This window comes from Ptychodera flava (genome assembly GCF_041260155.1).
Source record: "Ptychodera flava strain L36383 chromosome 23 unlocalized genomic scaffold, AS_Pfla_20210202 Scaffold_23__1_contigs__length_28996876_pilon, whole genome shotgun sequence".
Lineage (NCBI taxonomy): Eukaryota > Metazoa > Hemichordata > Enteropneusta > Ptychoderidae > Ptychodera > Ptychodera flava.
In genome coordinates, this window is record NW_027248277.1 from 27,088,729 (window position 1) to 27,157,982 (window position 69,254).

At 36.1% G+C, this 69,254-nt stretch overlaps 1 protein-coding gene, 1 long non-coding RNA gene and 1 pseudogene across 2 annotated transcripts; 1 reads left to right on the forward strand and 2 right to left on the reverse strand.

Annotated features, from left to right (window-relative positions):
• Positions 1 to 1,868: 1,868 nt before the first annotated feature.
• On the forward strand, positions 1,869 to 13,691 carry LOC139123884 (ubiquitin-conjugating enzyme E2 Z-like; annotated as a pseudogene).
• Positions 13,692 to 34,073: 20,382 nt separating this feature from the next.
• Positions 34,074 to 39,499, reverse strand: LOC139123885 (uncharacterized). The gene is made up of 6 exons (XM_070690036.1): positions 39,469 to 39,499; positions 39,239 to 39,352; positions 37,622 to 37,735; positions 35,571 to 35,624; positions 34,991 to 35,104; positions 34,074 to 34,276 (listed from the first exon to the last, which is right to left on the reverse strand). Exons 1-6 carry the CDS (start codon positions 39,497 to 39,499, stop codon positions 34,092 to 34,094), a joined length of 612 nt encoding a protein of 203 aa, XP_070546137.1. The 3' UTR covers positions 34,074 to 34,091.
• Positions 39,500 to 41,868: 2,369 nt separating this feature from the next.
• On the reverse strand, positions 41,869 to 47,497 carry LOC139123570 (uncharacterized). The gene is made up of 4 exons (XR_011549720.1): positions 47,327 to 47,497; positions 45,065 to 45,115; positions 43,493 to 43,606; positions 41,869 to 41,987 (listed from the first exon to the last, which is right to left on the reverse strand). It is a non-coding gene; the product is annotated as an uncharacterized lncRNA (long non-coding RNA).
• Between the last annotated feature and the right edge of the window lie 21,757 nt (positions 47,498 to 69,254).

The following is a 69,254-nucleotide window of genomic DNA, read 5'->3' on the forward strand; positions in this document are numbered from 1 at the left end:
TCCATGCAAACTGACCAATCACAGACAACATTAAAGGCAAATGACATGCAAACTGACGAATCACAGACAACATTTAAGGCAAACTCTATGAAAACTGACCAATCACAGACAACATGAAAAGCAAACTCCATGCAAACTGACCAATCACAGACAACATTAAAGGCACACTTCATGCAAACAGACCAATCACAGACAATATTAAAGGCAAACTCCATGCAAACAGACCAATCACAGACAACTTGAAAAGCAAACTCCATGCAAACTGACCTATCACAGACAACATTAAAACCACACTCCATGCGAACAGACCAATAACAGAAAACATTAAAGGCAAACTCCATGCAAACAGACCAATCGCAGACAACATTTAAGGCACACTCCATGCAAACAGACCAATCACAGACAACTTGAAAGGCAAACTCCATGCAAACTGACCAATCACAGACAACATTAAAGGCACACTCCATGCAAACAGAACAATCACAGACATTATTTAAGGCACACTCCCTGCAAACAAACTAATCACAGACAACCTGAAAAGCAACTCCATGCAAACTGACCAATCACAGACAACATTAAAGGCACACGCCATACAAACAGACCAATAACAGAAAACATTAAAGGCAAACTCCATGCAAACAGACCAATCACAGACAACATTAAAGGCACACTCCATGCAAACAGACCAATCACAGACAACATTAAAGGCACACTCCATGCAAACAGACCAATAACAGAAAACATTAAAGGCAAACTCCATGCAAACAGACCAATCACAGACAACATTTAAGGCACACTCCCTGCAAACAGACCAATCACAGACAACATGAAAAGCAAACTCCATGCAAACTGACCAATCACAGACAACATTAAAGGCACACGCCATACAAACAGACCAATAACAGAAAACATTAAAGGCAAACTGCATGCAAACAGACCAATCACAAACAACATTTAAGGCACACTCCCTGCAAACAGACCAATCACAGACAACATGAAAAGCAAACTCCATGCAAACTGACCAATCACAGACAACATTAAAGGCACACCCATGCAAACAGACCAATCACAGACAATATTAAAGGCTCACTCCATGCAAACAGACCAATAACAGAACACATTTAAGGCACACTCTGTGCAAAAAGACCAATAACAGACAACATTAAAGGCAAACTCCATGCAAACTGACCAATCAAAAGACAACATGAAAGGAAAATGCCATGCAAACTGACCAATCAGAGACAACATTAAAGGCAAACTCTATGCAGCCCGTCACTTTTACTTTTTACTTTCACTTGCAAGACAAGACCACGGCAGTCAAGAAGATGGTGATTACGTCACCAATGGTAGCAAGATTTAGATAACCGATGCGATTCAATCAGACTTGATGTGCTTGCTTGATAACCTTTGTGATGAGCCCAGCATCTGAATAAATCTATGATCTGTGTTCCTCCAGATACCAAAGGTAAACATCAATGCTTGACGACTCTGATTTTTTTCAGTGTCTTGTTTGAAAAGCCAGTTGCTTTAATTTGCAATGATTTTTCCCTAATTTTTTAATCAACTGCATTTGCTTGTTCAGCTCTCAAATTGCCTTTCATTACACAATGTTGAACTGGACAAGTATTCCATAGTAGAAATCAAACATAAAAAATAACAGTAGACAGTGGGTTGGCAAGCAAAGGAAATGGTTTTTCAACATGTTTTGGAGAGTAGAAGAAAAACTTACAATTGACATATGAATAAAGGATTAGTGAAAACAAAAGTTACAGCTACTGGCTGCGGTTACTTAAAACACAGCCATTTTGATATTGTCCCATGATTCAATAGACTCTGTATGATGTCAAGTAACCAGAATCTTGACAAAGATGTCTAGCACTGCAGAAATGGCACAGGGAACAGACTTAGCAGACACTGAGACACAAGCAACAGCTGCCACACTCCAAGCAGTGAGGGCGCTTCCTCAGTTTAATTTACATAACAAAGGCAAAAGAATAAGGACACTTTCTAATGTAAGAGACACAAATAAATAAGGGCATTTTATTCATTACTCAGGTCACATCAAGTCCGGTCAGTACAAGGATATCAGCTTTGAAATTTCTGTGCTGTGCCCATGTTTTTGACATCAAGTCAGGTCAGTACTTTATATTATTGCCTGAATATATGGGTTTATGTGCCGGACAGTTTGCCCAACGCCAGGAGGGTATATTGTCTCCTGCTGCAAGGGTACATGTATTCGGGTAATAATATTTTTATTACATGCCTTCACAGTTAACATTTAGTTACATGCTGGGCATTCTCAAACAATTTTACCATTATCGACCAGCATCAATCAGATTTTAACAAATAGCAGTGTGCAAATGGATATTTTACATCTAGCACTAAGTGTCTACATGTACCATGACAATGAAAACATTGAAGGGCTTCATCGGCCTGGTTAACTGTGAAAACTGGTCTGTACATTGTTCACACGGCACTGCTAACTCCCTGGATATTCTAATCCAATCAGCACACTGATTTGCACTCACATGAAGGCATGTAATAAAAGGATATCACTGTCAAAAATGTTGATGTTTTGTCCATATTTTTGATTTTCTGTGAGTCTTGCCAGCATGGCTGATTTTGTTCAGTTGTCAGTAAAACCAAAAAAAGGAAAATTTAATATTCGTGGTAAGCATTACCTTCACAGACATTTTACCTCAGGAAACTTTATGCCATAATTTCTTTCACCAAACAATTATACAAACTATATATTACGGTATATTACATTCAATACAAATACCATAATATTAAAATGATCACACTGTCTCAATGTTGTTTCAAGGTTTATATCATCTTAATGTAAATGACCCATGGGTGCATTTAAGCATAGAAGTATTTTCATTGTAATAACACCATCATTTGCAATTGCCAGATAATTCAGCATTAAGTGACAAGAAATATGATGTAAATCTGTACAAATTTCCCCCTCCACATGTAAAATACCCAGGATTCAGCTTGTCAGCATATTCTACACATTTTCATGCTCATAAATAGGTCAAAGGTCAAGCCAAATATTTTCATGGTATGCTAAATCATGGCATAAATTGTTGACATGTGTTTTCTCTTCACATCATCATTTCTGAATCTAGAAATCTGTTTACAATCGCTGTAAAATGAATCTGAGATAAATAATTAATCTGCTGTTGATGAAGTCAAGGATCCATTATACTGATGAAGGCAACATCCTCAACTAATTTGTGAAACTTTGTGTATATATTCATGAACAAATAAAAGTGTGAATGTTTACATTGGCAGACATTTATAATTTCAAATATTGATAAATTTAACACTATTTCTTTCCATTGATCCAAATTTGCACCGTGATCCCTGATTTTTATTCATGTATGTGATAGAGATTATTTGAAAGTTTACTTTAGGAAAGTTGAACAAATGTTTAAGTCTTCAAATTTTGAGATACATACAACCTTAATACTCAAAAATACTGACCAAAGTGTTTTGAAAAATGCACTTAAACTGAATCTTTCCAAGTGCACCTTTTGTTGTTACAGTGTGTGCATATAATTATATTGAACATTGTCTTCGAGTTGTGTTCACATGGTTGATGAAAATCATTGTTATTTTTAGAGGTGTTTGATGATATTTCATGAAAAAAAAACCAAATGTAAGAAGTACAGCTATTCTGGTTCTAATCTTTCTCATCATGAAACTTTCTTATTTTCTCATTGTTTTCAATGGGCTGGATGTACCTACATACAGCAAAATAACTCTGTTTTTGTTCCATTGAATTTAAATTTATAACATGTTTAGTGGTTTTCTTTTATTCTGTCTCCACAGCAATGTATCTGCAAGGTTAGAGACATCACCAGACTTGCCTCCATGGCTAAGCTCAAGAGGGGAAGGCTAGTCAGAGAAACGGCTGATACCTGTCTGCAATACTGGGATGGAATGGATTTTACAGATGATGTCTTCATCAACAGATACTACAGGGATTTCAGGTATGCAGGGGTTATGCTCTTCATTCCAGATTATTAACAAAAGCACACACATTTATGATATGATCCTTACCAGCATTTTGTGCCCCTGATACTGTCAAGCCACTCAGTCAGTTTTGTAAATTCTCCTCAGCAGCTCCTGTCTTTTTAAATTCTGTGTCCTTGGACATAAAAACTTCTCCAAATGTCAACACTTTCAAACAATGCTCAAATACTTGCACTTTGCCCCTACTGGCCAAACACACAGGAATTTGCAGTTCTATTTTCTGCTTCAGGTAAGCTTTAGAGAAAGTGCAAGTCTTCCATATCAAGGTATGAACTAACTTAGATCTTAGACTCTGGATTTATAATTTAATGTAATGCAATGGTTGTTTCTATTCTGTCTCCACAGCAATGTACATGTATCTGCACGGTAAAGACATCACCAGACTTGCCTCCATGCTAAGCTGAAGAGTGGAAGGCCAGTCACAGAAACTGCCGATGCCTGTCTGCAATACTGGTATGGAATGGATTTTACAGAGGATGTCTTCATCAGCAGATACTTCAGGGATTTCAGGTATATTGGGTTATGCTATTCATTCCAGATTATTTACAGTAATACATACATAATCCTCCATACTTAGGATACTATGGATATCAACCATGCAAGCATCTTATGCTACTGCAGTGCCCCTAAATAAAAGGCTCAAAGTCATCAGTAAAATCACCTACGTAATATCAAAGCAGGTAATAGAATATGTGCTATGAAAAAACTGTGGGTCTGTGTTCAACACCTTTGGCTTACCACGTTGGTATAGGGGCACTCTCTTGCCCATCCTTGCAATATCTCCTGAGCAATCGAGTACTGTAAATATTCAGACTCATTAACAAAGTGGCTCATCTGAAGGAGTCTGTAAATTATAAAACCTTAGGATAAGTAACCATGCAGTATGTTTTCAGTACAAATCACAAGCATAGTGCCAGAACCACACCAAAACTATAGTCATAGAGATTGAACAACTCACTACACAATGCTAGGTAATTTATTTGATTGTAGGATATTGAAGAAATAAGAAGTACAAGTTCAAAACAATCTACAATACAAGTGTTTGGTTTTTCAAAATCAATTTATAAATTCAGCCTGTTGGTGGTAATTGGTACAGATTCTATCATATCATGTAGAGCTGTAATCTCCTAGGAGTGGTCTGTGAAGATATCTTCTACAGAACAAGCTAAGATCTTAGTGTGTGAAGAGACAACATGAAGGTTTTTTTTTCCATGCTAGCATTTTGTAACATACTCATATTTCCAGCACTGCTAGAGTGCACCATTACTTTTTTGAAGTCTACAGTAGTGAGAGCTGTCAGAGACATAGGATAAGATCTGCTATGATAGAATACAGAATCTCTGGACAAAGAGAGTCAGCAATTATTTCCTTTCCAACAGGTTTTGAATTGTTTGAGTGACCGTGGCAACACTTACCATGTTTGATAAAATGTTATGATACAGGTGTTTGTCTGTGTTTACACTAAAGGACTATTCGGGGTTCCATATAACCAAAAATAGTTGTAATAATTTAATTCAAATGCAATGGTTATTCTGTTGTATCTCCACAGCTTGGTTAGAGACATCACCAGACTTGCCTCCATGGCTAAGCTCACAAGTGGAATGCTAGTCAGAGAAATGGCTGACGCCTGTCTGCAATACTGGGGTGGAATGGAGTTACAGAAGATGTTTAATTGGACTGTGCTGAAGGTAATTTACCAACTGTAGTTTAGTTTCTTTGAAATATTTCTCATTACAAACCCTGTTTTTGTGACTAAGTCCATGCTGTCCCATTGATGTTTACAGATGCCATGACAACAGTTTAGCTCTCAAGGACTATAGTTCAAAATACAGTATTTCCTCATTTTGTGTACCAATTCATATTTGCTAGTTTCAAATGCTAAGTCTCTCAAGTCCATATTGGGTAACTTTTCACTTCTAAGTCCTTCAGCAAAGATTTTGTATTATCTGTAGATATATGCCATGTCGAAGACTTGTGTTTGAAATTTGCATCATGGATAAAATGTTCTGACCTACGGAGTTGTACCAGTACATTGCATCATGGTAGAATGTTCTGTGCTATTGAAATGAACTTCACATCATGGGTAAACTGTGTTGTTGAGTTGTACCTGCACTTTGTATTATGGGTAAAATGTGCTGTGCTATTGACTTGTACCAGTTATGAGTATTTGGAATCATGGGTAAACTGTTCTGTGCTATTGAGTTCTATCAGTACATTTGAATGTTAAGTGTGAAGAATAGACATCAAAACTGTCAGGAGTAAAACTTGCCTTGTTGCATGTAGAGAACATTGAAATGAATTTTGGTGAAATGTACAGAATAGAGGTACGGTACATTTGCTTGGTTAGGGATATTCCAATGCATTGTGGGTAGTGTACCTTGAAAAAAGTAGTGAATTGCCTAAAGGTTTTGTCGGACATTGCATCATGGGTAAATGTACCCTGTAAAGCAAATGTAGAAGTATTGCTAGTGAACCCAGTCTTGTGCTTTTGTGTCATAGCATTGCATTGTGGGTAAAATTTATGGTGTGATTTCCATCAATCAGATCAACAGGACAAATTAAATGACTTCATATAGCCTTGTCCTTTTTTGAGCTCACATTTGGTATGTAAATATGCCACATAGAGTTTATGTGATAGGTTTGTGGCATCAATATGTATGTATGTATGTATGTATGTGTTCTTTTAAAAAACACTGCTTTAGGTCTTTTCAGACAGGCAGGTCAAGTTTGTCTACACAGTAAAGAGAAGTTTATTCAATACAACATGTTTTGTCAGACTTGATCATTTGCAATTGGTAAAACCACGTATTGACATGATTTCCAAGCTTAAATACACACAACCGTGATAATATTCATAGACTTGACCTGATGCTGATAGTTTACACCACAAAGATATGTACTACTGTAAACTAATTCTTTGTACATGTACATTAATTTTTATGTTAACGCAAAGGAATGACACGGAGACAAGTGCTTGGCCGAAATCCAGGGGTTATGCATGTACTGCCACGGTTGGGGCGTTGAGGGGTCGTGGCGGCCTGGATGACAATACCGGACCCCTCGCTACTGGGCACCCACTACAGGCCCATGACAGTACCTCCCTGGAACTTTATTGTGTATAAACTATCCATATAGAAGATGTACAGTACTCTTTTATTGCGAGCTTATTTCCCTGCAGTGAGGCATGCTTTATTTTTTTAATCGTGGAAGGTGGGTGGGAATTTTGCGGTGTGAACTTGAGTGTGGCAGGAGTTGAAATGGATGATATATAGCGTTGGTCACACTGATATGCGCATGGACAATGACGCGGTAAGGATGATGCAAGTAGTTTAGATAACGGTAAATGAGGGAAGGTGGCGGATTAGGTTACGTCTCAAGTGCATCTAACGAGTAGTCGGAGTAGGCGACACATGGTGACCCATACATGTCAAAGGTTTAGACCATGTTCTCTGTGTCCTTCCAGACGTTAACAATAATTATAGCAAAGCTATAATCACCCACTAATGTTGAATGATCTGCCTTTTAACACTTTCAGAAACTTGCATTTACAGGCAGTTCTCCCCTTACTTTTTTATGTTCTGTGTACAACCACATCACTTCCAAAATTTGTCACTTCAATTGAACATTAGTCTTTTGTATTTAATTTCAGTTATATCTCATCTTTAATAAGACTCATCAAGTCACACTGATACCTTTTGTCTTGTGTAATACAGATAATACGTGTTGGATAATGTAACTTGAGTTTATAGACTATATCGTTAATTGTTTTCTTAATACTGTTTGTTTCTTTGTATCAGGGACATAATGAGTATATACAATGAGCCACCACCAGGCATGTGTGTAGTTCCTGATAAAGACGATATCACAAAGGTCAGTCATACAATTTATCTAATCACCCTCCATGTCACTTAAACTTAATATCTTGTCAAGTACCCTACCACTGGTCATGGTACCAATTTTTGTTTGTAATTATTCCATTAGCAATCATCACAAATTGCTTCCATGCAAAAATTTTGCTTTTGATTTGTTGTGTACATAAACATATCTTAGAAGCATGTATAATGAGAACACAAAACACAAAAGTGTTCTTTTCTTTGTAACTTTCCCAGTGAACGATGTTATAATTTCTGATACAGAAAAATTCTATGATTTTTATATGTACATGTAATACTGCTTCTGTTTCATTACAGGTGCATGCGCTTATTACGGGACCCTTCGACACCCCTTATGAGGGTGGTTTCTCTCCCACTTCCTTATTAGGTTTCCTCCAGATTATCCAATCAGACCCCCCCCAAGAGTCAAGTTGATTATCACAGGTGATGGTAAAGTTCGGTTTAATCCAAAAATCTATCGAAATGGCAAAGTCTGTCTTAGTATTCTAGGGTAAGTAATTTCCACCATTGCCTGTCCTACTGTACCTTGCTGCAGTTCCGTAGCCCTGCCACTCCCTGGCTGGTTATGTGGTGGAGTGGGGGCTATGGTTTAGTCAATTGTAAAATAAAAATAATCCAGAGTCGGGGTGCATCTAGCGCCCACCTATGGAAAGATGTCTACGTAGATGTCCATTTTCCTCTTGGTCTAGTCAGTTTTTCGTATTTCACCGAGCTGCTGCCGTGGAAAAATCCGCCATCATGAATATTAAACTGTTGACCTATGACATCACATTCTAACATCGGGATCTAAGCAAAAATAATGTGTTCTCTCGTGGTACTTTGTTTATAAGCGAACTTCAGCGCCGGAATCAAATCCATTCTCTTTAATGGATGTAAACATGCTTTGTCAAGATCCCATTGTTAAAATGTGATGTCATAGGTCAAGGGTTTAATATCCATGATGACGGATTTTTCCATGGCAGCGGCCCGGTGAGAAATGAAAAAGTGACTAACCCGAGAAGAAAATGGACATCTACGTAGGCATCAATCTGTAGGTAGGCACTAGATGCACCCTGACTCCGGATTATGATGTTTTGTGTTGTTTTTCTGGAGAATTGCAAGAAAAATGCTCACTTTCTCCCCACATGATTTTTAGCGAGAATGACTGTGCACTTTTCAAATAGACTGAACCGTAGCCCCCACTTCCCCACACAACCAGCCAGGGAGTAGTAGGGCTACGAAACCACAGCAAACTTTACCAAGCATCTGTAATTTCTCCCATTGCATGACCTTCTTTACCAAGTGTCTGTACCTGTGTCTGGCTGCTATCAACTTTTCATTTCTTTGAGGTTTCTTTGGTTTCATTCAAACCCATTTTTCTACTTTTACATGATGCCATTGTTTGGGCTCAATGTCTGTGTATGATAAATATTTGACAAAGCATGTACACAGTAAGTAGTTGAATGATTGACACTGATACAGAAATACTACAGAGAATCAAATAATGTACTGTTTGGTTGTTACATACCGGTACACATGTAAATTGCAAATTATGTATATATTGACTTTGTCACACACACATACATGCATACATACATACATAGATACCGGTACATTTATACATGCAAATATACATGATACATACATGTATGCATGCATACATACATACATGTATGCATACATACATACATACTAACACCTGCTCATCTTTCCATGAACACATATGTGCCAGTAGAGAGAGAGAGAGAGAGAGAGAGAGAGAGCGCACAATTGTTCTGTAAATATTGACTTCAGTAATTAGAAATGTACAGATTTATTTCATAATATATTTTATTATACGTGACAGAACCTGGTCAGGGCCAGCATGGAGTCCAGCACAAAGTTTATCCAGTGTTCTTATATCAATACAGTCATTAATGAATGAAAAAACCTTACCACAATGAACCAGGCTTTGAACAAGTAAGTGTTTACTAAACTTTTTACTTTAGATTTATTGTCAAATATCTTTTGTTAATAATCATACTTTAAAAGTCATGTAGCAGAATCTTTTAATTGTATTTCACAAGCTTTGTTTTGTGCAACAAAAAGTTCTTGTTCTCCCTAAAGCTTGTTAAAACCCCTGCTATATAGCTTGCCAACACAGTGTCTATGTGTGAAGAATGCAGACTACCCATATACAGGCTGATTTGGCAAGTTGAAAATTGTATCTGAACCTGCTTTACGTATAACAAGAAAGGTACTTGATATAGAAAACAAAATGGTGGAAAAGTCATCGAACGTTACAGCTACTGACAAGGACTAGAAAAAGCAAGTGTATAACAAGCAAGCTGGCAATCATTGTTGCATTAAGTCTATCTTCAATTTGCCCATCTCAATATCTGACACTTTCAAAAGTGGATGTTTTAATGCTCATTAACACTTTGTCTATCTTTTGTTTCAAATGAAATGTTTATCATTAATCTTTATCAATGAATTTCCTATTGGAAAAAAATCGATAATAAAGTTGTGCCTTTAAGAAAGGTATTCCCTCAGCCGAAGTGTGGAACCCTGAACAGCGCCCTCAGTGGTTCATTGTTTTATTCCTTTTGCTTCCTCAGAACAGGTGTAACATGGCAAAGAGCTTATTTGTGAACCACTACAAAGAATTGTTTGAACAAAATGGTACTGACTGTCAAACTGAAGGATGAGGCATTAATGTTACAAAGGTAAAAACTAAATGTTCAAACACCATCTGAAAATATGTTTGTTTGCTAGAACCAAATGTCCAATACTTTGGCATAACATTGCAAATATGTTAGGATGCAATAGTCAGGTTTGTAACTAATCTTAATTGCATAAATTCAGCATTTGTATGGTTTATTGTATTACGTGACCACTCACACAGTGGATCTCAGACTCATGAATTTCAAAATTTCAAGTTGTAGATACCATCCATAAATATCAGACCAACAAGGTATATTCATATTCTGTCCCTAGTTCCATAACCATGAGGTACAACAATGATTATCAATTGACAGCTATTAAAGGACCAGTAATGCTAGCTTTTGATGACTTTTCATTTGATATATAAATTTCGACTTGTTATCTTACTCCCCAAAGAATGCTGAAACAGCATTTACTTGTCAACTTGGTGTCTATATGTATAAAATGCATTGTTATTTTTACGTTTGACTTCTGGTCCAGACCAGAAGTCAGTTTTTAACAATAACAATGCAGTTTACACATGTACAGGCTGAGTTGACAAGCTGAACACTGTATATCAACATGCTTTGAGGAGTAGAACAAGGAATTATGGTTCACATTCAAAATAATATTATCTAAAGTTAGCATTGCTGGCCCTTTAATCATAGACTCTTATACTTTATTTCTAGGAGAGACAGAGTGGTGACGCACAGATATATAATGACTGTGTCAGACATGAAACGATACGGGTAGCAGTTTGTGAAATGTTAGAAAATATCTCAGACAAAGTTCCAGATGAACTTAGGTAAGTATAGTCATTGCAGTTGCACAGTCCTATCTTAATTTCCAAAACATTTACCACAGCGTTAGTACAAAGAGTTGAGAAAAGAAAAGAAATTAACACTTTTTACAGGTACCGTACAGTCATCCAATCAACTATAGTCCTCTTTTCCATTTGATTGTTTGAGGGCGCTGTTTACCTCAAACAGTGGAGTTCATGTGGTTCTTACTAGACTGTAGACAGTGACTTGTGCTTCTATGGCTGTTATTTTGCATACAAAATGGTGAGAAATTAGTGCAGCTCAACTATTTTTTTCCAGGAATTTCTATAACTTTCCCAGCACATAGGAATTTCTATAACTTTCCCAGCACATACTAACTCTGTTAGACTGTTGTAACAGAGTCAGAATGAGCTGGGAAAGTTGAAGAAATTCCTTGAATAAATTAGTGTCTCCTTGAAAGTCCTTGAAAAGTTCTTGTAAATGAAATTGAGTCAGGAAATGCTGGATATAGCGATTAAATGCAAATAGTAATCAGCATTTGCCTAGAAGCTATGAACACAGTGATTCAACCGTTTTGCCAAATCTATCAGAAAGAATTTTGGTGTTCATTAGAAACGGCATCATTCATAAAATGGTATCGTTACAAATTGATGTCATACCTGCCATAGGCAAAGTACAGTGGCCAATAATGGCTGCTATCACTGAAAGTTATTGTGAGTATCACTTCTTGAAAGTTGTTCCTTTCAAGTTAAGAGAACTTGAGGTAGTTAATTTACTAGGTCTGCAGTCTATGTACATACTTTTTACAATTAACAATCATTTCAAATTGGAGGAAATAAATGTGATATTTTCAAGGCAGAAGAGAGCCAACCACTACATTAGGAGAATGATTTAAATATTTTTTGCTTGCAGACGACTGAAACAATGGTAATTCACGTAATGAAATTCAAATCTTAGTGTACATAATTGTTATTTTCATAATTCTAATTGATATTTTATTGTCATTGTGTTTCAGAGATGTGATGGAGAAATCATTTCCAGAATTTTATGATTATTACACATCAACTGTCAATGACAGGTTGTATCTATCAGGGCAAACAATGCAGGTATGTATACAATACTAATTAGCATATTACTTTCAAGATTCTGAGTTAGTTACTCATTTACCAAAAATTAGAAATGCTGAATTTTCACGAATTAAAAAATACAGCTTTCAATGTCTTGCATTGTACAAATTTTCATACTAGAGAAATAAATATACCTCATCCGTGTGTTATCTCTTATAGGGATGTAATAAAATTCCTGATTTTCAGAAGCATGTGAAAATTTATATATCCATAAGCTTCAAAATGAGCCCCCACAAGTGGTAGGCCACAAGAATATTTTAAAAGTTTGAGAGTTGAAATATATGTCCCCGCGGCACAGTCTACCTTAACTCCTCTTTTCAGTGATTGCATGACTTTACAAACCATTACTCATCAGCAACTTTAGCAAGTTGACTGAATTAGATTTCTCAGAAATCATCTGGCTTGCTTGGCAATTCATTTGATTTATATCCAAATATGGCATCTCTGTATTGCAATAGTTACTTGAAGAAATGATGGTGTCTATAATCAACGTAAATAATAATACAAGTACATGTTGCCATTACATATCCATCCGCTTCAAGTGACAATAGAGCAATCTGTCTGGTTACTAGATACTAACATGACATCAAAAACTGATCCAGTGACAGTTGCCATTCAAGGTAACAGAATTACCAGATCCATGAAAGACTTAAAGGACATTATCTTGTAGGACCCTCATAAAGCACAGTGATGGTATATTGTGTCTAGAATGAATAAGAAATCCAGACAGTTGGCACTTAATCTTCTCTAATTACCTTTTAAGCAATATCTCTTCCCTAGCATAGTAAATGCTAGATTCATCACAAAGTTAATCTTTTATTGTACATTTTCTTTTCAGGATCCATTTGGTGAAAAAAGAGGTCGCTTTGAATATGCAACATTAAAAACAAGACTGGAAGTTATCAAGAAAAAGATAGAAGAGAAATTAGGAGATAAATTATCTGATTTAGACAGCGATATGAGCACATCAGATACAGAAACTAATATTGATACAAATACCAATCAATCAATTAGCTGATTAGTCTATCAATCAATAAGATGTTAAAATATGTCTTTGAATGTAAATAGTCATAATAATTATCAGAGAAGAAGGCAGATAACTTACCATTATGATGGTAGGTGTCTGTTTGTAGTTCATGATGTGAACTGTTTGCAAAATGGCAAAATATAATGACCCTTCCAAGTTTTGTGTTATGGTTTTATCGCAGGGTATGTTTTGCTTAGTTGTCATGACAGATTGTCTGTGTATCTGTAGACATGGAATGACGCACGGTGTACAGCTGAGATGACTGGCTGTGCTGGCCTATGTAAAATGTTAACAGAATGCATACCATGGCACTATACATTATGACAGATTTATTTAGAATTCAATCAAGAGAGTTTGTATCATATTGTGTCCAATGTTTGCTGCTGATGTGCAGCTGGCTCAGAAGGTTATATCTGATTGGTGGATTGTCACTATTCACAGCAACTTGGTGAGTCTATTGTGTATAATTCAATGATAACAGTCTTTCACATGCTAACCTAGATAAAGTTGTACATGCCTCTACACAGAAACAGTCACTTAAACTTCTGTTTAAATTTCCCTCAAGTAAACTTTAAAATTATTCTCTTTAAAAATTGATAAAAAACAAGGGTAAATGTGCAAATTTAAGTAAAAGGGAAACAAACTACTCATGTTTACCAATCTATCAAATTCAAAGCAACCACTTTTTCTAAGTTACCTTGTGGTGAAACTTAAATTTTTGATTTTCTTCACTACCATAACGTAGAAAGTTGATATACTCTACAAGCTTCCAGACAAGTCTCAATTCAGCAGATCAGTCAAGTATTGTAAAAAAGTGAGTTTGAATATCTGTCCCTAAAGAATCTCTCCACATTAAAGCCTCATTATACCTGTGTTCCATGTTTTTCATATGCTAACCATCAATAAAACATCTGTGCACTTTAAATATAGTGGGTCCAATCTTATCATTATAATCTGCTTCTGTTTTGGGTTCTTTATTAAATATAGAAAATACTCCTTAAGATAATATTGAACAGTAATATGGCTTAATGTAAAGGTGTTATTCTCCATGTTTGCTCAAAACATACCTGTGAGAATCTGTAAAGTAGGGTGATCACCATGTGCAACAAAGCTGGACAAATATACGCTGAAATGTCAGATGCTTCACTCCATCAAGCTTCAGCATGCATTACTTTCCAGGATAACGGTTGACGTAATCATTTATAATTTACTGCTATGATTCACACTGAATGTGAGTTGAAGGAATGACTTGTGGAAATTCTACAAAGTATCAACATAGAGGTTGAAACCTATGGGAATTCCAAAGAATATTAAAGGTATACTGTCACCTGTCTAATTTTGCTTCAGTTACCATGGAAAGAGAAAATCTAACCAATCACAGATTTTAAGCGGGTGGCCACTTTTTAAAACAGGGCCCTCACATGGGCATTTTGAATACCAAGGAACGCCCCTTTGACTGTATATATATATATATATATATATATATATATATATATATATATATATATATATATATATATATATATATATATATATATATATATAATATATCTGACCTTATCTATCTATCTATCTATCTCTATCTGTGTGTGTATATATATATATATATATATATATATATATATATATATATATATATATATATATATATATATATATATATATATAGTCAATTACCTGTATAATAACATGTGGACATTCCAGAAATTGTCAGCATAGATGTAACTAACCTGTGGACATTCCCATAATTATCGGCATAAAGGTTAATAACTTGTGGAAATTTCAAAGATTATCGACAAAGAGGTCAGTTTCTTTAGGGAATAAAAAAATATTGGCATGGAAGTCAATAATATGTGGAAATTCCAAAGATTGTCAGCATATACATGAATTAACTGTTCAGATTCCAAGATTGCCAAGATTGTAGAAGTCAATAATCTGTTGAAATTCCAAAACAATATTGGCATAATGGCCCATGATCTGTGGAATTTTGAAAGAATATCATCAAAGATGTTGATACAATCCTACAAAGATTCTCAGCATTTCAGAATATAGTGATCTCAATGTTCATTTCATTTTTTACCATTTTTGTTTGAGAATAAAGTATACTCTCTTGAACCCTATGGAAAGAACAAAAACATTGTAGTTCCTTTTGTATTTTTAGCTCCTATATGGTATATGTATATATACATGTACCAAAGAGAGCTTATATGAGAGGTTGGGGGTTTTATGTATGTATATGTATGTATGTATGTTAGTATGTTCAGATGTACGTCCATCCACATCAAAAACTCAATATCTGCAGCACCTTCTATCTTAGTATTTGGTGTACAGGTGCACCCAGGGATGAAGATGTGAATTTGTCAAATGAACATGTCAGTGCCAAAAATGTGCAAATGTTGTGAACAAAGGGAAAATCCTGCAAATTGCTCTAGAACCATGGGCCAGAATTGGTTGAAACTTGGTACGTAGATTCTTTATGGTGACTTTAGCTAGATTTGTTCAAATTATGTTAAAATATTGATAGTTGTATTATTGGGAAATGTTTCCTTTTTTTGGTCAAAAAATCATTTTCTACCAAAGTTCAGCAAGGATTGCTCTGAAACTTAACAATCTTGATCCTAGAGTTTCTTCCGTAAGATTTGTATTTCTAGGGCAATTTCTGCATTTGTGGTCAAAATATATTTTCTGTGAATTAACTTTTCTAATTGCTTTGAACATACGCATGTACCCAGAGGCAACATTAGTGTAATGTCTTCAAATTGTGGTGAATTTTCATATTTGTATTTTTGGCGTAATTTTTCCCATCTTCTTGTAATTTTTTTTTCTCTGAAATCGATTGTCTGATTGCTTTGAAATGTGGTATGCATGTTACCAGGGGTAAACGTAGTGACGTTTACTCACCGTGACCGGCCACATTGAACCAAGTGTGAGCCAAGTGTCATTGACGCTATGTTTTGTTACTTTTCATTCATACATTTTATTCAGAAATGAAATCTGAAAAAATCTACTAACTATGCGATATGATGCTAATTTCTGATTCGTTTGTCTCTAGTATTTTAAAGCCCAAATGTCAAATGAATGTTACATGTTATACTATATGGCACCGTGAGCTGAGTCAGTGTTAAATTTCACTTTTCAATGCTACAAACATTTGGCAAATTAGTCGCTTGTTAGATCAAAGTCATTCTGCGTTCAGATCTTCATGTTGTATACTGCCCTCTACAGGGCTTACAAAAGGAAAGCCAGGAACCTGTCTGCATAGTCTTGACATCTCTATTCTTCCTGTTAATTGAACATGAAGAACGTTTAGATGACACAGGGGGCAGTATGTCTGTTGATGTGGTCAGCCTTATTCAAGAGCCACGTAGGGCCTGTCCATGTGCCCCATGCCAGTGTGTCAAATTTCATGGGCCATGATTCAGGCTCTACAGCTTAAAGTTCCATTAGCTGTATCTTCTGGCGATATTTCCGTTAGTTTTGATTGAAATGATCACTGGCTCATGTTGAATAGCCTGTCAAATAACAGAGAATCGCATATTATTCGGAAACATTACGTGCCCTACAACTAAATAACATGTGATTTTACAACGAAAATTTCAATTTTTGTCCGGACAGAAATACAAACTCTGTTGACACGCGGATTGCAACGTAGGCATTCTTCTGCACCTGCGCGAGCCATTTCAAAATAAATATTCATTACTTATGCCCGGTACTTACGTCGTAGTCCATTGTCCGAGCACGTTGCGTAGCCAGATGTCTGGCAATCCACGACACAATGTTGTTTTGATCCCGCAATAAACGTGAACTTGTACAACTCGCGTGATCGCGGCGTCACCATATCTGCGTTCTCCCCAGCACTGAGCATGCCAGACGTCAACAAACGAGCTCGGAAGGGCAACACGTTTGAACAAAAATTAGCAGTTTTATGTGGCTATAACATCACTAATCATGTTTGTTTCTTTGTAAAACAACATTTTGCAACAAATATGAGCCTCCAACATGGAATTTTCCGAGGTAAAAAATGGTCAAAAGTTACAAATAATGGCCCTTTAAGACAGAAATAGATTCATGTTCACTGCAATTAACTTTTAGGTCCTCTACCTCCGTGGTAATACACAGAGGAAAAAAAAGCTTAAGGAAAAGATACAGTAGATGTTCCCTTACAAGTGACTGCAATAGTAGAAAGTTTCCGTTAGCCAATCAGTGACCTCACAGCTGATGAAACGGTCACAATATAGAATCTATATGCAATCAGGCCGTGTTGCGATCAGCTATTTCTTTCGACGGCTGTCGACAAAATTTGGGGACATATGGAATAACAACAGAACTCTGTGGCCTCGGAAAGCTTTTTGTGGCATTCCAAAGGTATTTCCAGAGGGATACGGTGTATTCTGTAGCCAGTGATTTTCTGAGCAAAGTACTGGCGGCAGAACGCCGTCCGAGGCCACGAGGTTCTGTCATAATTTTCAATACAATAACTGACAGCTCAAATCTGGTAAAGTATAAAATTGATAGAAAGTACTAGCAGCATCGTTCTCTTACTTCAAGACTTTAGTATGCTACTTAAAGGTAATGTACATGTATGTAATTTAAATTTTTATTTTCGTTTCCAAATTAAACGCCAACTCACTCTCGGATTTCGTTCAAAACCAGAGATTAACATGGCGTCGGCAGGGAAGATGAAGCCAGACTGTCGCAAATGGATACCGGGCGGGTTTGGGTATCCCTTCGGTCATGACAGTTAAACAGATGGTAGATTTCCTTTGCAAGAATCAAACTGATCTCATCGTACTCCAAACATTTGCTGTATTTAACGTTTTCTCAAAAAAATATAAAAAGACGGTCTAATACACGGGGACTACAAAATAGATGCCTTTGTAGGGCTAGACTTATTGTGTCAGAAGAATAATTTCATTCTCTGAAATTACAGCAATGTGATATCATGGTAAACCTTCAGAGTCTGTGAACATTATCAAAAATATCAAATCACAGCATATGGTCAAAAGCCAACTCTTTATTTGTCATAGCATTACGCTGAGCGCTTTTTTGTATCATTAGGTTTGTCAAAACATCTTTCACGATGTATTGCATCTGATGTTGTTGCGATTTTGCTTCTATAAAAATGTTGATAATTAAATCTCAAAAGAAATATCTTGCAGTGAGATGACTGAGCATCCAATATTGCAACTATGATCATTTTCCATTATTTTAGGCTGATCCGTCTGTTGTGAGAATCAATTAAAAAACGCTCGAGGCGAGAAATATTTTATGCCAAGAAGAAGACAAACTGTTTTTACCATAACTCATACAACAGCCAGTTCTACAACCAATTGTATCATTCAGCGATTTGGCTATGACCGCGAATCAACATTTGCTCTGCCAAAGGAGGGTAACATATTCGCCGAGTGATATCCTTTCCAACGCAGACTTCTAATGCAACAAAGACCATCGGGATTAAAATAATCTATTTCAACATAATAGCAAACCGTTTCAACTACAACAGGCTGGAGTTGTGTCTAACGCAATCTATATGACGATATTGCACAATCCTACAAGTAGATTCGAGTCGGCATTTGGTTTTTACAATTTTTTTTTTTTAATCGAACTAAAAATAAAACACCACTGGAGAGCTTATTACAAAGCCGGAGAAATATTTGAAGAATTCAAAAGGTGGTGCGAATTGTCTGTTCAGAAATGGTTTGTCTGATAGTTTTGATTTGATTATCGTTTGGACAAGAACGATTCTGCTATTAATGTTGTGTTGTTGAAGAAGATTTTACGAAGGAGAATGGATGATATGTAATACATAAGCAAAGGTATAAGGAGTAAGAACAGACGACACAATAAGTCACAATCCGTTGCACGGAAAATTGTGAAAAGGAATTAAGCTGAAGTTTAACTTTTCAGTAATTTTAATCCCATGTTTTATAAAAAGAGTGCAGCTATTGGACAACTCCTATGAAGACCTTCGTGATTTTCGTGCATGTCTGCAACAGTTCCATGAACAATGTGTTGACATGAACAAAGCAAAAACAATTAGCGGCCGTGAAGACGGAATTATCATGAAGACTCATGCAAACATTCTATGTAAACTAACCTTCAAACGTGACACAGAATTTCACAAGATTCTCAAAAACGAGGCAACAGAAAATTACAATATCATGGGAGAAAAGACAACAAACAGCTCAGTATCGATTGGAAACATGACCAAGTTATAGCAAATAAAACATAAGATCTTCTCTTTGTGTGAATGCCACTGTGGTCATAGCTAACATTTGTATCCTACTTTCTTTTCGCCGCATTGTTCAAATCAGGGACCTGCCGCCTTACTTATGTCTAAGTGTCAACATGTGTGCGATGGTGTGTTGACATCTCAAGAACAGTTCATCGTATCAAACAAAATCTGCATAGGCTAGAACAACTCACATTTTCGCGGATGATGTTTGCACATTAAGAAAGCTATCGACTAAAACATTTGGAACTTGTGTTCCTATGGTATTATCGTAATGGAAATTGCTTCAAGATACCTTCCTTATACTAATGTTTTTAATGCTCATTAATAATCTTTTGTTGATTTCTCACGATATATTCCAATGTAATGACTTAACCAGGCAGATTTCATGTCCGAAGTAAATACCTGAACACGGATTTAATCAATTTTGTCATGCACTGGTACAACCACAATATATTAAATGTATTAAATGTATTTCTTGCACTTTGATCAACATAGCTTGCTGATTACTATTATCCTATTCTTAACATCTGGAGTCATTATTCAGATATTATTCATGTAATTAATTTCAATTTCATAGAAGGAAACGTACATCAGGTATGTCACCTTCAGAGGTTTACTGGGCACGGTGATCAAACATGACGGGTTTTCTTTATTTGTCACCTGTAGGGATATTGTTATTAAGAGAGGTTTACTGAGCACGTGATCAAACATTACGGGTTTTCTTTATTTGTCACGGGTAGGGATATTGTTATAAAGGCGCCCTTTTCCCTCAGAGAGGCTATTCATTAATGATGGGTTTTATCTTGAATATGATAAAGCACTTGTTGCGGTCAAGTTTACAATTCTCTTTAACGAGCACGGCTTAGATATTCAATTTCTTAGCCAACATTCAAACGTTGACTGAAAATTGTCACAGATATTATGCTTCTGGATCCCCATCATGAATCAGTCCAGTATATGAATTGCTCAGTGTGTCGCCTAAAGACCAATATATGAGGCCCTCCCGTCCATCCACTGGAAATGAAAAGAGGATAATTGCTGACGAGTGTCTTTATTTACAGAAGATCCAGATAAAATTCTGAGGAATGAAAGTATTTCGTAAATGATACAAAACTTCGTAGAAAATTATCGTGTTACTGGAAAAATAATAAAAAGTTTATGTACGATAGTAAGAGGGATGTCAAAAATAATTTTAATTTTCCTAACATTGCTTCTTTGTGTAATCGACCTGAGACTGCTGAAACACAACTGTTGAGGATGACATTGTTGTAAACTGTTCGATAGAGGTTGAGCCATTCTGTTTACCATCGGGATAAAGTTAAATGCAAAATGATTATTTGAATGTACAAAGTCATTAAGAAATATCATCACACAATCCCCAGTCACATTGGGCGTAGCACTGACAATTTTGCTCCTTAAGCTGGAATGTTGCCCTTTAAATGAAAAGAAAAATCTTGTCCGTATTTTATAAATGTATAATCCTTTGTATACACAAATCTATTCAGATTTCGTTTGAACTTGAGCTTTTAACAAAGCTACTATCAATCCGGGATGCTCCCAAGCGGTTCTGAAACGTTTCCAATTTTAGGCGGTTTAGCTGGCCAGACCTTAGCCGCTGTAGGGATTAACTTTATCCGCAACTCGCTGTGTGAACGGACTGAGCTGTATAAATGCCCTCCCACGACATATATTTGTGATATAACAAACAACAACCAACATTCCTTTCGTCATGGCTGCCGAACAAAGCACTACATCTCGTGGCAATAATTGGTCTGACAAAGAGATTTGTCTGCTTTAATATCTTAGTCCGGGCGGACCAAAGTATACAGAGAATGCTGAACCCAATTTCTTTACACTTTACACATGGTAATGATTCACCGTGTTCTTGAAGACAGTTTTACCGAGGAATTACATTCTATACAAATATTTTAGGATCGACATCTTTCACATCTTCTTGCGTATGTTTTTTTTTCGAATTGCAGGCATCAATAATAAGCGATGACACAAAGGTTATTAGAAGAAATGGTTTTTTCGAGAATATTTACCAATGGTTTGATCAGAAATGTTCATTATTCTATACTACTCTCTTCAATTAAAAGCTTTTATGAATGAGGACAAGTTTTGTGATTAAGCAATAACCCCCGCTGCAGGAGGGTATAGGCCTACACGAGATTTTGGTACAATGCGCGACATATAGCACGAGCAGATAGGCGAGTGCTATATGGAGCGAATTGTACCAAAATCGAGTGTATAACCGACTGCGAAGGGGGTTATTGCTATTATATTACATCAACTTGCGTGTATTTGTTGTCTTACTTGGGTATTTTCATCACTCTGAGCGCCAAATGCAGAAAACGGACGTCTGAGAGATCGAACGTCGGAAATTCTGCGCCCGAGACCGAGCATTTTTATAAGTTTGGATTCCGTATGTAGGCACACAGTATCCTACGATAAATACGCATTACGTCCATATCGACATTGCATTTTATTCGCATGCAACACGAACGATACTTGTCAAAAAATACCTGCTGCACTCACACAGAAAATGGGTCAAGAGTTCAAATCAAAAGAAAAAAGTAACAATTTTTTTTGTAAATTTATATAAGAACAATAGTCCTGGCTTTTTTGGCATACTAAAAATAGATTTGTCTCATTCTGTACCGCATACCGTCGCGACATTCAGTGGTGGCGTTAATTGTACCAGGAAACAAGCAGTTTTAAAATAATCCAGACTCGCGATGACTGCAACGGTGATGAACAGTTGTGTAGATTCTGAGTGTGTTGCCCGATGCTGGGAGAGCTGGACGCTGACACTGCTCGTTGCATTTTATGTCAAATTTCGTCGCAGTCGCCAGGAGTCATCCCATTGTTATTTTGAACTTCTTGGTCTACATCGTTAGGACATCCCGATATGTTATAGCCCAAACTTTGGTAAATAATACCTTACATACCGTTACTGTGAGGAAGTGTCAATTTATTTGTGTATGAACGAATAATATCTTCATTTGAAAGAGCGGTACTAGGATATATCGCGTCTCGACTCCCGCAAAATGCACGGTGCGCTGTCGCCCTAATATTTGAGTGCATCATACCCCAAACGTGCTGCTTCAGAGATGTCTTTCATCATCGATCCCAACTTAGGGACTGGTCAGTTTCTTCAGCCTGGGGGTGGATTCATGGGGGGGGGGTCACCCTGTTTTTGCCTTTGGGGGTAGGGGGGGGGGTCACCATGTTTTTGAATGCCCAATAGGGGGGGGGGGTCAGTGTGCTTTTGAGTTTTGACACAGGCTCATCTTTGCCTAAAATGCTCGTGTCAGCCACAAATTTCATCATTCAGTTGTATTTTTCGGCGCCCCTTTCGGGCGCGTAACTTTAATAATCAGTCATATTTTTCAGCACACCCAACTTTAACATATCAAGCATACATACATCAGAGATATCTGTATGTTCAATATTTTTCAGCGTGCTCTTCAAGCTCATTACTTTTAATATCAGACATTTTTCACCATGCCCTTCAGGTGCATGACTTTAATATACAAGGCATATGTATCAGAGATATCAGGATGTTTCATATTTTTCGGCGCGCCCTTCGGACGCCATACTTATGTTGCGCTCGTAGTTAGGGGAATTACGAGTTGAGAGGTACCAGCCTGGATCGTAATGCTTTCAGTAACTGAAGCCGACACACCAAGATGTAGATTGTAACACAACCTTGTACTTTATTGCAAGATGGCGACCGTAACGTTCACTGTCAACGGTCTGATCTCAAGTCTCTCTTCTAAGCTCTCTACAACGTTAAATACATCTTTAAACTTACATAATTATTAAAGTTATCACGTGGTAATTTTCCCGCCAGTCTTTGATTGATTCTTAAGATTAAATAAGATCACACCATGGAATATCCCATTCTCGATTGTTCACAATGAAATCTTAACCAATAATTAATTAAACTATCACCCTATCTCTTATCTGCTTCTCGTACGATCTGAGTCAATGACCTTCACACGTCTTGGCCACGTGAGGGACGCTTCGAGATAAAATCTCTACAGGAATCTCTACAGGGAGAAATCTCTACAGGAATCTCTACAGGGAGGGGCGTTACACTTTAATAAATCAGAGATATCTTGATGTTTGCTAAGTAAAAGTGTACCATTATGAAATCTGCATTTCATATGAAAAGGATGACAAATTCCTGATACTTTTCTGTTCTCTCTATGAGAATTCAGTATGAGAAAGCAACATGCACAAATATTTCACAATATATTATTTGATACAGTGACTTATTTTAGAGATAGAAAAATGACAAGATATCTTTCCTTCTCATTGATGCAATTATTTTCCTTTGTTTCACAGGTTTTCTGTAGAAAGATGTTTTTTATGAACAAAATAACTGTTAAAAAAGACAGTTTTTGTCATTATTAGCTGTGCTTTTATGGTTTCAATGTTACAAGAAAAGGTCCTCTCAGACACTGTACACATCAGATTTGGCTAAAAAGCTCTCTATGGCTCCTCAGGAGATTTAATTGGATGGTTGGCAAGTCTTAACACCCATCAAAGTTTGTGATTCACTGCTTTTTCCCCTTTGATATTAATGATTGACATCCATTTCTGTACAACAGTTTAGGATATCTGGTTAAGCATAGAAAGTGTGAAATACATTCACAGCTCATTCAAAATGTACTGTATTCAAACTTTAAGATTGACACTTTGAAATTCCTATCTTACAACTGACATGTCAACAATTTCATTAAAACATAGAATGACTATTTAAAATATAAATATATGTAAAATGTAAATATATATATATATATATATATATATATATATAATATATATATATATATATATATATATATATATATAATATATATATATATATATATATATATATATATATATATATATATATATATACACACACAGGGTGACCCCCCAGGTGCGACATAGGTAAAACAAAAGGTGGACATAAATTATTATATATATTATATATATATATTATATATATATATATATATATATATATATATATATATATATATATATACGTATATATATATACGTATATATATATATATATATATACGTATATATATATATATATATATATATATATTATATATATATATATATATATATATATATATATATATATATATATATATATATATATATATATATATATATATATATATATATATATATGTCCACCTTTTGTTTTACCTATGTCGGGCCCGGGGGTCACCCTGTTTTCGAAATTTGGAATGGGGGGGGTCACCCTGTTTTCAAAATTTGGAATAGGGGGGTTAGCCACTTTTTGACATCGGCAAAAAATAATCCACCGACCCCCCCCTCCAGGCCGAAGAAACTGACCAGTCCCTTATTTACACCAATAGGTGAGTTACAGACCCCACTTTATCTGTGTATCAAAATTCGGTCTTCGGTCTTTGAAACAAAGTGGACTGTTTCGGTCTTTCTCAAGGGTCTATGGTTTAGATAGGTTCGTTCAAATGCACCAACCGGGCAATTTTCGAAAATACTGGTTTAGGGGCCTGTTTTAGCACTGCTATCAGTGCTAAAACAGTATTTTAGCATCGGTGGAATGAGCTCTTGTCCAATCAGAATGGCGCATGGTAGCATGATATAACATCATTAAGCAATAACTACCGCCACAGGAGGGTATTCACGAGATTTTGGTACAATGCGCGACATAAGCTTATAGCACGAGCCGATAGGCGAGTGCTATATGGAGGGAATTGTACCAAAATCGAGTGTATACCCACAGGCTCTTGACACATTGCTGGGATAATAATCGTATTTAATATGTAGAATATCTATATACGACTTGATTAGGGACTGGTCAGTTTCTTCGGCCTGGGGGGGGTGGATTATTTTTTGCCGACGTCAAAAAGTGGCTGACCCCCCCCTATTCCAAATTTTGAAAACAGGGTGACCCCCCTATTCCAAATTTCAAAAACAGGGTGACCCCCCCCGGCGCCGATATATATATATATATATATATATATATATATATATATATATATATATATATATATATATATATATATATATATAATATATATATATATATATATATATATATATATATATATATATATATATACGTATATATAAATTATATTTTACATTTTACATATATTCATATTTTAAATAGTCAGTCTATGTTTTAATGAAATTGTTGACATGTCAGTTGTAAGATAGGAATTTCAAAGTGTCAGTCTTAAAGTTTGAATATAGTACATTTTGAATGAGCTGTATTTTGAATGAGCTGTGAATGTATTTCACACTTTCTATGCTTAACTAGATGTCCTGAACTGTTGTACAGAAATGGATGACAATCATTAATATCAAAGAGGAAAAGCAGTGAATCAAAAACTTTGATGGGTGTTAAGACTTGCCAACCATCCAATTAATCTCCTGAGGAGCCATAGAGAGCTTTTTAGCCAAATCTGATGTGTACAGTGTCTGAGAGGACCTTCTCTTGTAACATTGAAACCATAAAAGCACAGCTAATAATGACAAAAACTGCCTGTTTTAACTGTTATTTTGTTCATAAAAAAGCATCTTTCTACAGAAAACCTGTGTCACAAAGGAAAATAATTGCATCAATGAGAAGGAAAGATATCTTGTCATTTTTCTATCCCTAAAATAAGTCACTGTATCAAATATATATTGTGAAATATTTGTGCATGTTGCTTTCTCATACTGAATTCTCATAGAGAGAACAAAAAAGTATCAGGAATTTGTCATCCTTTTCATATGAAATGCAGATTTCATAATGGTACACTTTCACTAAGCAAACATCAAGATATCTCTGATTTATTAAAGTATTGCGCCCGAAGGGCGCCACCGAAAAATATGAAACATCCTGATATCTCTGATATATATGCCTTGTATATTAAAGTCATGCACCTGAAGGGCATGCTGAAAAATGTCTGATATATTAAAGTAATGAGCTTGAAGAGCACGCTGAAAAATATTGAACATACATATATCTCTGATGTATGTATGCTTGATATGTTAAAGTTGGGCGTGCTGAAAAATATGACTGATTATTAAAGTTACGCGCCCGAAGGGCAAGCCGAAAAATACAACTCAATGATGAAATTTGTGGCTGACACTAGCATTTTATAGGCAATGATGAGCCTGTTTCAAAATTCAAAAACACACTGACCCCCCTATTGGGCATTTCAAAAACATGGTGACCCCCCCTATCACCAAAGTCAAAAACAGGGTGACCCCCCCCCCCATGAATCCACCGGCCCCCCCCAGGCTGAAGAAACTGACCAGTCCCTTATTCAATAAAAGAATCACTGTATGTGATATTAGTGTAGGCCTATAGGCCTACATGTTGACTGGCATTATACACGAATGGCTATGGCTCGGGCCCGGCGAACGCACTGCATAAACATCAATGTGTAGAATGTCTACAAGACTTGATTATTTAATAAAGAATAATGGTACCTGATATTACTGTACATGTGAGCCAGCTTAACCAAGCGGCTGTAGAGCTCTGCAGGGCTTGGGCCCGGCTTGGGCCAGTTGTCCACCGCTGCACAGACAAGATGAAAAGGCCAGAAAGCTTTTCACCGCTCGATTTCATAAATCAGCGAAATTCACAAACTCTGAGCGTTTCCGGTGATAAAAACTGGTCAACGGTCAGATGGTTGCATAAACAATCGATCGACTGACCTCTTTTGCCTAAAATCATACCTTACCCTATGCTACTGGTGAGAAATCGTCCTGAAATCGGCTGGGCACACCAACCCAGCGCCGGCCATTTTGAATCAGCTGCATGCAATGTACGCGTCCAATGAGAGAAGAGCAATTGAAAGACAATACGTCATCTGCGAAGGGTTGTATGCAGACGCGTACATTGCATGCAGCTGATTCAAAATGGCCGGCGCTGGGTTGGTGTGCCCAGCCGATTTCAGGACGATTTCTCACCAGTAGCATAGGGTAAGGTATGATTTTAGGCAAAAGAGGTCAGTCGATCGATTGTTTATGCAACCATCTGACCGTTGACCAGTTTTTATCACCGGAAATGCTGAGAGTTCGTGAATTTCGCTGATTTATGAAATCGGGCGGTGAAAAGCTTTCCGGCCTTTTCATCCTGTATGTGCAGCGGTGGACAACGGCCCAAGCCGCGCCCAAGCCCTGCAGAGCTCTACAGCCGCTCGATTAAGCTAGCCGACATGTACAGTAATATCACGTACCGTTATTCTTTATTAAATAATCAAGTCATGTAGACATTCTACACATTGATGATTATGCAGTGCGTTCGCCGGGCCCGAGCCAGGCAGCTATAGCCATTCGGTATAATGCCTATAAGCCTACACTAATATCACGCACAGTGATTCTTTTATTGATATAATCAAGTCGTATATAGACATTCTACATATTAAATACGATTATTATCCCAGCAATGTGCCAAGCGCCTGTGTGTATACCCGACTGCGAAGGGGGTTATTGCTATTTTATTAGGGATGGACCATTAGACCTTGGGAGGGGGGGGGTGGTCACAATGAAATTGTGAAATTTTTTTTTTACTATTGTAAATTTCTGAAATTTTTTTTTTCCAATTGAGATTAGCTGTGCAAATTTTTTTTTTCAGAGTAAATTTTCAGATTTATAATTTTTTTTTTAGTTTGTCGCTGTCTGAAGATAAAGAGGGCAAAGATGTGGTGCCAAGCACCACAAGCGGCCACGCAAGCGGTCACGGGGGGGGGGGGGGGGAGGTCAGGAGAGGGGTGTGCCCCCTACTGCTGTTGGAGCTTTTGAAAAATAGAGATAAAAATGGTGTTATTTGGTGGCACTTGGGGAGTATTTTGCAGGAGGGGGTGTCCCCTCCTGCTGTTGGAGCTTTTGAAAAATAGAGATTAAAATGGTGTTATTTGGTGGCACTTGGGGAGTATTTTTGCGGGGGGAGGTCAGGGGGGGGGTTGTCCCCCTCCTGCTGTTGGAGCTTTTGAATAATAGACATAAAAATGGTGTTATTTGGTGGCACTTGGGGAGCATTTTTTTCGGATTACACATCTTCCTCTGAACATGGTCTTCTTGCTCCTCAGTAGCTTCCTATAGTTTTGAAAATTGACTATTTTGGTTTCCTGGCTTCCCTTTCTACTGCGTGGTGAAATGCCTACATTCACTCCACGAAACATCATGCATATCTCATGATTTACAATTGATTTTGACAAGCTGAGAAGCTAAAATAAGCTAAATAATATAGTTAAATTTGCATATTTGTGTTTTTAGAGCAATTGTTGCCCTTTTTTTGATCAAAACATCTATTTCTCTGTAGCAGCATGTCCAAATTGATTGGATGTGTATAGATGTGTTGAAATTTCAACATTTGTCTTTTTAGGGCAATTTATGCCATTCATGGTCAAAAAATCTGTATTCTCTGAAAGGGCTTGTCCAATTTCTTTGAAATTTTGCTACACAAAAACGACGATTATTCATGCAGATTTATTCAGTATTTGCTATCGAGAAACTTTCAAAGTTCAACCCTTTTGTGTGTTTTTGTGTTGGGATTTGTTGGATAGATGGCATTCTACGTAGTGTATTGTTGAATGTTAAAACATGTGTTGCTGTTGTATTTTGAGGCTGTTTTTTGAGAAAATGCCTTTTTAAAAGCAAAATAATACATAATGACTTGATATGTTGTTTTATCATTATTGACGTGTTTCTACTTGTTCACCCATTCTTGCATTCATCATTGCAATAAAATGCTGTGAAAAAAATGAAACTGATGTGGCCTGCATCTGTTTACCTTGATGTTAAAAGGCAAATACAACTTTCTGTCTTGACAACCATACCATAGTTTCAATGTTTTACCTAGTGTACCTGCTTGGTTTGTACGCAGGAAGCAAGTAGAAAACAGGCTCTATAATTTCATAATTTTCAAGTGATCAGAATACAAAAGTCCTGAAAAGATAAGATAATCACAACTTCCAGTATAGGGATACAGTCACTCTAAATGTATAAATTAAAATTAAAAATGTGCCTGGAGGATGAACTAAAAAATACAGAAAGTTGCTTTCTCTCGGTAAAATCTAAAAAAAATTCAAAATTTTAAAGACTTTTGCAGATTTTTTTTTTACGCCTTTGTCTTCTTATTTTTTTTTTATTTTGCAAACTAGTTTGAAGATTTTTTTTTCCTAACTTTCTGCTCTGAAATTTTTTTTTCTGTTTTTGACCACCCCCCTCCCAAGATCTAATGGTCCGTCCCTTATATGAACTTGCGTGTCTTTGTTGTCTTACATGAGTATTTTCATCACTGTAAGCCCCAAATGCAGAAAACGGACGTCTGACAGATCGAACGTCGGAAATTCTGCGCCCGAGACCGAGCATTTTCATAAGTTGGGATTACGTACAGGCACACAGTATCCTACGATAAACACGCATTACGTTCATATCAACATTGCATTTTATTCGCATGCAACACAAACACTATACTTGTCAAAAATACCTGCTGCAGTCACACAGAAAATGGGTCAAGAGTTCAAATCAAAAGAAAAAAGTAACATTTTTTTCGTAAATTTACATAAGAACAATAGTCCTGGCTTTTTTTGGCATACTAAAAATAGATTTGTCTCATTTATACCGCATACGTGTATACAGTATACGGTATCGACCGTCGCGACATTCAGAGGTGGCACAGTAAAGTTACAGGATCAATTTTTGATGGATAATTTGGACGTTAATTGTACCAGAAAACAAGCAGTTTTGAAATAATCCAGACTTGCGATGACTGCAACTGTGATGAACAGTTGTGCAGAGTGTGTTGCCCGATGCAGGAAGAGCTGGACGCCGGGGCTGGACGCTGACACTGCTCGTTGCATTTGATGTCAAATATTGTCGCAGTCGCCAGGAGTCATCCCATTGTTATTTTGAACTTCTTGGTCTACATCGTTAGGACACCCCGGTCTGTTACTGCCCAAACTTTGGTAAAGAATATCTGACATACCATTACTGTGAGGAAGTGTCAATTTATTTGTGTATGAACGAGCGGTAGGATATATCGCGTCTCGACTCCCGCAATATCAAGCAAAGTTCACGGTGCGCTCTATGTCGCCCTAATATTTGAGTGCATCATACCCCGAATGTGCTGCTTCAGAGATGTCTTTCATCATGTATCCCAACTTGTATACACCAAGAGGTGAGTTACAGACCAACACTTTATCTGTGTATCAAAATTCGGTCTTCGGTCTTTGAAACAAAGTGGACTGTTTCGGTTTTTCTCGAGGGTCTATGGTTTAGATAGGTACGTTCAAATGCACCGACCGGGCAATTTTCGAAAATGCTGGTTTAGGGGCCCGTTTTACCACCGCTATCAGTGCTAAAACAGTATTTTAGCATCGGTGGAATGAGCTCTCGTCCAATCAGAATGGCGCATGGTAGCATGATATAATATAATTACTGTTTTTACTGAGTTCTTCTTCCTGGAAAGCGGAGGCGTATAAATCAGAAATGTAAGAATGTTAACAATCAAAGTTTGATTGTGAAGCTGACACTTCAATTATTCTTTATGTGGATATTACAAGTCATAATAGACTGCAGGGTCTCTAGTTTACACTCTTTAATTGCCAGGTATCATTGCAAGCCTTAACATCCCGTCAGTAGTCTTCATTCACAAACAACACATCTTGATTGGGGAGATTTATGGGGGACAGTGAAAATTTGAGGATACATAAGTTCGAAATTGAAATGACTATAGGACTAAAATGATGGAGTTAAAAACAAAACGCTGATTTGAATCACCATACTGGAAAATTTCTAAAGACAAGTAACCCAAAGGTACTCAAACGTAACTTTAGCAGCAATGTTTCATGTTGAGTACATCGTCATTAGTTCCAGTGTCGGTCCGAATTACGCCAGATCAAGTCACATCATATCAAATTAAATGTTGAGTAAAGTACATAGTAATTATAGACCGTCACTTTCTCATATCATACAGGTCAGTACAATTAACATAAAACTGCCCAGGTCACCTCAAACCGCTCCTAAACAGCTTACGTTTTTACACATATTTCACTAAGGGAGGTGTATCCGCTCCTTTTGTTGGGGAGACTACCAGAAATGAAATAATCAAATAAACTTCCGGCATCGAATATCCAGTCTATCATAGATGGCTATTATACTAAGTTATCTGAAGAAGGATGCACTTACGCCATGTGGAGGATTAATGTTATTTTATGTTTTAATTTAAATAGGAAAAATAATGGCTGGGTAATTTATTACTACCCAGCCTCAAGACAATGTTGGAGGCTTAGGCAGTTGCACACGAGACTGCAATTATGTTTGTGACAAAACAAAGGAATTTTAAAGATACATCGATTTACGGCTAGTATCGTACAAATGTTATAAGTGTTAAGGTAAAGGATGTATCTCTTCAATCTTGCATGAGTTATTTGTTCAGTTTTGCTAAAGCATAGTTGATGACAGCAAATGGAGAACTTTCGTCTTTTCTTTATAAAATGGTACATCTATTGGCTGCACACTAATTTACAATCTGAAGAAAGTCATCATGTGCTTAAGTAATGTATTCTGCACAGTGTGGAAAAGTATGAAAAAAGTAAAGCGGTCAGCGCAAAGCTTATTATAGGTATTATAAATTATTATACACTTATTATGAATAGTTTTTGTTTAAATTTAAACCATTTTAGTTACATTGCAAACCACGGAACTCTGTATATCTTACTTCACCCCTAAGGAACCCTATTTAGGTTACCTTTATTTCATAAAGACACGTTTATACTTTTTAGGATGGATAAAGTTTACCTATTGCTACCGACATGATTTATTGCAATTTGGAGCATTTCCTTTTTAAAACCATATTAAAATATAGCTATAACTTCCGCTGCAGGCGGTTATACTCGAAATTATGGAACAATTCGCGACATATAGAAAACGTCGATTTTATCACATCAACTTATGTGTCTCAGTCGTCCTATTGGGCTTTCACGTCATATCAGGTCCTAAAATACAGAATTCAGACGTCTGAGAGACGGAAATTCGGTGCCCGAGACCAAGCATTTTTGTAAGTTAGGACTACGTTGACAATACACGCATACAGTATTCAACGACAACACACGCATTGTGTTCATTAACATTGCACTTTAATGGCATTACAATGCCAACGCAGACATGTTTTAGAAGTCTAAATTGAAACACAGAAAATGGCTAAAGAGTCAGCTCAGAGGTGTATTCGGCCATATTTCATGTTTAGTGAAACAGACGACAAAATGTGACAGTGCAAGATTGGCAAACCGCCAAAAGTACAGTAAGACCTTTCACAAGCAGAGATGAAATATCTACACTCGTGTAACGATGCAAACTACTAGTTATTGAATTAACCATTTATTTTATTTATGTATTTACGTATTTATTTATTTATTACCCCCAAAATTTCTCTGCCAGCTAAATACCCTTCTTTTATTAGTTTCAACAAGAACTCTGTATGCTAGTTTAGGGTCCCGGTTTAGCAAAGCTAAAACAACATTTAAGCATCGGTGGAATGTGCTGTCGTCCAATGAGAATGGCGCATGGTAGCATGGTATAAAATAATCCCCAATAATCCTTCAGATAAAATAAAGCATAGGCTTATATTCCAAGCAAATGCAGAAAATTGATAGATTCGAGGAATAACTGTCACCACTGCAAATAAACACTTAATTGACAATGGATTGCAGATTTTCATTTAAACCCATCGATTGCTGTTATTCGGAAACTGTACATAGTCCTGTGTACATACGCATTAAGTCACTAAAACATGTTAATTTACTCAGTTTATATAACAAGCCCTGTGAATAATGATCGCCTACTTGAACGGTAAGAATTGGAAAATGTTAGCATACGCTGCCTTAAAATTAAAAACGCAACAATAATTACACATGTGATACAACCACGTGAAATGCAAGAGGAGTCAAGAAACAAAATATCTGCATACTTCTCGTCGTTTAACATTCAACATTTGTAGATAACATTCAAATCAATGTCGCGGGAAGAAAGGTTTTTTTTGCGATATTTCCTAAATTTTCATTGTTTTATAAATGACCAAGGAGACTTTACTGAATTACAGTGATTACAGCAATGTTGTCGCTTTTCAGGTTTTAACTCCTTTTGTGATATTTGTTTTTTTGTTTATTTGTATCTTTGTTGTTTGTTTTTTTGTTTGTTGTTTTAGTGAAATAAATATTTCGGATGATTGTTTATTCCTGTTGTTCAAGAAGAGAATGCAAATTATCCAGTAAATTCACGAAATTGTGAAGTTCTAGTCCGGTTGGATATTCAATGTCACTTTCTTTAGATGCCGCATGTTACATATTTTCGACTAGATGGGAGTCTGGTCTTCTCTGGTACTCTGCTGAACGTCTGTCCTTTGTTTTCCGGATTCCTCACGCCGTTTCTTATCATTAATAGTATTAATAACATTCCGACTTGTACTGATATAGTTATCCCAACAACGACGAATATTTTTGCAGCCATGTCTGAAAGTTAACAGTTTAATCATTTATTTCAATCATAACCACGCTATTAATGAATAAAATAATGTATATCAGCAACGTATGTCCGTTAGTAATGAGCTTTTGAAATTGAAGTTCAACTTGTAAAGAAGAGCCGGCTCTAGCAAGGTACAAAATTCAAAATATGAGATTTCGTCTCTCAAAAATCTGTTGAATTTATGAATTTAGCTGCGCTTCTGCCTGTCAAAGCGTCTCATCATGTGTGTTCAGCATTGTATATGTAAACTCAACGCCTAAAATATATAGAAGTTAATTTCGGCACAACTTTGCTTATATATTGAACTTGTTACGTTCTGACCAGTTTTATTTAACAAAGCACTGACAGCATTTCACGATGACTGTTGCCTGGTACAATGAATCGATTGATGACAATGATATACTTTAGATTTAAATGGATTAACATAGTGATATGACTGATGTTTTGTTTACCTGCAGTATGCTGAATCTGTTCTCTACAACGCGGGAAGTCTTTATTTCATAGATAGGGTGTATTATGTTTTTGTTAACACCTACTCCAATTCCTTAAATTCAGAGTTCATAGGCTTATTTATGCAGACCACTCGTTCATTGTTTGTATTCCAAAAACTCTGATTAAAATGTAGAAATTTAATATGAATAAATGTTTACAGTGTTGATGATATGAAATATATATCAGGTCAAACAAAAAAAATCGCTTACCAGAGTCTGATTCGCCTTTCACAAAATGCCTTCCCGACTTAGCGTCAGGTTGACCTTTGGTCTTGACTAGAGGAATATCTCCGTCAGTACTTAATTCTAGAGTTTTCTTCTCAGCTTAAAGTAAATGACAATGTAGACATAGTTGAAATCGTTCTATTAGTTTTGCAATGTGAAGAAGTAGCTAAATGGCGGTCACGCTCGTAGCCATGAAATTTCTTGGCAAGAACTCACAAGACATTTCCTCCGTAGATAATGCCAACATATTTGAACCTAGCTAATCACGGCTGTGTATTGAGGTAAGTTGTACAGCCAGGGAAAAACTGTCTTTCACAGACTCTGCATTTACTTCAGCTTACCAGTTGAGGTACATGGATGATCCACAGGACCACGTATGCAAAATTTGCTGATTATAACATATATAACGTGAAATTTGTCTGCTGTTGTACATGTCGTTTGACCTCAGAAATTTGTAAATTAAAGAAGTGATAACAATGTATGATAAACAAAAACTTTATATGTATATATCTATCATTATTATCACGCTGTTTCATGAGTTTACCCTACTATATCCCCATCTTACCTTCATGAACAAAATCCCCAGATGTTAGTCCAGTTCTTTCCAGATCAGTAAACTCTATGCAGGATTTTGACAAACAAAGTAAACTATAACAATAATGAACATCACCTCTGCATCAAGTTTCTTGATCAATTCAAATCACATCGTAATAGTATCAACAACAAAGCTCCTATTCAAAATGTTCTGCTACCAATGATGGGTAAGCATTTGGATGGATACGCTATCTTCCCTTTTCGAAAACAGACAAATGCATGCAAGCAGTAGCCGGAAATTAATTTCGTATCATAACTTTTACACAATCATACATCATACATAAGACAGTTGTCACTATTTACGGCCTGAGGGGTCGGAGGAATGTCATTGGAAGATCCAAAATTTCGAGTGACCCCGCCAAACATGATGAATTTGAGTAACCCCGCCTCTCTTACTATTGAATTTTGACTGACCCTAATTAGAAAAGTTAAATACCAATACATGTAATTGTAAAATTTATAATATACAGCAACGATAAAGACCATTCAAATCTTGATATTCCCTGCTAGTTTATTATCAGTTATCTCATGATTTTTGAAAAAGACGAAACCATCAAAATGAAATTCAAAGTCACAACAAAATAAAGATATAAAATCCCATGCTATTTCCAGTATCTAACCATACAGTACATTTTAAATTCGAATGGGTATCACGACAGGTTTTTCACTAGGATATCTCACTGGGCAGAGTTTGAAAGTACAGTGGAAGAATACGCGAGAGGCTGAGGGGGAAAGTGTTACAGGTGGCTTTCACCTATCTTGCATCGAAAAGTGTAAGATATTGATGTGTACAATGGTGCAGTCTGGTGCAATCTGAATAGTGTTTTTTTTATTTTTTTTTACTAAATGAAACTGGTAAAACACCACAAGGGGAGAGCATGATTGGGGCACGATAGGGGTTTCCCCTCTTTTACTGAACATTTTGAGAAATTGATGTGTGTTATGACGCAATATAATCTGAGGTTGTTTCAAATTCATTTTGCAGTCGGTAATACTGTATGAAAATGACTTTGACAACTGGTATATTCTTACATTTCTTTGCATGTTCACTGTTTGAGTAACACAATTCAATAACGAAACAATGACAATACATTTTGTAAAGAAAAGTTCTGAGTTTGCCAGATATTGGAGACAAATGAATATGCCGCAATGGTAAATCTGTGACCTTCTTGTGTCATTTCTCCAGCTGGCAGATTATAATGAATGTGACATGCTTAACTGTGAAAATGGTCATTGAATGAGTTGAATTAAAACATATGTTCTGTGATAATAAAGGATGAATTCACTTCAGTTCTGTCCTTGGATCCTGCGAAAATTTTGAAAAATTGATGCGTGCAATGGTGCAATATGAGAGGTTTGAATTTATTTCACCCCGAAAATGAGTAATCCCCTCTCTTCTTCTCCACATTATGAGTGACCCCTCTGGAGTTTTCAATTTGTTGAGTGACCACTCCTCACATTCCTCAAACCCCCAGGTCTTAAATAATGACGGCTCCCTAAGACTGAATATCTTAGACTATATTCATAGCCCATCACATAGCGATATTACAACGCCAGCTGTTAAGAATAAATAATTATTCATATTATTGAAATAGCATAAAAGTCAAGAATAAGTTCCTGTCAATCTGCTGCTCCTCGAACACGAAGGACAGGTTACAGTTCGAAGGCAGCTCACTAGGTGTTCCCTCATGTCAGATTTGGTAGGCCTATGCACAGTAGCGCCATATCCCCACCCGCCCACCCTGTGACTAGTGAACGTGTTACGTTTTTCGCTCGGAATGAGCCTCAACAATACCCGCATTTCCAATCCTTAACAATAGGCTATATTCATGAGCGGAGTATATGGCTTTGAATATATATTATCCAAATTACTGGACTCTCATTTTTATCGCCTTCTTAAGTCCTTAAATAAATGTTTGTATTCCAAAAATGTTGTTAAAATGTAAAATTTCAATATGAATAAATATTTACAGGGCTAATGACGTCAAAAACATATTTGGTCAAACAAAAAAAATAGCTTACCAGAGACTGATTCTCCCTTCGCAGAATTCTTTACTGACTTAGCGTCAGGTTGACCAATGGTCTTTACTTTAGGAATATCTCCGTTAGTAGTTAATTCTAGAGTTTTGTTCTCAGCTTAAAGAAAATGACAATGTAGACATATTTGAAATTATTCAATTCGTTTTGCAAGGTGAAGAAAATGCTAAATGGTGGTCACGCCCGCAAAAAATCACAAGACAATTTCTCCGTAAATAAAGCGATTATATTTGAACCTGGCAAATCACGGCTGTGTATTGAGGTAACTTGTATAGCCACTGAAGAAACTGTCTTTCACAGAATCTGCATTCATTTCAGCTTACTAGTTGAGGTACATTCATGATCCACAGGACAGCGTTTGCAAACTTTACTGATTTTGACATATATTAACGTGAAATTTGTCCGCTGTAGTTGAACAGGTTATTTGACCTCCAGAATTCACAAATTAAACAAGTGAAAAACATGTATGATAAACAAAGAACTGTGTATGTATATACACTCATGCTATTGTGTTTAATGTAGAAAAAGAAGAGATAAACTTATATATGCAGATTAATTGACACTATTTCACCATCCAATTATCCAAAAATGTTTCCAAACGTGTTTCTTATGTATGGTATTGCCGGGTCTGTAATACTAAGGTGTGGACATTATTTAAATTATTGTCTTTTTCAGCTATGACTTTTTTCTTAAATTAGCAAACCACAATGGCGAATAAAAATATTAACCCTTTTCTTGGAGTTTTACATTAAAACGACCCGTCAGATTTTGACCCTCTGTAAGATTGAACGGTCCGTTGTATAAACCAAACTTTTTAAGGTGAATTTTGCCTAAATATTCAACTTTCGAAAGTTACGTCTTGTAGTGAAGGACTTAAAACTTTCAAAAATAGCGACCAAAAGCTACGATGAGCGGTAGAAGAATCGTCTACCCTAATTTTGGTGTAAGCTCCTGATTAGTCAATTTTGTAAAAAGAGTGTCCCTTTATTAAGCCAGACAGACCCTGCTGTGACTAAGTCGCAAGGAGCAAACCTTTCACTTGAGTGCATATTTAACTTTGCATTGTAATAAAACTTTTATTAAATTGACAACGGAGTAAACAGTAAAGCAGAAAGCTCGAAAAAATCTAGTTCATTGTTGTCATCGTAATAAAGGATAAAACCATTGGCAATAAGAAAAGTCAATAAACTTACAAAGCTTAATCAAAGCGACGAGATTTCAGAAACACGTCGGTCATATTGACATTGTTTATAAGCGACCTCGGCGAGCGACTGATGACTGTGATATACTTTAGATTTGATTAATTAACAGAGAGATATGACTGAAGATTTGTTTACCTGAAGTATGCTGAATCTGTTCTCGATAACGCTGGAGCCCTTTCTCTCATAGATTGGGTGACTATATTTTTTATAACACCTACTCTAACTTCTAAAATTCAGAGTTCATACGCTTGCCTATAAACTACACTTTCATGCATACCCCTCTTTCATTGTTTGTATTCCGAAAACTCTGATTAAAATGTTAAAATGTTTATATAAATAAATATTAACAGTATTGGTGATGTCAAAGACAGATCTGGTCAAACAAAGACAAATCACTCACCAGAGTCTGATTCGCCTTTCACAGAATTCCTTCCCGACTTAGCGTCAGGTTGACCAATTGTCTTGACTAGAGGAATATCTCCGTCAGTACTTAATTCTAGAGTTTTCTTCTCAGCTTAAAGTAAAGACAATGTAAACATAGTTGAAATCGTTCTATTAGTTTTGCAATGTGAAGAAGTAGCTAAATGGCGGTCACGCTCGTAGCCATGAAATTTCTTTATAAGAACTCACAAGACATTTCCTCCGTAGATAATGCCAACATATTTGAACATAGCTAATCACGGCTGTGAATTGAGGTAAGTTGTACAGCCAGGGAAAAAACTGTCTTTCACAGACTCTGCATTTACTTCAGCTTACCAGTTGAGGTACATGGATGATCCACAGGACCACGTATGCAAAATTTGCTGATTATAACATATATAACATGAAATTTGTCTGCTGTTGTACATGTCGTTTGACCTCAGAAATTTGTAAATTAAAGAAGTGATAACAATGTATGATAAACAAAAAACTTTATATGTATATATCTATCATTATTATCACGCTGTTTCATGAGTTTACCCTACTATATCCCCATCTTACCTTCATGAACAAAATCCCCAGATGTTAGTCCAGTTCTTTCCAGATCAGTAAATCTATGCAGGATTTTGACAAACAAAGTAAACTATAACAATAATGAACATCACCTCTGCATCAAGTTTCTTGATCAATTCAAATCACATCGTAATAGTATCAACAACAAAGCTCCTATTCAAAATTGTTCTGCTACCAATGATGGGTAAGCATTTGGATGGATACGCTATCTTCCCTTTTCGAAAACAGACAAATGCATGCAAGCAGTAGCCGGAAATTCATTTTGTATCATAACTTTTACAAAATCATACATCATACATAAGACAGTTGTCACTATTTACGGCCTGAGGGGTCGGAGGAATGTCATTGGAAGATCCAAAATTTCGAGTGACCCCGCCAAACATGATGAATTTGAGTAACCCCGCCTCTCTTACTACTGAATTTTGACTGACCCTACTTAGAAAAGTTAAACACCAATACATGTAATTGTAAAATTTATAATATACAGCAACGATAAAGACCATTCAAATCTTGATATTCCCTGCTAGTTTATTATCAGTTATCTCATGATGGTTGAAAAAGACGAAACCATCAAAATGAAATTCAAAGTCACAACAAAATAAAGATATAAAATCCCATGCTATTTCCAGTATCTAACCATACAGTACATTTTAAATTCGAATGGGTATCACGACAGGTTTTTCACTAGGATATCTCACTGGGCAGAGTTTGAAAGTACAGTGGAAGAATACGCGAGAGGCTGAGGGGAAAGTGTTACAGGTGGCTTTCACCTATCTTGCATCGAAAACTTTAAGATATTGATGTGTAAAATGGTGCAGTCAAGTGCAATCTGAAAAGTGTTTTTTTTTATTTTTTTTTACTAAATGAAACTGGTAAAACACCACAAGGGGAGAGCATGATTGGGGCACGATAGGGGTTTCCCCTCTTTACTGAACATTTTGAGAAATTGATGTGTGTTATGACGCAATATAATCTGAGGGTTGTTTCAAATTCATTTTGCAGTCGGTAATACTGTATGAAAATGACTTTGACAACTGGTATATTCTTACATTTCTTTGCATGTTCACTGTTTGAGTAACACAATTCAATAACGAAACAATGACAATACATTTTGTAAAGAAAAGTTCTCAGTTTGCCAGATATTGGAGACAAATGGATATGCCGCAATGGTAAATCTGTGACCTTCTTTTGTCATTTCTCCAGCTGGCAGATTATAATGAATGTGACATGCTTAACTGTGAAAATGGTCATTGAATGAGTTGAATTAAAACATATGTTCTGTGATAATAAAGGATGAATTCACTTCAGTTCTGTCCTTGGATCCTGCGAAAATTTTGAAAAATTGATGCATGCAATGGTGCAATATGAGAGGTTTGAATTTATTTCACCCCCGAAAATGAGTAATCCCCTCTCTTCTTCTCCACATTATGAGTGACCCCTCTGGAGTTTTCAATTTGTTGAGTGACCACTTCCTCACATTCCTCAAACCCCCAGGTCTTAAATAATGACGGCTCCCTAAGACTGAATATCGTGGACTATATTCAAAGCCCAATCACATAGCGATATTACAACGCCAGCTGTTAAGAATAAATAATTATTCATATTATTGAAATAGCATAAAAGTCAAGAATAAGTTCCTGTCAATCTGCTGCTCCTCGAACACGAAGGACAGGTTACAGTTCGAAGGCAGCTCACTAGGTGTTCCTCATGTCAGATTTGGTAGGCCTATGCACAGTAGCGCCATATCCCCACCCGCCCACCCTGTGACTAGTGAACGTGTTACGTTTTTCGCTCGGAATGAGCCTCAACAATACCCGCATTTCCAATCCTTAACAATAGGCTATATTCATGAGCGGAGTAATATGGCTTTGAATATTATATTATCCAAATTACTGGACTCTCATTTTTATCGCCTTCTTAAGTCCTTAAATAAATGTTTGTATTCCAAAAATGTTGTTAAAATGTAAAATTTCAATATGAATAAATATTTACAGGGCTAATGACGTCAAAAACATATTTGGTCAAACAAAAAAATAGCTTACCAGAGACTGATTCTCCCTTCGCAGAATTCTTTACTGACTTAGCGTCAGGTTGACCAATGGTCTTTACTTTAGGAATATCTCCGTTAGTAGTTAATTCTAGAGTTTTGTTCTCAGCTTAAAGAAATGACAATGTAGACATATTTGAAATCATTCAATTCGTTTTGCAAGGTGAAGAAAATGCTAAATGGTGGTCACGCCCGCAAAAAATCACAAGACAATTTCTCCGTAGATAAAGCGATTATATTTGAACCTAGCAAATCACGGCTGTGTATTGAGGTAACTTGTATAGCCACTGAAGAAACTGTCTTTCACAGAATCTGCATTCATTTCAGCTTACTAGTTGAGGTACATTCATGATCCACAGGACAGCGTTTGCAAACTTTACTGATTTTGACATATATTAACGTGAAATTTGTCCGCTGTAGTTGAACAGGTTATTTGACCTCCAGAATTCACAAATTAAACAAGTGAAAAACATGTATGATAAACAAAAGAACTGTGTATGTATATACACTCATGCTATTGTGTTTAATGTAGAAAAAGAAGAGATAAACTTATATATGCAGATTAAATTGACACTATTTCACCATCCAATTATCCAAAAATGTTTCCAAACGTGTTTCTTATGTATGGTATTGCCGGGTCTGTAATACTAAGGTGTGGACATTATTTAAATTATTGTCTTTTTCAGCTATGACTTTTTCTTAAATTAGCAAACCACAATGGCGAATAAAAATATTAACCCTTTTCTTGGAGTTTTACATTAAAACGACCCGTCAGATTTTGACCCTCTGTAAGATTGAACGGTCCGTTGTATAAACCAAACTTTTTAAGGTGAATTTTGCCTAAATATTCAACTTACGAAAGTTACGTCTTGTAGTGAAGGACTTAAAACTTTCAAAAATAGCGACCAAAAGCTACGATGAGCGGTAGAAGAATCGTCTACCCTAATTTTGGTGTAAGCTCCTGATTAGTCAATTTTGTAAAAAGAGTGTCCCCTTATGATTAAGCCAGGCAGACTCTGCTGTGACTACGTCGCAAGGAGCAAACCTATCACTTGAGTGCATATTTAACTTTGCATTGTATTAAAACTTTTATTAAATTGACAACGGAGTAAACAGTAAAGCAGAAAGCTCGAAAAATCTAGTTCATTGTTGTCATCGTAATAAAGGATAAAACCATTGGCATAAGAAAAGTCAATAAACTTACAAAGCTTAATCAAAGCGACGAGATTTCAGAAACACGTCGGTCATATTGACATTGTTTATAAGCGACCTCGGCGAGCGACTGATGACTGTGATATACTTTAGATTTGATTAAATTAACAGAGAGATATGACTGAAGATTTGTTTACCTGAAGTATGCTGAATCTGTTCTCGATAACGCTGGAGCCCTTTCTCTCATAGATTGGGTGACTATATTTTTTATAACACCTACTCTAACTTCTAAAATTCAGAGTTCATACGCTTGCCTATAAACTACACTTTCATGCATACCCCTCTTTCATTGTTTGTATTCCGAAAACTCTGATTAAAATGTTAAAATGTTTATATAAATAAATATTAACAGTATTGGTGATGTCAAAGACAGATCTGGTCAAACAAAGACAAATCACTCACCAGAGTCTGATTCGCCTTTCACAGAATTCCTTCCCGACTTAGCGTCAGGTTGACCAATTGTCTTGACTAGAGGAATATCTCCGTCAGTACTTAATTCCAGATTGTCCTTCTCAGCTTAAAGTAAATAACAATGTAGACATATTTGAAATCTTTCTATTAGTTTTGCGACGTGAAGAAGTAGCTGAATGGCGGTCACGCTCGTTTCCATGAAATTTCTAAATAAGAACTCACAAGACATTTTCTCCGTAGATATTGCCATTATATTTGAATCTAGCAAATCACGGCCGTGTATTGAGGTAAGTTCTACAGCCAGGGAAGGAACAGTTTTTCTCAGACTCTGCAAATACTTCAGCTTACCAGTTGAGCTAAATCGATGATCCATAGGACCACGCATAGAAACTTTTTTGATTCTAACATATATAACGTGAAATTTGTCTGTCATTTTACACGTCGTTTGACCTCCAAAATTCGCAAATTCAAAGAATGGAATGTATATATGTAACGCCCTTTCCTGTAGAGATTTTACCACACTGCCTTACGATTAATGTGATTTTTTTTATTTTTAGTAGATTGTCAGCTATCGCCATGCTTCATCACTCGTTTTGACGAGCGTGGTGGCGGCGTGTGAAGTTCATTGACTCAGATCGTACGAGAAGCAGATAAGAGATAGTGTGATAGTTTAATTAATTATTGGGTAAGATTTCAATGAGAACAATCGAGAACGGGATATTCCATGGTGTGATCTTATTTAATCTTAAGAAACAATGAAAGACAGGCGGGAAAATTTCCACGTGATAACTTTTGTAATTATGTAAGTCTTGAGATGTATTCAACTTTGTAGAGAACTTAGACTAGAGGACTTGAGATCAGACCTTTGACGGTGAACGACACAGTCGCTTTCTTGTAATAAAGAACAAGGTTATGTTTCAATCTACATCCTGGTGTGTCAGCTTCAGTTACTGAAAGCATAACGATCCAGACTCGTACCTCAACTCGTAATTCCCCTAAATGAGAGCGCAACATATACACTTATGCTATTGATCTAAAATATGTTTGATATTTTCATCTATTATTATTAACACGCTTTTTGTTCATGAGTTTACCTAACCATCGATTATTCTCTCCATCTTACCTTCATGAACTAATTCCCCTGAGATTAGTCCAGTGCAGTTAACATCAGTATACTCTATGCAGGATATTGACATAGAAATAATAAGCATCACGTCTGCATCAAGTTTCTTGACCAAGTGAAAGCGTGTCGTAATAGCACCAACAGCAAAGCTCCTATTCAAAATTGTTCTGCTGCCTATGATTGTTTCTCTACTAGAAACAAGTCACTATTATAGTATTCGTCTAAATTGAATGACAAATGATTATGTGTGATTCGCGTCAACTATATAAGCATTTGGATGATTACACGCGAACATATATTTTCGAGAACACACATAGGCATGCAAGCAGTAGCTGGAAATTAATTTCACATCATAAAGTTTACATTATCTATTGCACATAAGACTGAATATCGTGGGCTATATCCAAGTTACTGGACTCTCATTCTAATCGCCGTCTTACCTCCCTTAGTAAAATCCACCGGCATTCTTTCACTTCTTGTGTTGTCAATATCTGGATAGAATTAAGAAAATCAGTGCGGAAATATGTTTAGATGATAAGATCAAGTGAAGTTTATAATACATGGTTAATAACAAAATACCAAGATTTATGTCCGAGTACATTGTGCCGAGGAAGTATTGTCATAGACGTTGAACGTCGAGGACAATACCAAAGCGTACGTTGTACGAGGACATAAATCCTGGTATTTTGTGAATAACCTTATTATAGACCTTTTTAGTCAAATTTTACCAGGAAAAAGTCATAATTGAAGCGTTTTTAGGATGTCCGTTGCTTACTGCACTCCCGGGACTGCACTGAGCGATCACACAAAGACTGCGAACGCGTTCAAGCACGTCCGCTATAAAGTGCACAGAACGCAATCCGCGCAACGCAGTGCACGTGTTAAAAAATGTAGGTCAGCAGCACACAGTCATTTAAAATCAAAGGTTTGGACTCACGACGATTAACTTCGTGAAGTTATGTATTTTAAGAAGTATCTAAATTATCTCCCCCTTTATCCCGTGTTGACGTAAAGATGTTTTTTGGGTCAAGGTCAAATAGCATCCGATAACACCTTAAGTTATCGTACACCGCATTGTACTTCGTATCCGTAGAAACCTAAACTTACTGTACGGTTAGAGACGCAGGTGGATAATAATGTACTCCTTTGCAATAGGAACCCATCTCAATAAGTAAGCCTAACAATATTGATTGTCTCGCACGATTTTATATTTGAAAAAAGTGGGTCACTAACCGTATAGTTGAGTATTCTACATAATATATATTACATATATTCAGACTCTGACATCCTTCATGTACAACTTCAGAGTTTGTTTCACTTCTTTGCGTATCTTCCGGGTCAAATGAACCGACATTAATGTATGTATGCATGAATCAATGCATGCATGAAAAGGTATGCATTCATGCATGCATGCATGCATTTAATGTGTGTGTATGAGTGAGAGAGAGAGAGAGAGAGAGAGAGAGAGAGAGAGAGAGAGAGAGAGAGAGAGAGAGAGAGAGAGACGCTTTATTGTAGACTCCCGGTAAATTCATCTCACCTCAAACAACATGAGCTTTAAGAATGTTGCAAGATAAATATAGTCTTGATATTGTTTTAAGGTTGTAAGCCAGGCTTGAATTGTTGAACTACCATGAAGGAGTTTGCGTGGCAATTACACAAGAGCAGGAAGTTAAAGTAATAATAACATACATTTTACATTTTAACAATTAAAATCAGGTATTTTTGAAATTGCTGTTGTTTATTTTAAATTCGACTGTATCTAACCATATTATTTAGAGGTTATTAACGGCAAGCGAGGTGATTGGTTGCGGATATAAAACCTCTGGATTGAAAATAAGCATATTCGGCAGGAAAGAATCACCGAGCGAAGCGAGGTGATTATTTCACCCAAATATGCTAATTTTCACCCAAGAGGTCTTATATCCGCAACCAAATACCCGAGCGCACCGTTATAAGCGAGCGCAGCGAGAGCGGCCGAAGCGAGCATTAAGACTAACGCGTGTACAAGAAATTTAGAATGGAATTTCTATATACCTACGAGTTTGAAAAGAGAGCACTTCCATGGAGGCAGCCATTTTGAATACTTTTACACGGATTGCGTGAAATTAAAGTTATCATCTACCACAAATCTTACTCGACAATATGTATTTTCGACAAAAGAATCTATCTGTTCCAAAAAAATGTGAAATTTGGTTCAAAATGACGATTTTCGATCACTTTTGAAGGCCCGGATCGGTCATCACTAGGCGCCGCCATTTTGAAACAAGCCAAACCTCGCAAGAACAAACGGTCAACTCAAGCAAGAATTAAAAATCGTGTGCTGAGAGCTACCGACGCCGAGGCCGGGCAAGTACGTGTTTTACATTAGACTGCCTCTGTTCCCGCCCCTGTTACAATAAACTGATCGGAATCATATAATTTACCAGTTTTAAATAATTTTCGTTAGTGAACTTGGCATTTCCGAGTTGACAGCAAGGCCAAAATATGCGTCATGCATCAAACACAGAAATAGCATGCTTTTGCTTGAAAACATCAATGACGATATACCCTACTACGCTGCGCTCGCTCTCAGGTCAGACCTGTTAAATATTAACCTCATAATAGCGAGCGCAGCGAGAGCGGCCGAAGGCCGCTCGCGAAGCGAGCATTAAGACTAACGCGTGTACAAGAAATTTAGAATGGAATCTCTATATACCTACGAGTTTGAAAAGAGAGCACAGTTCCATGGAGGCGGCCATTTTGAATACTTTTACACGGATTGCGTGAAATTAAAGATATCATCTACCACAAAAACTACTCGACAATGTGTACTGCCGACAAAAGAATCTCTCTGTTTCAAAGAAAGTGTGAAATTTGGTTCAGAATGACTATTTTAGATCACTTTTGAAGGCCCCGATCGGTCATCACTAGGCGCCGCCATTTTGAAACAAGCCAACTCTCGCGAGAACGAACGGTCAACTCACGCGAGAATTAAAAATAGTGGGCTGAGAACTAGCTACCGACGGGAATATCAAGACGTACTGTACGTGTTTTACATTAGACTGCCTCTGTTCCGCCCCTGCTACAATATAATAAACTGATCGGAATAATATAATTTACCAGTTTTAAATAATTTTCGTTTGTGAACTTGGCATTTCCGAGTTAAATTGCTATAAATGCCATTCTAGAAAACAATTGACAACAATTCAACCTTGACGAGTCAATGGCTAAGTTATGAATCATGCATCAAACACAGAAATTAGCATGCTATTGCCTGAAAACATCAATGACGATATACTATTACTACGCTGCGCTCGCTCTCAGGTCAGACCTGTTACATATTAGCGAGCGCAGCGAGAGCGGCCGAAAGACTAACGCGTGTACACGAAAATTAGAATGGAATCTCTATATACCTACGAGTTTGAAAAGAAAGCACTAAAACATGGAGGCGGCCATTTTGAATACTTTTACACGGATTGCGTGAAATTAAAGAAATCATCTACCATAAATCCTACTCGACAATGTGTATTTCCGACAAAAGAATCTCTGTATTCCTAAGAAAGTGTGAAATTTGGTTCAAAATGACTATTTTCGATCACTTTTGAAAGCCTGGTTCGGTCATCACAAGGCGCCGCCATTTTGAAACAAGCCAACTCTCGCGAGAACGAACAGTCAACTCACGCGAGAATTAAAAATCGTGTGCTTGAGAGCTACCGACGGGAATATCAAGTACGTGTTTTACATTAGACTGCCTCTGTTCCCACCCCTGTTACAATAAACTGATCGGAATCATGTAATTTACCAGTTTTAAATAATTTTCGTTTGAGAACTAGGCATTTCCGAGTTAAATTGCTATAATAATCTTTTAATGTTATTCTAGAAAACAATTGACAGCTCAATGTCATAAATAGTATGCATCATGCATAAACACAGAAATTAGCATGCTATCGCCTGAAAACATCAATGACATCAATAACCCTACGCTGCGCTCGCTCTCAGGTCAGACCTGTTACATATTATGCTAAAGTTAAAACAGGTGGACAATGTCGTTATTTAGGGCCGAAAATGGCACGAAAGTTCAGAAGCGCCCAGCCTCATACAAACTCTAAAATAGAATGTTTCAGAACGCGCGTTCGTGCACAGTTGAATTCATAAAATACGGTTTCGCAACGCATCGATATCGCGATTAGACATCGAACTTGAAGAATTTTACATCAAAATACGATCAAAAAACTTTTAAAATTATGTTGTTGTTACATAGCCTCTGCTGCTTACAGAAACTCTTCATTTGTTGGTTCGTCAAGCTGCACTAGACTAAAATTCAACAATCAAAATCAATCTGAAGCCATAGACTTGTTCGACATTATGGCGCGTTGAGCTCTCAAGTTGGCGTTCGAAATTTGCGCGAGCTCAAAAATGTTACGCGGCGCGTAGGTCTTCTTGTTGAGAATATAAAATCCGGCTCCTGCCGATCAGATTGCCGGATTCCAGCTAAGCATATTATAATAAGCATTCTTATTATCGTGTTTTCTATGAGTAGACCCAGTAATGCTCAGAAAAAAAAAACATTACCAGTAAATTATATTCAACTTTACCAGTTTTGTCTGTATTATATTGTAAATGATCTGCAGCAACCGCAACAAACGACCTTCAGTCGTACACTTGAGTGGGAGATGAACATGTGTCCAATAGATCGATTGATCTTAAGCTCAGGCCTTTCAGTTGTGCTCAGACCTTTCATTTATTAACACCGATAAGTGGTTTATAAACATCCAGATGGAATATGAAAACATAAAGGATGCAGATCTCATAAGACAAACTGTTTCAGCCTACTATGTCAACGAGGCTCGCCATTGCTTAATAGAAGTAAGAGGCACATGCCTAGTTGAATTGGATGAGCCTGTTTTCCTGAAGAAGTGGTCTTGCCTGTTTATCTACTTGCGTAGTTAAAGAACATCCAGTCTCATGGCCATTGTCCGAAGGTCATAAATACGAAAGACGGAGTTCAGTTGGAAATATGTGTACGAATACTACGAAATACAGAAATGCATGGCCATGATCTGCATATGTATGCCGATACCTTTGTCCTATCTGATGCTATGGTCATATTGAATGTATGCAAACCACATTCAATGTATGAAAACCACAACAACTGCAAATGCTTTGAGTCAACATTCAACATGATATTAAGCAGTCCCACTATTTGCGAAAAGGTACAGTTCGTTTTATGGTTGTTGTGATGATATGTTATAACATTTTGAATCATAAACAGTTATTCCCTTGTGACCTCTTTCAGTTACGTCATCTTTTCTTACACAACACAACACAACATAACACAATGCAACACAACACAATACAATACAATACAATACAATACAATACAATACAATACAATACAATACAATACAACACAGCACAACACAACACAACACAATACAACAATACAATACAATACAATACAATACAATACAATACAATACAATACAATACAATACAATACATTATTATACACCTACTGCCGTAACCTATGAGAGTTTGACCGTCCAATAACTCCCCGTATTTTGTATAGTACGCGGAGTCCCGAATACGGGAGACGCGCGACGCGCCTGTTTGACCTTTGACCTAGCGATTATTGGATGTAAACAAACTATTTTACGGTGAGTTATAGACATAATAACAACTTCCACCAAAATGTTTTCGTAGTATAAGGCTTAAAACACGCTAAACACAAAACTGAGTCTAAATGCAATTGATTTTTATTTTTAAAAACTAATTAAATTGAAAACATTCATCGAAGTTTGCTTGTACTGCACTGAAAATTATTTGGCTTCGTGCCAACGCAAGGGACTTGTACTACGGAGCAGTAGATCGCACGCGTTCCACTCATATCGCGCGTGCCGCATTCCTCAAATTTACCATAGAATTACTTTATACTGACGATTAATGGAGGTAGGTGTATAATAATAGGGTTATACACAAAATACGGCCCTGTACGGACTCGGGCTCAGTGAGTGACGTATCGGACTCGCCTTCAATACGTCACTCACTGAGCCCTCGTCCATACAGGGCCGTATTTTGTGAATAACCCTACAATACAATACAATACAATACAATACAATACAATACAATACAATACAATACAATACAATACAATACAATACAATACAATACAATACAATACAATACAATACAATACATGCAATGATATTTTATACAAATATATTTCTTTGAGCCTGGAATGAATTGTATTCCACGTTGAAATTAGATTACAAAATCTCATATATTTGTTGCGTTCAGAGGAATTCAATAAGCATTATGATTTCAGCCAATAATAGAAATTATATAACTTGTGAATAAGGGCAATTTAGCAAATTACTACTCATGGCTTTTCAATAATGTCATGTCGTAGTCACATTCGTTGCCGTGGACACTTGTTATTATTGAGGCTTAGCAAAACGAAACCAAAGAAAGCGTGTTTGGATTTTATAATGATTTAACTCGCAAGGATAGCATCTCATGTCTCAATTGAAACCTAAAGTCAATCACTTTACTGTATATATTCGCTTTTCAACTCTGTTCGTCACAATAATGCATATACAATGAGCAGATTTTCCACAATCCATTTTCATACCCAGTAAGTATTCCACGCTACACACATTTAACGCACGCTTTCATTTTTTAATGTCAGAGTTGAATGGAGAGATGTTAACACTGTAGTGTTGCTTGACCTAGCGAATCCAAATAACATGTGAATAGTTTTCTGTAGTCTTTTCATATAAAAAAATATGTTCATAAAGGAACAAAGTCATTTCTAATCATCAAAATGCATATATACTAGTACACAACAACTTAGAATCTTGTATGTGACCCTTTAAATTTGTGATTTTCCCAGGTCTCAGTTTTCTGATTCGTGTGCGAATTGTTATGATTTCTCTTATATCTGCAATTTAGTTATTTATAACAATGACTAACCTAAAGAAAAGTTACAACCACCGTGTTCAAGGGCAAGACTCTCACCATACTCTAATGAATGCTGCCTTACCTCTGTTCAAATTTTCACTTGACGAAGGTGTTGGTAAAACTCCGGCGCAAATAGCGATGTATGTATCGGTCAAGTGAACCACATTACCTTGTAGCATCGTAAAATCAATTAAAGGTGTATCTATTTGTACGATAACGCTTCCGCTAATCCACTCGAACGGGTCAACTTTGGCTCGAAGTATTTGTTCACCGTCTAATGAAAGGCCAAGTATGCCAAACTCATTTGTGTAGACGACCGATAGGACACCTCCACTGTTTTCAATCACCTTCCAACTAGCTGACACATCCTCACGCAAAACTAGCATTTTCTCGTCGTTTACACCAATAATTTGTGCCCATACCACGCAACACGAATCACACAACAGCTGTTTGGTACCGAATCCCAACCGTCAGTAAGCATCGATGTTTTGATCTGAAGTCCGTTTGTTTCACTCACTCCAAGCAACACACCATTGCCGACGTCAACATCTTTTGTCGCAAAAGTACCTTCCAAGGGGCCGTATACTTTTGAATCGGTTGTGCTCAAAACTGCTAAGTACAAGTCAGCTGTCACTAAAATAATGTCGACATTGTCGGGGAATATATCATGTCCAGTTGATCGAGCTTCTCTGTTGTTGTGCATCCGAGCGTGCACTAAGGATTGTGAGTTATCTAACAGAGGAACTAAATAAATAAATAAATAAATAAATAAATAAATAAATAAATAAATAAATAAATAAATAAGTAAATAATTAATTAAGAAGGAACACACACACATTATATATATATTATAATATATATATATATATATATATATATATATATATATATATATATATATATATATATATATATACACCCATCTTGGAAAGATGTATTATGTGAAAGAAGTGAGATTGAAGATGAGTATCATTTTGTTTTGATTTGTCCATTTTTTGATACTTTAAGAATTAAATATTTACCAGCTATTTATTTCACATCACCATCAGAAAGGAAATTTGTAGATTTGATGTCTTCGAGTAATACTGATTTATTACAGAGATTAGCAGCCTTTACATTTCATGCTATGATACGCAGAAAAGATATCGAAATGTAAAAATATATTTTTTCCGCAAGAATTGTTGTTTTTCTTCTTTTCCTGTCATTTAATAATGTTATCTGAGTTATGTTTGTATATTGGGCCGATGGCCTGGAAATACAGAATAAAGACCACCAATCACTTCGGATTTATATATATATATATATATATATATATATATATATATATATATATATATAATATATATATATATTATATATAAACTCATATTACTCAAGTACAGAGTAATGATATCTGTAACTTAAATTACATGACAGAGGAAGTGAAGTTTGCAGCATTGATGAAATTTGACTAACAGAATCATTACTTTACACTCAGTAAACAACTACCGTGTGGGTATTGTCAACTACTGCGATTTAAAATCGCCTCTACGATATTCTACTTTTTACCCAATAAATTCTTTTTCCTTGTCGTTGAAGATAAATGCATTCTCCACCTATGACAGCTGAGGCGAAACAGGGGCGTCTTAACATTTGTACACTGCATTTTCAAGCGTATCAATGCTGTTTTTAAATATCAGAAAAAGTTACAGCATTTAGCAACATGGAAACATAATCTTTGTCAGAAACTACATGCATAAAAATAGCTAAATGTTAAAATCTATTTTGTTCATGTTGCTAACTAGCGTGAGAGAATATTAAGTACAAAGGCTTTTTTCCAAGGAACTCTGAAAAACGAAAGTGATGAAAAATTAAAAACCAACAACCTTGTCAAGTTTTAAATAATCTTGCCCGTTGATATTTTCCATTGGCCTTACCTTTCAAATTTCTCCGATTTTTGGGAACTATTGCATCTTCAGCATCTACAATGAATGTCGCAGCATTGAAAACCATGAGCATCAGAGCTGAGATAACGTGCATGATTTATGTCTGTGTGTGATTATGAAGGAAATATAAGTACTGTAAATCTATAACAACATTAACCAGTGTTATATGATTTTGCGAACGAATTATTTTTGACTCCTGATCAAAATGTTCTATCTCTGAGTGTAAACCTAAAAATTATATAAATTGCATTCATCGACGGATGAGAAAAATGGGTGAGGATGGACGTACGATACTTTGCGTTACTTTAAGCACACACTTGTAAGAAGTCATTTGATTTTAGGTAAAAGCTGCGATAAAAGGAACAACACACGGAAATATCTGCAGCAGCCGTTCCGAATGATTGCTGCACGTACCATAATAATTAGATGCCTGCTGTGATTATATAACAGCCTTAAATACGTCTGCTACAAATCATGAGACACTGACAACTTACACGTAGTGGATTATTCGTTTCGAACAAGAACTTTTTCGCTGCACTTTTAGATTGGTATACTCTTCCCTTACTTCAACACAGTGCTCATGGAAACGGCTGACATTTCTATATGAACAGTGAATTAAGTACCGCCTTCTCTTACTGATAAAGAGTTATTATCCTAGAGGGCCTGTCAAACCAAAGATGCGTTCGCCGCTGGTTGCAATTTGGTAGCAGCAGATGTTAAAATGTAGACTAAGGTATGGTGCTGTATCATTATTATGATGAAAAAGTGTAGCTAGTAGACAGCTGTGTTCTTTGTTTCTTGGGAATTAGGCGTGTATCTGTGGCCCTGGAAGATTATCGCGTCTTACGCCGTGAGGGAAAAGAACGACTAAGAACAAACGTAAAGATCAACTTTTTCAAGTAAAAAACTTTAACATCAAAATAGTGGACGTCCCAGTGAGAACAAGGATAAAATATATGTCCATCGAGTCAACCTAAATACCAACATGGGATAAACATCCCAAGACTCAGATACAGGATTTCATGATGTATGTACAGAGCTGGTAAAACACATTTTACCAAAAAGTGAAACCATTGTTGAGCCGTAGAAATTTTACCAAGTATGACCACATAAAGACTGTTTCATTACAGTGTTGTCAAAAAGAACACACTGAGCTATCACAGGTTTCGATGTTACTTTAGCGCTACTTCAGTCGATGAATAGTTTAGCAGTAGTTGCTAACAAATCAGGAGTCTGTGCTCTCGCTGTCGCTCGTAACTTTCGTAAATTACGAACAAAAATGAAAATTTACGAAAAAAAATGAATGCCCGATCGGCCATTTACGAACGATTTTGTTATTTTTGAAGCCTGATTTTCGGTCAAGATTGTGAATTCCGGGGAAATACTGTCATATCTCGTCTTTCAAAACCTGCATGCCCCTATCATCGGCGCATCGACACATGGTGATAGCTGGCTTTGGACTTTGACCTGTGATAACATGAGCATGCGCGAAAAAGTTTCAAGATCCCCAGGTCTTGTAATCTCATAGTGGTGTGTCATGCATTACCACCCCATTACGGTAGTTTCGAGACACCCAAACACTCACATGCTGTCAACTTTCCGAATGGACTGTATGTTGAAGCGGATCGAGGGAAGCGGGCAGTTACAAATACTTTGGATTGATAGTATCCAGTTGGGAAAGAAAGTTGGGCATAAAAACGGCAACTGATATGAAAAAAATACGAAACAATGAAACCGCCGAGCTAGAAGAGATCAAGAACAGTCAGCCTGAAAGACAGTCGAACTACAGCAGAACTGCAGTCCGGACCGCGCATGGTTGAACATGTACTGCAAAGTGTTTTTCTGTGCATGGAGGTGGAAGCGAGCCGGAAATCTTGTATATAGATTTGTCATTTGACGATCTGCAAATTGAATTTTTCAGTCAGCTTGCCAATTTTAATAGGTTTCCTTCAAAATATTTTACAAAAAACTGTCTCAGCAAATGTTATGAATACTGATAGTTTTCTATGATCCAGAGAAAATGCTGTGCACAGTCCCATGACCAAAAAGTTTATCCAGACAAAAAAATAAATGACGATCATCTGCAGCGTTTTAAAAGTGTAACTGTCTCTAAGAAAACATTAGCAGGATCACCAGTCTCAGTTTGCGTACTTAAGTTTGATTGAGATGAGACAAAATTTGTGCGAAACCACAGACTGCCAGATGTTCTGATCAGTGGTTGTTTAAAAAGTATTTTAGAGATGAACATGGCATAATGACTGCAGCTATATAGTGGCACCACCTAGTACCCATGGATGACGTGCATACTTTCAAAGTAACAGAGCTTTCCAAATATGAAAAACGGGACAGATTTTCTAGCATCTAAAACTTGTGCAAACACTGATAATATTTGATAATATTAATGACCGCTTAATAAATATATATAATCATCAACCACTGAGTACACACACAAAGGGGGTTATGATTTGTGTCACAATATACTTGAACATGTTATGTTGTGTAATAAAGATAGAGTAATTGAATAATATTCATTGGCCGTTGACCAAAATTACACACTTTATTGAGCTGCGAGACAAGGAAGAAATTTAAATGTTACAAGCATTCATGACCCATGATGTACTGTGTTATTCAATAAATCTTTTGAAAATGCGTATCAAAATATGAGTGTTCATTGTCAAAAAAAACTAAAAAGGGATTTTTCATTTTCTTTTGTCTATAATGAAATCATTCATCATTTCTATCCCCTTAAAATCATCTATTGAGTACCAGAAGTGCTTGTTGAAAGTTGATGGGTTCAGAATAACATAATTTCTGCTTACTAATATTTTTTTAACCCAATTCGTAAATTACTAACAATTTCGAAAGGCCAGGGAGAGCACAGAGGAGGGATATAAATTGTATTGTAATCAGAATCTCATTTGATGAATCCAACGGTGGCCTTTTGAGACTGTGATGTCTATCAAAAACGACTACAATGAAACAAAGTGTGGTATTACTTTGTTAACCACCGTTTGTCCTTTTCAGTCCCCGAAAAGGAAGTGCAGGAGACTTGTGGTTTGGGCTGTGTCATTCCATGCGTCTGTCCGTAGGTCGGTCCGTCAATCGACGCAGATATATATATATATATATATATATATATATATATATATATATATATATATATATATATATATATATATATATATATATATATATATATATATATATATATATATATATATATATATAATATATATATATATATATAATATATATATAATATAATAATATATATATATATATATATATATAATATATATATATATATATACAATATTATATATAATATAATTAATATATATATATATATATATATATATATATATATATATATATATATATATATATATATATATATATATATATAAACTCATATTACTCAAGTACAGAGTAATGATATCTGTAACTTAAATTACATGACAGAGGAAGTGAAGTTTGCAGCATTGATGAAATTTGACTAACAGATATCTTTACTTTACTCTCAGTAAACAACTACCGTGTGGGTATTGTCAACTACTGCGATTTAAAATCGCCTATACCATATTTTACTTTTACCCAATAAATTCTTTTTCCTTGTCGTTGAAGATAAATGCATTCTCCACCTATGACACACTGTAAAGTTAAGTGTTAAAGGATAGAACACCAATTAAACGTCTTTTTGTAACACTTTTTGAACGCGTCTAGACGTTCAGAAATTTAACACTACGTGTTCAACCGACGTTCAATTTTGAACACATGTGTGAACATTTTGATTGAGTGTTCATCAGACATTATATTGAACACCATGGTGTTCCATATCAGAACACTCGTTGCACATGACGTGTTCAAAAAATGAACGCATTTACGCGTTCAAAGGACTGTAACACTTTTTGAACGCATGGACGCCGTTCAACGATAAGTGTGTTAAAGGCTAGAACACATGATGCGCTTTTGTTGAACACCTTTAATTTTGGGCGTTCAGGGGATGTCAAGCCTGGAAATAACATTACAGACCACTGATATTCAGTTAAATTATTTTATTCTAAAAATACACAAAACATTTTAGAATAAAGTACAATAATTTACTGGAAAATGGGCAAATAAACATTGCCACTTTGTATGTAAAGTTTGTCAGAGGAAACTACCAACGGTGTTAACACCCTCCTATCAAAAAACATAAGCAATAAAAAATCCCCACAAACACTGTAGATCGCTTTAAAAAACATGAACAAAGTAATGACAAATCTGGTTTTATTTAGATATTGTGGGTTACGTTTTATGTTCATACTTGTTTAAAACGTACAAAACTCATCTGAAAAAGCTCACAATTTGGCTTACTCATTGTGTTGAAAAGACGTATATGTATGAAATGCATACTCCATTTTTGTAACATGGCTTCTTAAAGACTTTTCCTCTTGTATAGACAATTGTAAATTTTGAAGAAAAGAAGTTTGTCAAGGCTTCTCTAGTTCACATGGTGTATAGTTGTCCACACTAAAGTAAACACAACATGTCAAGTTGTCAAAGTGTCACGGTAAGGCACAACATGCAGAAAGTGGGGAAAGTTGGTCCTTGGCAGGATAAAACCTATTTCCTTCTCCAACGAAGTCCTTCATAAACCAAAAATTTTGCTTGTTTGTAATATCTTTAAATAAACCCTGAAATAAATCGGTGACATTTCAAAAATCTACTTCTCAGAAATTAAAAACATAATCGTAAAGCCCTTTCAAATTCTGGTGTACCCTGCTATTAATTTTTATACAATTTTTTTTTACCAAAAATGGTAAAAATCGTCCTTAAAATAAAAGAAAACATAGATTTTATCTTAACTTGAATATATATTACATTCTGGTAATCCCTAATATCTTAAAAATTTCTGAAATGTCTTTAATGTCTCAAAAATACAAAGTTGCAAATTTCTCCATAATTTGAAAAATCTGAAAAAGGCTATCAGTAGAGATCTATGTCCTAAATATCAAAGCTGTTAAATGAGCAGTTTGAAGAAGATTTTTAAAAGTTTTTTTACCAAAATGACACAAAATGCCATGAAATATAAAAATTTGAATATTTCATGACAGATAGCACAAATTTGACTACGGTCATATTAGGGACATGTTCAAATATTGATGACGTCTGTAAAAGAGAGAAGATTTTTACCCAAAAAATAGCAACATCAGCCTCAAAAACATAAATTTGCATATTTCATCATAATTTAAACATATCTGACTTGGGTAATCTCTTGGAACGTGTAATTCAAATATTAAAGGATTCGTACAGGCTGTTTTCAAGAAAAACCTTGTTATGTACAATGCTACACATCCACATATTTAGGTGACTGCAAAGCTAAAACCAGTTGCTAAGAACAAGAAACGCGTTGAGCTACAATACAAAATAATCTTAGGTTTGATTGCAGGCTGCGATCAATAAATGTGACAGGGGCATAAGCTTTTAAAAACGTGAAGTTTCCTTCATCAGATGCAAGGGGGAATGAAAATTGAAGCAGAAAGTGACAGAAAATTGAGTGAAAATTTCAGAAAATTCAGTAATTCAGTGTGGACATTTTTCTGTCGCTTTCAGCTTTAATTTTTCATTCCACCCTTGCATCTGATGAGGGAGACTACAAGTCTGTGAAAGCTTATTTTCCGGCAACATTTAGTTGATCGTAGCATGCTACCAAAGCTTAGATTAATTAAGAAAACAAATACAGAAACTTATCAAAATTCAGTTACTGACCCTTGAAAGTTTAAATCTACATTAGAGATGAATTGGGGTTCTCAAGCTTGGTTCCAAAACAGCTACCTCTTCTGTAACAACTCTTCGATTTTCAGTTAAGTCCATTTTTTTACATCCTGAAAATAATGCAACAATAGGTAATATGTCGAGATAAGACTTTCTATGAAAGACAAGGGGCTGAGGGGAGCCTCTTTTCAATAATGTTTAAAAATATTTGCTTATTCTTGTCATCAACTGATTAAAATAAAAAAGCCAAACTCTCATATGCTGACACAATACATTGTATACTGTACGATCATGTTTAATTGATGTTTTACATGCGATTGTGTCTACTAAAAGACATGTGTTAGCTGTGATTACGCAGCGGTACTACGCGGGTACTATGCAAGGCGTATCGATCGCGCTCAGGTCAAGGGTTATCGCTAGAGTGTGTTGCGATGACCCTTGACCCGAGTGAGATCGATCGATAGGCCATGGCCAAAAGTACCACTGCGTATTCACAGCTAGTTGTTGGTATACCAGCCACTGAAAGAATTCAAGATTTCTTCAAGTAGTTAAGCTATTTCATAGTACAATACAATAATTTCAAAGGATAATAATAAAGATGCTTCAAAATCTAAAACCTTTTACTATTTTGGAGAGAAAACTTACCCCTTCTGGTCTTGTTTCCACACGATCACGACTTCAGCGTGCGCTTACAAGAAAATGTCACAACTTCCGTTTTGATGCATCATGGGATAAGAAAAGGCACCAAACTTGAACACCAAGTGTTTAGAAGTAGAACGCCTCTTGCACGTCGATGTTAAAATTAAAACGTCCATGGTAGTTTTCTGATTGTCTTTTTAAATTTTCAAAATTTCAACCCGAAATAAACGTGTAAAATTATTTTTTATACTTCCTTTTTTAGAAAAAACATGCTTTCAGCAATTGTAGACCGGAAATATTTTTCACTTAGTGTGAAATTTGTCATACCAAAATCCGTGTACGAATGCCGGACAGCGAGGCAGTAGTAAAGTTAATATAGCCAATGTAAAGTAAAAAACACAAAAGATTGTTAACTGTTTCAGAATATTGTAAAATTTCTGTGATGCTGAGTTTTTGAACACTTGAAGGAGATGGTTGTTAACACATCGTGTTCAGGTTTAGAACATTATTGTTAATAATATGAACACTAGTGTTAACGATGTGAACACCAGCCGTTCAAATTTGAACACCGACATGTACATTTTGAACGCGTAAAGACGCGTCTAGCGTCCGCTATTTTTACATTTGTACACTGCAGTTTCAAGCGTATCAATGCTGTTTTTAAATATCAGAAAAAGTCACAGCATTTAGCAACATGGAAACATAATCTTTGTCAGAAACTACGTGCATAAAAATAGCTAAATGTTAAAATCTATTCTGTTCATGTTGCTAACTAGCGTGAGAGAATATTAAGTACAAAGGCTTTTTTCCAAGGAACTCTGAAAAACGAAAGTGATGAAAAAATTAAAAACCAACAACCTTGTCAAGTTTTAAATAATCTTGCCCGTTGATATTTTCCATTGGCCTTACCTTTCAAATTTCTCCGATTTTTGGGAACTATTGCATCTTCAGCATCTACAATGAATGTCGCAGCATTGAAAACCATGAGCATCAGAGCTGAGATAACGTGCATGATTTATGTCTGTGTGTGATTATGAAGGAAATATAAGTACTGTAAATCTATAACAACATTAACCAGTGTTATATGATTTTGCGAACGAATTATTTTTGACTCCTGATCAAAATGTTCTATCTCTGAGTGTAAACCTAAAAATTATATAATTTGCATTCATCGACGGATGAGAAAAATGGGTGAGGATGGACGTACGATACTTTGCGTTACTTTAAGCACACACTTGTAAGAAGTCATTTGATTTTAGGTAAAAGCTGCGATAAAAGGAACAACACACGGAAATATCTGCAGCAGCCGTTCCGAATGATTGCTGCACGTACCATAATAATTAGATGCCTGCTGTGATTATATAACAGCCTTAAATACGTCTGCTACAAATCATGAGACACTGACAACTTACACGTAGTGGATTATTCGTTTCGAACAAGAACTTTTTCGCTGCACTTTTAGATTGGTATACTCTTCCCTTACTTCAACACAGTGCTCATGGAAACGGCTGACATTTCTATATGAACAGTGAATTAAGTACCGCCTTCTCTTACTGATAAATGGTTATTATCCTAGAGGGCCTGTCAAACCAAAGATGCGTTCGCCGCTGGTTGCAATTTGGTAGCAGCAGATGTTAAAATGTAGACTAAGGTATGGTGCTGTATCATTATTATGATGAAAAAGGGTAGCTAGTAGACAGCTGTGTTCTTTGTTTCTTGGGAATTAGGCGTGTATCTGTGGCCCTGGAAGATTATCGCGTCTTACGCCGTGAGGGAAAAGAACGACTAAGAACAAACGTAAAGACCAACTTTTTCAAGTAAAAAACTTTAACATCAAAATAGTGGACGTCCCAGTGAGAACAAGGATAAAATATATGTCCATCGAGTCAACCTAAATACCAACATGGGATAAACATCCCCAAGACTCAGATACAGGATTTCATGATGTATGTATAGAGCTGGTAAAACACATTTTACTAAAAAGTGAAACCATTGTTGAGCCGTAGAAATTTTACCAAGTGTAACCACATAAAGACTGTTTCATTACAGTGATGTCAAAAAGAACACACTGAGCTATCACAGGTTTCGATGTTACTTTAGCGCTACTTCAGTGGATGAATAGTTAAGCAGTAATGGCTAACAAATCAGGAGGGATATAAATTGTATTGTAATCAGAATCTCATTTGATGAATCCAACGGTGGCCTTGAGACTGTGATGTCTATCAAAAACAACTACAATGAAACAAAGTGTGGTATTACTTTGTTAACCACCGTTTGTCCTTTTCAGTCCCCGAAAAGGAAGTGCAGGAGACTTGTGGTTTGGGCTGCGTCATTCCATGCGTCTGTCCGTAGGTCGGTTCGTCAATCCACGCAGATATCTCAAATATGCCATGGCAGATTCCTTTCAACTTGGTACAAGGATAACAAAGTTAAATACATATGCATGTCTATTATTTTGGATGTTGCACGCAGATTTAGTGCTAAGTTGAGTAATAATGCTTTTTGAAAAAGAGCTATGTATCTATGTGCATGTGTTGGTCACACAAATCTCTGATAGTACACGAAAACATTGTTCATTATGGTGCCGATTAATTGCTAATTTGCATATTTCATGATTTTTCATAATTCCAGTAATATGTCAGGAAATACCAACACAAATTTGGTGAAATTTGGTACTTTGTTCATTCACCAGAGCTCTAGCTATGTGCAAAGACATTTAGCAGAATCATATCAATTAACTTATTTGCATATTTGATTAATTTCCGTAATTAGGGTTTTATGTCAAGGAATACCAACTCGAATTAGATGAAACTCGGTAAAGAGCTGTGTAACTTTATGCAAATACATTTAGCAAGATCTTGTCATTAATTTATAATTTTCATATTTAAAGAACTGATCAGTGTGATATGTCTAGAAATACTGCAACTAATTGCATGAAACTTGATACGGATATTGATCTTATAGTGTTGTAGTTCCATGCAAAGGCATTGAGGCGTATCGTGTCAATTAATTGAGTATTTGTATATTTCATGAATTTTCTCAGCTGATATGTCAAGAAATACTGTCTCAAATTTTATAAAACATGATACAGGTGTTGATCTTCCAGTACTGTAAATGTGTACAGCAGCATCATGTCAAATAATTATTAATTGACTTATTTTATGATCTTTAGTGATTTGGTTGGCAGCTCAGATTGTCTGATGTATCAATTCATTTTAATAGTGAAAAATCAGTTTAAACATAAGTGTCTGCCAAATGGGTCTACCCTTAATTATTCGCTTTTTCGCTGATATTAGTTGGGAGAGTGTTAAGGTACAAACCGACACATCACACAAAACTCTTACTGTCTGCCTCAACGCCGAGGCCACGACGGCACGAGCAGTATTAACATAAATGCGAACCAACGGCTTCAATGTCGGATAGTGTTGGCAGACCGTCACAGCCTCGCGTCACCTTGTAGTACTATTTTTTCCAGATAAGTTGACTTCTGATGACTATTGTTCCAAACAACATTGAAATCTTTTATTCAAATGATAAAGTGTGAATCAATTTATCGTCAGCGTTTGTCACCGGGTATTATGACCAATTCATAGGCGTTTGCGTGAATCGTTTTTCTCCTTTAAATTTGATTAACAGCATGTCGAATACCCATGATGCAACTAAGTCAAAGTTGTTGCCCAGTTTCCATTAAAATATCGAAGTCCGGGAAATGAAATGTTTTACAATCGTTAACAATGCCCATTCGTGTGGGAAAAAGCGTCCTGTGACGTTCAAGCGTGTGTCTTGAAAGTAACCCATCCTGCCGCCAATGTTTAAACGCTAGCTACCAACAGCGTATTCGATGAAGGTAACCGGGTCGCCGGTTTTCTCGATCTGCAGTCATCTCCTGCTTCCAATACTGGTGAGTTTTTAGATTGTGAATATCTGTAGGGTATACAATGCTCCTTAACAAAATGAATTGGTGATTAAGCTGAAAGCTATGACAAATTCAATAACTATAATGTCCCATGAACCATTGTGTCAAATTTGAAATACATACGATCTTGAAGGGGAATCGCAATCGATAGGTACAGGCAAGAAAATATAACTGTCTTCTAAAAGTTACCCGAGACAGGTCAACTGGCATTGAAGTCATAACCGTACGTAGCCTAGCAACGGACTTTTATTCAATGTAACCATTTTAAGAGAAAGTAACAAACGTTCAACAAACGAGCGATCGCTTGTAAACGAAAGACTTGTCTGAGAATGATTCCATTTTCTAATATCCCTTGAATTTCAAATACAGCATCACGGACAAACTTTAGGTGCTATGGTGAAAACACTTTGAATTTCATTTGTCAAGACATTTGCGAACTGAATACACTAACAGTTACTGCCGCGGTCGACCAAATGATTGCTCTGGTTCCCTTATCAAACTACTCCCTTTTCAAAACAGCAGTTAATACATCCACTGATTTAGTCCGAAGAAAATACATTTTGCACAATACATCATACAAAGATGGTGTCCTATTCTTTATTTGTCTTGCAAAAAAACGTGAATCAGCTGCTCGTTAGTATAGGAAAAGCCAGTGAGTCGTTTTCTTTCCAACATTAAAAAAATTGTGCAAGCAAGTAAAAATACCACGATTGGTAGTAATTTTCACCAGTTCAAGCAATACTTTTATTTATCAGAGTCTAGAATGTCGAACAATATCAAAATATCACTTGCCTTCACAATTTGGCTCAAAGACAGCAGAATGGAAACTAGCGTAGCCGCAGTTTTCTCTATGGGACAAGTAAATGACAACCGGATACAATTCTGAATTGTTCTCTGGTGACCGACTTGAGCAATATAATCTCGACAGTTTCGTTAGGGAGATTGCCACGCATGAAATAATCAAGTAAACTTTAGGCATCTAATATTCAGTTTGTCAAAGATGGCTATTGTACTCAGTTCTGTGAAGACGGATACACTTAGGGTATGTGGATGACTAATGTAATTTAATGTAATTATTATTTTTTTTATTGGAAAAATAATGGCTGTTTAAGTACTACTCCGTACCTCAAGACAATAAAAAATGTTGCAGGAAGAGGCAGTTTCACAAGAGACGGCGAAGATGTTTGTGACAAAACAATTGAATTTAAAAATATACCGATTTACAGCTAGTATGATACAAATGTTGTAAGTGTTAAGGTAACTGATTTATCTCTTAATCTTGCATGAGTCGGATCAATTTTGCTGAAGAATCGTTGATGAGAGGAATATGGAACATTGTGTCATTTCCTGATTAATGGTACATTTGTTGGCTGCGCACAATTTAAAATCTGAAGAAAGTAGTCAGGTCCTAAAGGAATATATTCTGCATTGTGTGGAAAAGTATGAAAATACCAAAGGTAGTCATCACAAAGCTTATCATCAATATCATAAATTATTATAAGTTTATTATAAATAGTTTTAGCTAACATTAAAGTATTTAGTTTCAGTGCAAACAACAGATAAGGGTATTTCTTTACTTCCCTCTGAAGGAAACCTATTTAGGTGACCCTTTAATTTTAATTAAAAGAAACGTTATTTTATAGCATACATGATTGATGCAGTTTGTCTATTTCTGCCGGCTTGATTTACTGCAATGGAAAGCATTTCCTTTTAAAACACATGTTAATATTAAGCTATAATCCCCGTTGCAGGCGGGTCGAGATTTTGAAACATTGCTCGGCATATAGCGCAAACGGATTTTATACCATGACCTCACGTGTCTCAGTCGTCTTATGAGGCATTCTCGCCATTTCAGTCCCCAAATGCAGAAAACGGACGTCCGAGAGATCGAACGTCGGAAATTCGTGCCCGAGACCAAGCATTTTTGTAAGTTGGGACTACGTTGACAACACTGGCGCACAGTATCAAACGACGACACACGCATTGTGTTCATTAACATTACATTTTATTCAGATTACAATGCGATCACGGACATGTTAAAAAACGATCTAATGCAGAGACAGGAAAAGGGTCAAGAGTCATCTAAGAAGTGTATTCGGTCATGTTTTGTGGTCGGTGAAAAAAAAACGATAAAAATGACAGTACATGTACAAGATTTTCAAAGTGCCAAAAGTACGGTGAGACCTTTCTTGAGCGAAGATGAAAAATCTACACCTGTGTAACTTTCCAAACTACTAATTATTGAATTAACCATTTATTTATTTATTTATTTATTTACTTATGTATTTATTTATGTATTTATTTATTTATTTATTTATTTATTATTTATTTATTTATTTACTTATTTGTTACCCCCAAAATATCTCTACAAGCCAAATGCCCCTTTTATATATTTCCTCATCGTATGCAAGTTTAGGGCATGGTAGCATGATGTAAATGATTTCTTATAAACATTTAGATAAAATACCACATAAATTTATATTCCAAGTAAATGCAGAAATTTACAGATACAAGTTTTCACTTTTACCACTGCAAATAAACACTTAATTTACAATGAATTACCGATTTTCATCAAACCTATCAATTGCTGTAATTCGGAAACTGTACATAGTCCTGTGTACATACGCATTAAGTCACCAAAACATGTTAGTGTACTCAGTTTATATAACGAGCCCTGTGAATAATGATCGCCTACTCGAATGGTAAGAATTGGAAAATGTTAGCATACGCTGCCTTAAAATTAAAGGCAACAATAATTACACATGTTACACAACTATGTGAAATGCATCATAAACAGGATCCAAGAGACAAATTATCTGCATACTTCTCTTCGTTTAACATTTAACGTGTGTAAATAACACTCATGTCAATGTGCGGGCAAAAAGTTAAAATACACAAGCACCGATATTTCCTAATTAATATACAAAGACACTTTACTGACTTACATTGATTACCTAAATGTTTACTAAAAGTCTGTGTGTCGCTTCTCAACTTTCATCTCCTTTTGTGATATTTGTTTACTTGTTTTTTTGTGTTTGTGTTCTTTTTGTTTCTGTTTGTTTGTTGGTTTAGTGGACTGCACATTTTGGATTTATGTAAAATCACAATTTTTTTTCTGTCGTTCAAGACAGAATGCTAATTATCCAGCTAAGAAATTTGAGAAGTTCCAAACCAGTTTGGATATTCAATGTCACTTCCTTCAGATGCAGAATGAGTGTCGTCTGCTCTGGTACTCTGCTCAAGTTCTGTCCTTTGTTTCTGGATTTCTTGCACCGTTGCTTTATCATTGATAGTATTAATAATATACCAACTAGTACTGACAAACTTATCCCAACAAAGACGAGTGTTCCTGCAGCGCCGTCTGAAAGTTAACATTTTCATCATTATACTTCAATCATACCACGCCCTTAATTAAATAAAATAATGTATCGAAAGAAAATGATATGAACGAGGCATGTCCGTTAGTAATGAGCTTTCGAAATTAAAGTTGAATTTGTAAACAAAACCCGGCTTCAGCAAGCAACAAAGTGTAAAATGTGAAATTTCATCTGTCGAAAATTTGTCGAATTTATGATTTAGCCGCTCTTCTGTCTGTCAAAGCGCCTCACGATGTGTGTGCTCACCATTGTACATTTTCACTCAACGCCTGAAATACAGAAGTTAATTTCGGCACACCTCTGCCTATATATTGAAATAATCAAGAGTCTACGTTCTGACCAGTTTTATTTAACAAAGCATTGACTCCGCATTTCACGATGACTGTTGCGTGGTATGATGAACTATGTTTCCTTATTATGATGTTTGGCAATGCCTAGTCTATAATACTAAGGTGTTGACATAATTCTAATGATTGTTTTTTTCAGCTATGACAATTTTTCAATCTAGCAAACCTTAAAAGCAAATACAAGTATGATCCGCTTCTAGGCGTCGTACATGAAGATGCATGACCCCTAAGATTTTGATCCTCCGTAAGATTGAAGGCTCCGTTGTATCAACTGACGGTCAATTTTGCCTTAAAATGGTTAATATTCAGCTTCCGAAAAATTCCGTCTTGTAATGATGGACGTAGAACGTTCAAACAACATTGACTAAAGGCGATGATACACGGTGTAAGAATCGTCGATCCTAATTTGGTGTAAGCCCCTGATAAGCCATTTTAGGAATAGGAGTGTCCATATATTATAGAGCCAGGCAGATTCTGCTTGAACCACATGTGGCTATATGTCCCAAGGAGCAAAACTTTCCCTTGAGTGCATAATGATTTTGCAATTCAATTAAACTTTCATTAGATTGACTACGGAGTAAACAGTAAACCAGAAAGCTCGAGAAAATCTAGTTCATTGTTGTCATCGTCGTAAGATAAAACGATTGGCAGTAAGATCATTCCATAAAGTAACGAAGCTATTTAGAAGCGATGAGAATTCAGAAAGACGTTGGTTTTATTGACATTGTTTATAAGTGACTTCGGCGATCGACTGATGACAAAGATATACTTTAGATTTGACTGGATTCCCAGAGAGATATGACTGATGATTTGTTTACCTGCAGTATACTGAATCTGTTCTCGACAACTCGGGACCCCTAACTTTCATAGATAGGGTATATTATATTTTTTATAACACCTACTCTTATTCCCGAAATTCAGAGTTCATACGCCTGCTTATAAAGTACACTTCCATGGAAACCTCTCTTTCATTGTTTGTATTCCGAAACTTGTTTTTTAACTCTAGAAGTTTTATTTTGAAGAAATATTAACTGTGTTACTGATATAAAAGATAGATCTGGTCAAACAAAAACATCGCTCACCAGAGTCTGATTCACCTTTCACAGAATTCCTTCCCGATTTTGCGTCAGGTTGACCAATGGTCTTGACTAGATGAATATCTCCGTCAGTTGTTAATTCAAGATTTTCCTTCTCAGCTTAAAGTAAATGACAATGAAGACAAAGTTGAAATCGTTCTATTAGTTTTGCAAAGTGAAGAAGTAGCTAAATTGCTGTCACGCTCGTAGCCATAAAATTTTTAAGCAAGAACTCACAAGACATTTCCTCCGTAGATATTTGAACCTAGCAAATCACTGCTGAGTAGAGAGGTAATTTGTACAGTTTTTCACAGACTCTGCATTCCCTTCAGCTTACCACTTGAGCTACATTGATGATCCATGGGACCACGTATGCAAACTTTGATGATTCTAACATACATTACGTGAAATTTGTCTTCTCTTGTACAGGTCGTTTGACCTCCAAAATTCCAAATTAAAAAGTGATAACAATGTATTGATAACAAGCAACTATGTATGTATTTACACTTACGCATTTGTGTTTAATGTAAAAAAAGGAGATAAGCTTATATTTGCAGATTAAATCGACATGACTTCACCATCAAATTATTCAAAATTAGTTCCGATGGTGTTATTTATGTTTGGTATTGCAGAGTCTCTAATACGTTGGTG

Bases quoted from the DNA above. Each gene is read 5' to 3' on its own strand.
- LOC139123885 (XM_070690036.1), bottom strand. From the start codon at position 39,499: ATGTTGGCATTATCTACGGAGGAAATGTCTT. The intron at 35,625-37,621 runs GTAAGCTATTTT...AATCCTGCATAG, and splicing joins GAAGGGAGAATCAGTCTCTG to AGTTTACTGATCTGGAAAGA. The intron at 34,277-34,990 runs GTAAGCGATTTT...GTTAACTTTCAG, and splicing joins GAAAGGCGAATCAGACTCTG to ACATGGCTGCAAAAATATTC.